The 72,089-nt window shown below is 39.7% G+C and overlaps 1 protein-coding gene across 1 annotated transcript in view; it reads right to left on the bottom strand.

The window, feature by feature from the left end:
• INTU (inturned planar cell polarity protein) overlaps positions 1–1,967 on the bottom strand; it is a 26,283-nt gene extending 24,316 nt beyond the window's left edge. Inside the window, 1 exon segment of the mRNA XM_032224177.1 lies at positions 1,741–1,967. Within this exon segment, the coding sequence (XP_032080068.1) occupies positions 1,741–1,877 (137 nt within the window). The 5' untranslated portion in view covers positions 1,878–1,967.
• Positions 1,968–72,089: the final 70,122 nt, after the last annotated feature.

Consider the following 72,089-nt stretch of genomic DNA (forward strand, 5'->3'; position numbering starts at 1 on the left):
ACTTCAGTTCAGTTAAACAACACTTAAAAGGATGCCTTCTCCATTAGATATTATTGTATGGGTGAAGATGATCCCATTTATATTCAGTCCCAAACCATCAGGCTTTTAAGGTAATTACCAGCACTTTTAATTGTATTGAAATCTGTCATCCACCAACAGAAGGGATTCCAAATTTTGGACTAAATGCAGCTTCCAAATAGATTTCAAGGGCAGCATCATTACAGTAAATTTTATGGAATGTGTCACAGTGCCAGGGTTTCCCTCTCCAGGAAATGATGGAACTGACATGCCAGCCAAATCTGGACAAATACCACTGCAGGAACCACTGTCTGTTGTTTAAGTACTAGCCAAAAGTTTAGGACCGCGATGGCGAACCTATGGCACATGTGCCACAGGTGGCACGTAGAGCTATTTCTGAGGGCCCGTGAGGCGTTCCTGTGACAGCTGCTTTTCGGCCTTGATTTTTGGCCATTTTTCACCCTCTGGAGATGTGTGACACACACACCCTCCCGCTTACCCTGTGCATGTGTAGGGGCCCAGGGCGGGGGGAGGGGGGATATTATGGAGGTGGGCATGCGAGCGTGCATGATGGCGCACGCACATGCTTTTGGCACCTGAGGCAAAAAGGTTCACCATCACTGGTCTAGGACGAAGCTAAGTATACACCTGCTTTTTCAGAGAAAGAGCTACCTCTTCCAAAGTTACTATTAGGTTATTAACAGACTGAAGACAGCATTCCCTATAATCCAATAGTGAATTCAATCTTATATATTTCATATAATATATGGGAAACATTGTTAAATCTTTGCAGATTGCTAAACAATGAAAGAAATGTAGCACTCTTTTACCACATCAGATCAAATTGTGCGATGTGTGAGCTTGTGTTTGCTTAGAAACTGGACTAGACTAATATCTGAAGATATAGGGGTTATCGCTACATACTTCTCTTTGGATGAAATGTTTCCACTTTTGCTGCCATGCTTGACAGTGAGACGGGCAGCATATAAATTTAATAACTAAATATGTATTCCTTGCCCTCTATCAGCAAAGTTTCAAGATGGACAATTGAAAAAAGGAGAGCAAAATAGGTGATCTGAGAAGGAAGGAGAAAGCATTTAGAATTTTTATTTAGTATTTAATTATTGGTTTGGGATTAAAAGTGAATATTTCCCAGCTAACAAGCCAGGATACTTCCCCATTCATTCAGAACAAATATAGATGGGGCAAATTCCACTCACTCTTTCAGATTCAGTAGGCTAGAGAGAATGAAGGCTTTCCAAACAGATACAGAAAAGAACTGCATTATCCTATTTCCAATATTTCCATTCCCCACCATCCAGTCAGAGCTGGAGAAGCTTCTTGAATTAGAAGCCAAACGTCTTCTAAGAAAAATGAGAAAGTCCAGCTGCTTCTTGAAAAAGCACCTTTCGAACAACCATGACCTGGATGACTGAGAATTTCCCTAGATATTATCTCCCATGCTGACATGCCACGCTATTCGTCGGGAAGAAAAGGGCCTAAGGGATAAATCAGTAAAGTTCCTAGATGGAGGCAAATGAAAAGCATTCCGTTGGGGAAATTGCAATTCCACACTTTCTGCGTTTCTAAAAGCAACAAAGAAGGTGGTCATTTCAAATAATTAATTCCTAAACCAACCCCCTGCCCTTCGGGATTCAGCACATGCGCAGACTTCAGGCCTTAATCGGTCGTAAAAGCGGGGAAGAAGCTCTTTCTCCTTACTCGGAACTGCTGGACAAAGACGGAACGCAGGAATCGCCACTCTGAGTCGACTCACCGCCCTTAGACTCGTCATAATCCTCAGCCGACGGCTCTCGGGGAATCTCAAAAGGCCGGCGAGGCAGCGTCGTTTTCTCCATAACAAGGGGGGGGGGGGAGGAGTTTCCTCCGAGATCCCTACAAACTCTCTGCCGCCATGTAGCTGGAATCCGAAAAAAGGAGGACGTCACCCTCTGCCCTGTCTTGATTGGCAAAGGCTGGGGAAACCATGGCGACCAGAGAAGCGCTAAGAGACCTGACAAGGATACGCTCCGCCCGTTTCCAAAAAAACCCTGAAACTCCTAAAATAGGGCTTAAACACGTAACAGCCTTTTTCCTCCCTAATTCGCTTTGCATTTTGCCCAGATTTTTAATCACCTGGCCTGAGTTATATTGCATTCTTGGAATCTCAAAAATTTGCACATTGGTTTGTAACTATTTAGCCTGATACTCTCCCTGCCCCCATGCTAAGAATTGCTGTGCAATAATATGCATATTAACTCAGAAGTAGTCCAAGGAATCAATTTCTTGGATAAGGGATTTCCACTGGATCAAGTGAGATGGAAGATTACATTTTACTGGTTTAAATCAGTGTTTCAATTAATTAACTTCTCTGCTTTTGGGATATGGTCGTGGTGGTTTATCTTTGGATCAGTCTTGAACTTTAAATGCCTTTCTGACCTCCATTCTATGTTCATTGCACACGTCCCTTTGGATTAAAAAAAAAGATTCCATACATTAAATCATATTTAATCTTCGATTATTCTTTATTATCTATCCCCAGAAACATTGAAAGTAACCATCCCCTCACACAAAAAGAGCTTGGACTTGCCTTCTGCAATTTGAAAATTGATGAATGGGGTGTTTTTCTACCTTTGGTACTGAATTTTGTTTTGCATTATTTATTATACTAAAACCATACTTTTTATCTTAATTTATGTAACTAGCAGCTCAAACATGGTCTTGATTAGAGCAGCATATTAGCCTTGTAAATCAATTGATCAATCAATCTCTAATTAATATTAACAGTGTAAATTAGAAACGTTTCCAAAGTGTTCACAGGTATAAATAGTGTTACATGCACGAAGGAATATGTACAAGTCTATCTTACTATGTGCTGTATCAGGATAAAAATTAAAATCCCAAAACCTGTCCACTAAACAATATTATGTGATACTTAGATAATAAAGCACTACTTTTTTCACCATCAGAAAGATAAACACTTTTATGGAAGAAACCTTTTATGTGGGAAGGTTAGTTGACAGTTTAAGATTTGTTACATCAATTTTGTGTGGAATTTTTAAAAAATTCCTGGAATTAGTGAAATATAATCTGTAATATAAACCAACTCAATTGCAAACTGGAAAGACAAAATCTGCATATACATCAACTTTCTCCAGTGTGGTATTGAAAATTCCCATCGTTTACTTAGGGTGTGTTATCCCATACATCTGAGACTAAATGATGCAGATTAGCAGAGAAGAAATCTGGAGCACATCTGTTTTCATTCAGAATCTCCTCCTTTCATAAACTTTCATCTTTACCTGTGCAGCAGGATGCTCTGCACCGAGTCCAGGTCTTCTAAATTTCGAGTTACCGGCCTGGGGATTCTCTGCTTCGTAGCGCGGAACATGGCGCTGAAGAAGTTACCTGTCTCCAAAACGGTGTCCGCAGTATTCATCAAGTTTCACGTAGGATCTTGCAGATCATTCCCCTAGGCAAAAATAACAGTTAAGGGAAGGAGGAGTGTGGAAATCGAAAGCTATAACGCTTAACAGCTCCTGCCGGCTGCCGGGAGAGTTAGAGAAAAACTATGCTTCGGTGTACGGAGCCTCTGGTGAGCTCCGCCTCCTTTAAAAAGGCTCGATTTAACTCTTTTTCTTGAGGATGTCAGACTGTCTGTAAGCACGAAAAAAGCTTAAGCTTCGGCGCTCACACAGAAACTCTTCTGCGGATAAAAGAATGTCCGTTGCTCTAGCTCAGTTTTTCTGAACCTTGGCAACTTTAAGACGCGTGGACTTCAACTCCCAGAATACCCCAGCTAGCGAGGCTGGCTGGGGAATTTTGGAATTGAAGTCGACCCGTTTTAAAATTGCCAATATTCAGAAATACTGCCTCTAAAAAACAGCCCTGTCCTTCTTGTATTATTCTCCTGGGTCTTAAAGACTTCCCAAACCTTGTTAACTTAGTACCTAGGTCCTTAGGGATTAAGGGGAAATCATCCTGGTGATCCCCCAAAAAGAGGCAATGTAGTGTAACTAAGTATCCGGACCATCCTCGGGATACTCCATAAATGAATCCGAACCTACAGAAATCACCTCTGTCATTTCTTTCACATGGCATTATTTAATGCTATATACAAATACTGAAACAACTGATTTTAGCATGATACATCAGTATGTTTTATAAAGTTTCATATATTATTGTATACACAGTAGTAGATATAAACTTGATAGGAATCTTCGCTAATCTCATTTTATATGTGTATGATCTCTATTGATTAAGTAGACAAATTCCTTGTGTGTCCAATCACACTTAGCGAATAAAGGATTTATTCTATTCTATTCATTTTCACTTACACAATTTATTAGATTAATATTTCATCTTACATTGAAGAACTATAGGTGGTACTCACATCTCTCTTCCATTTTGTTCCTTGGCAATAATCTTGTGAAGTAGGTTAGATTGAAAGACACCCAGCAAGTTTCCATAGCTAGACTGGGACCTGGAACTCCCTGTTAAACTTAGAATTTGTGATAGTGTCAAATATCTGTAGCTTGGGTGTAGGATGAGGGTAGAGGTTCATTCTCCGAGTTTGTGAGTTGGTTTCCAAATGTTTCATTACCAGGCTAAGTAACATTTTAGGCAGAATTTAGGGAATGTCAGTATTGGTGTTCTTCTGCTTCTAAGGGCTTTGTGTGGTCAATAGGTCTGGTTATGGCGAGGCCACATCAGGTGAGGGTCATTGGGAAGTAGAGGGTGGTTGGGGTTGTGTGGGTTGGTTGAGGGTGAGTTGGTTGTGTGGTTGATTTGAATTCTTCAGGGTTGATAAATTGGTTATAGGTCGATGTGCCTCGCACTTCACAAGCAATTCCATTAACAAACACTTTGAAACATGAGAGAGACGGGGGGGGGGGGGGGAGAGATTTATTTGACAATAGAATTTTTTTTTAAAAATTCAAATATATATTGATTTGGTTCTGTATTCTATAATATATATATCTATGCCCTATTTAATGCACTTAGCATAAAGCAGTAGATAAAGTAAAATAACAAGAACAAAGAACAAAGCATGACCCTAGTTATCAATGCTATACATATATGACTATCTGGCAATTGCCTTATGTTCAAATTAGGAAATTAAAAGTATTAGTACAAATGAAGCAGAATATCTGTTAATGCTAATTGCAGTTGAAAATATTGTCATTATGTCTAAAGTCCTATAACTTCCAATTTGAAAAAAGTTTTGAATTAGTGTCTGTAGATAGTAAGAAATCATATCATTTTATTGCTTATTGCTGATACTTCCTGTAACATATAAATGTCTTTATTTAATCTAATGGACTTTCTCTTACCTTCTAAGAAAAAAAGATACCTAGGAGTCAATAAATCAAAATATTTGAATGAACTTTCTTTTTTTAAAACACACACACACAAACACACACACTGTTCTAATGTGGGATGAAAAAAAAATCATTGAGTAAATAGTGAATTTATATTGGCTACTTTGTGCTTCCATATCCAGGCTACAATTTTTTTAAACAAAATTATATTTTCTATATCATTGTGCTATCATGTAGTAATCATCAGGATGGTGTAGCCCAGATATGATAGCTATATTGCTTAGAAACAGTGTAGAAAAAAGATCTAGTTTTCACAGTGTGGAATAACATTTCATATTTAAAGGTAAAGGTAAAGGTTCCCTTCACACATATGTGCTAGTTGTTCCGGCTCTAGGGGTGTGTGTTCATCTCTGTTTCAAAGCTTGAGAGCCAGTGCTCGCCGAAGATGTCTCTCTGGTCATGTGGCCGGCATGACTGAACACCAAAAGTGCACAAAACGCTGTTACCTTCCCACCAAAGGTGGTCTTTATTTTTCTACTTGCATTTTTTACATGCTTTCGAACTGCTAGGTTGGCAGAAGCTGGGACAAGTAGCAGGAGCTCTCTCCGTTACGCGGTGTTAGGGATTTGAACCGCCGAACTGCCAACCTTTCTGATCGACAAGCTCAGCAGTCTGAGCCACTGAGCCACCGAGCCCCTTCATTTCATATTTAATGATAAGCAAAAGTACAAGAAATGCATAAAATACGTCATGTTACTTATTTAATTTTGTTCTGGAGAAGATATAAAGTAAAACAACAGGTTTTTTTTTTCATTTAAGGTGATCTCATATACTTCATAAAGGTTAATAGTAAACAACATATTAAAAATTAAAATATATTTAAAAATTCCACCAGCAGCATTTACTTAATATATTGCTTTGGTATTTCCACCCACAATTCCATGGCAAAACTGCAAGTAACTATTATTACTTAAACGAACATTGCAAGAATGTTGCATAAAACATAAACTAGCATGAACTAAAAAAAGCTAAAATTAAAATTAATCTTTACAATTATGTAATTCCCTTTCAACATTTGTGTTACACTTTTCTACACTGTTCATGGTTGTGCTATGAGAGCAGTGTACACAAGAATGAAGGCAGTATGAAGTTCACTTGGTATAAATATATTTGAGCTCAAGTACCATTTAGGCCTCTTGGATGTGGCCATATCTCTTTGCAGGAACCACAAGTGGTTTTAGGTGATGACTTCTGCACAGATGTTTGATTCCAGACCTATAAAGTAAGAATCATAAAATTCAAGAAAACAACACAAAAAATAACACTAGAATGTGACTGTTGTTAATAAAGATCTAACACCCAGAATATATTCGCACACAAATCAAGGAAAAGAAAAGTTTCTTTTAACAAGAGGAGAACATAAAAGAACATGTCAGAAAAAGAGGTCAACGGGATGTTAAAGTATCTATGTTTTTGAAAAACCTTGAATTCACACATTTTGGCTCAACAATAAAGAACTGTTTGCTTTCTATAGTACACATTCTACTGGCTACCAATAAATTGCCTCCTGGCTTTAATAGGCTTCCTCCCTTTTCCCCAATTTCTGCTTTTTCTTGCTTTCTTGCATCTGCTCTCATTGTAATACTCCATACTGTACTATATAACCTGTTTTTATTTATGATGGATTTTATGATATAAGTACAACTGTATATAAATTAGTTGTTGGCCTGCATATGCAATGGAACAACCTGGTAGTGCAATAAGACTATATATCAGTATATATCGCTATACCATGCAGCTATGAATCTTTTCATTTGATTAAAACCCGTTGTCTTGTATACCACACCATCATTCTCTTAAGTTGATGATGGTTGTAAATTATACCTAGCAATATAGTGATGTTGAATCATGTTTGACAGTATTATTTCTACATTGTCTTATATTTCCTAATAACACATACGGTACAATGCAGATAAACAGCTGGGTATAGATTTCATTATCTGAACAGTCCCTTCCTTCCTTCCTTCCTTCCTTCCTTCCTTCCTTCCTTCCTTCCTTCCTTCCTTCCTTCCTCCCTCCCTCCCTCCCTCCCTCCCTCCCTCCCTCCCTCCCTCCCTCCCTAACATACATTAAAGAAGGCTTATGGCCTATACCTGTGATGGCGACCCTATGGCATGTGCGTGCTGGCCAGATGATTTTCAGCCTTGATTTTTGCCCATTTTTCGTCCTCCGGAGACTTCCCTAGAGCCTCTGGAGGGCGAAAAACTGCCAATGTGCATACCGGTAGTTCAGAAACGGACTTCCAGTTTGCACATTAGGCATTTTTTTGGCCTCCGGAGGCTTTAGGGAAGCCTCCTGAACCCCTAGAGGCCAAAAAACCACCCAATGTGCAAACTGGAAGTTTGGGAATTGATTTCCGGTTTGGGCATTGGGCTGGTTTTTGCCATCCGGAGGCTACAGGGAAGCCTGCTGAAATCTCTAGAGGGAGAAAAACAGCCCAACGGGCAACCCAGAGGGCCGTTTGTTTGCCCTCTTCAGGCTCCTAGAAACCTCTGGAACCTGGGGAGGGTGAAAAATGGACCTACTGGGCCCACTGGAAGTCGGAAAATGCGCCGTTTCCAGCCTCCAGAGGGCCTCCGTTTTTTGCCCTCCTCAGGTTCCAAGAAAGCAATATGTGCATGTGTGGGGCAGCGGGGTGGGGGTGGGTCACTCATGCATGTGCAGGGGTCATGGTGTGGGGGGGCATTAAATTATGGGGGTGGGCATGTGAGTGCATGTGATAGTGTGTGTGCGTGCTTTTGGCACCCGAGGCAAAAAAAGTTTGCCATCACTGGCCTATACCATCTTCTTGTGCAGGTCTGCTGAAAAGCCATTGCATCTGACAAAAATATCCACAGGGTACTTGGTATTTCAGAAATGGAAAGGCTTCCAATATAGACTATATCAAATTCTCCTTGTTGTAACTATTTCACAGTATTCTTGTGCGTGTAGGAGAAGGAATGTCCAGCTTAAGTGACTTTAATGTCCTTAGTAATAAAACTTTTAACTTTATAGAAAAATCCAGGAAAAACAGATTGAGAACTCAATATGAGATAAACACTGATCTCACTGCAACACTATAGGAATTGTATTTATTCTGGAATGTCACATGAAGAATATTCACTACTTTCCCAAGGAGGTTTAGTTATTTTTGTTATGAAGATATATTTTCATTGCTGGTGATCAAGCTGTTCTGCACTCAGGGATTATTGTATGCAGATGCTAAGCATATTACACTTCTATGTAATTGCAGTCAGGAAGAAATGCCCAGAAACACTACTCATGTTTAGATCATATCTATTGGATTTTGTCCTACAGTAAATATGGAAAAAGAAAGCTAAAATAAAGGAAAGATTTTACATGCTATGCACAATTAAATTAATAAATATGCAAGACATTACTTGAGATATACTTTTAAGACAATGTGCATAGAATTAGGTTGTGCATGTAATTTTTCCTGTTCTGCATATTACGCTTAACAAATAATTTGAAAAAGAAATTCATACTAGGGCCGAAGATTGTTTCATAGTTTATTGACATTTAGTTTCATAGTTTATTGACATTTATAGGCCGCCCTTTTCCCTGAGGGGACTCAGGGCGGCTTACAATTAATAGGGAGGGAGTGCAAGACAGAACACAAGAAAAAAAGAAAAATGTGAATAAAAAAATAAACCAGTAAAACACAACATTCATTCAGCATTCGGGTGGGGCGAGGTTAGGGTCTTATCCCCAGGCCTGACGGGATAGCCAGATCTTGAGGGCTGTGCGGAAGGTCTGGACGGTGGTGAGGGTGCGAATCTCCACGGGGAGATCGTTCCAAAGCGTCGGAGCTGCAACTGAGAAGGCTCTCCTCCGCGTAGTCGCCAGTCGGCACTGACTGGCGGATGGAATTCGGAGGAGGCCTACTCTATGCGATCTGATGGGACGCAGGGAGGTAATTTGCAGAAGGCGGTCTCTCAAATAGTCAGATCCACTACCATGGAGGGCTTTATGAATGGTAAGTAGCACCTTGAAGCGCACCCGAAGATCAACAGGTAGCCAGCGCAGCTCACGGAGGATCGGTGTTATGTGGGCGAACCGTGGTGCGCCCACGATCACTCGCGCGGCCGCATTCTGGACTAGCTGAAGTCGCCGGATGCTCTTCAAGGGCAGCCCCATGTAGAGCACATTGCAGTATTCCAGCCTAGAGATCACAAGGGCTCGAGTGACTGTTGTGAGGGCCTCCCGATTCAGGTAGGGCCGCAATTGGCGTACCAGGCGAACCTGGGCAAATGCCCCCCTGGTCACAGCTGACAAATGATGGTCAAAAGTCAGCTGTGGGTCCAGGAGGACTCCCAAGTTGCGGACCCTGTCTGAGGGGTATAAATTTTGACCCCCCAGCCTGAGTGATGGAACGTTGGCCAAATTGTTGGGAGGAAACACAACAGCCACTCGGTCTTGTCTGGTTGAGTACCAGTTTGTTAGCTCTCATCCAGTCCCTAACGGCCTCAAGACCCCGGTTCATCACATCCACCGCTTCATTGAGTTGGCACGGGGCGGACAGATACAACTGTGTATCGTCCGCGTATTGATGGTATTTTATTCCGTGCCTCCGAATGATCTCACCCAGCGGTTTCATGTATATGTTGAATAGTAGGGGGGATAAGACCGAGCCCTGCGGCACCCCATAAGTTAGGGGCCTCGGGGACGATCTCCGCCCCCCCACCAACACCGACTGCGACCTGTCCGAGAGGTAGGAGGAGAACCACTGTAAAACAGTGCCTCCCACCCCCACCTCCCGCAGTCGTCGCAGAAGGATACCATGGTTGATGGTATCGAAAGCCGCCGAGAGGTCGAGGAGAACCAGGATAGAGGGATGGCCTCGGTCTCTGGCTCTCCAGAGATCATCGGTCAATGCGACCAAAGCGGTTTGAATTAATTAGCTTGGATCATTTTCTTTAACAAATAAATGAGAAAGTATAATATTTTTACTCATTTTTCATTGTGTTCCCTTTTTCAGATTAGGTCTTGCATGGAGAATAGATCATGTTTTAAGTTATGTTTGTGTAAAAAAAATTGAAAATTCAAATGATTCACAAACTTTTAAGCACCATCATACCTTCATCTATTCTTCTGGTAATTCTTCTATTTCTAATAATTATTCTTATAAGCGAAATAAAAATAGCATAACATATCGGTACTTGATTTTAGAAGTTTCCAGTGAATTTTATGAAGGGACTACAATTCTGATGTACAAGCCAATCTATCATAATGTAATTAATTTATATAATTTATTCCAGACGTAAAACTTCATATTTTTAGAAAACAATGAAAACAGTAGTTTGTTGATTACAAATATAATTATTCTGAAAAACAAAATTATCATTGTTGTTGATGATGTATTTAAATACCTGCCTGTGTTGTATAGTTCTCCTGATCTGCTGTGGAAATTTAATGCAATGACATGCCACAAAGCAGCCTCCAAATATTTTTTTAATATTTGGAAACAATGAGAAAAAAAGGATAGAATTCTGCATGTGAGCTATAAGGTAGTCTTTAGATGCTGTGTTTTAACTTATAATAATTTTAAACTGAATATTCTGCCCTCCATTTTAACATGTGATCGCTGTCTGTACTATGGAATCTGGTAAGTACACTATGCTGATGGCATTTTGTCCATTTTGGTGGTGAATGCTTATATAATGTTCAGGCTTCACACATACCTACCAGAATTATCTAATTACCTAATTCTGGCAGGTTGACCAAAAGATCTTATCTATAATCAGTAGATTAGAATTAATGATAATAATTACAACAAGGATATAGTAAGCATCAGAAAAAATGCTTTGGATCATGTGAAATGATAAATATAGCACCATTTGCAACTTTTTAAAGCAGATGCTTTCTAATTTTAGGGAAAAACATTTTTGGGGCAACAAAGACGTTATACAGTAGAACCTCTGGTCACGAACGCTTTTGACCAAAATATTCACATCCCCCCCTGCTGCTGATTTCCCCTTCTGCACCATTTTTTTGTAAGCGCCAAATTTCCAAAATTAGGTTTGATTAATGACCAAATCAGTTTGCGACCAGTTATGGAACAAATTATGGTTGTGACCAGAGGTTCTACTGTATTCATGCCTTTAATACTGATAAAATTAAATACAACATCAAAACCATAAAAAAGTAAAATTAACCTGTCTGGAAAATCTTATGCCTGTCTTGCTATTATTACTGACACACTTGTTGCAGTATTTGATGGCTAAAAGAAAAAAATATATTGTTAAAGTGTGTATTATGTTCACTCCCATGTCTTGTCTGCTGCATTGATTTTGAATTCATTAAAAGAGCTTATTTTATATCAAATCCCTCTCATATTATTCTCCTATGTTCAATAAACCCTAAGAGACAGCATACTATACATGAAATTCCTGTAACTGTATATTTAGTAAATTGTGGAGCTGAGTTTATCCAATTAACTCAGTTTTTGGACTTGAGTAATCACATACAATAAAGGAAATAAAACTATTTAGAATGAAGTGTAGTTGGCTATTTGTGATTAAGGGTGTCATACAGAAACAATTATAGTTTTGATCAGGAAAATACCCTAAAAAAACCCTTTTGTTCTTTCTGGTTTTTTTTTACCTTGCTTTGGGAACAAAAACCATTCTTGCTACTACAGATATTTGCCTCAAAGCAACTAGTCCTGCATTCTGTCTCCAACAGCTGCTACGCAAATAGCCCAGGATATTTCATCATGTTGGCAAAATTAGGTAATAGTCATCTCTTTGTTATTTGTTGCTAACATCTGGTAACCAGAAGTATACAATTGCTCCATAGGAAGGCTTCATATTTGCTTTCCTGGTAAATATCAATTCAATGATTTTCCATGGCACATCATAGTGTTACACATATTGTTTTGAATAAAAAACAGCAGCTGCACATTTTTAAAAAACCTACATTTTGTTTCTTTCATTCTTTGTTAATGAATTTATGGTGTTTTGTAACAATTTCATGCATTTATTAATATACTGACTGAACTTGCATAAAAGCTTATATTAATAAGCCAAATTGATTATATTTCTATATTTAGTCCACTGGGAAGAAACAGAGAAAATGGCTATACAGTACACCTATATTGTAATTCTTTCCTAACATATGCTCTTTCTAGCGCCTATTCCAATTTTTGCTTGCAGTGAAACAGGGTTTTTGTTCTACGTTCAGTTAATTACATTGCACAGCCTTTGTGCAAATAAGATGGGGATGAATGTCTCTGAAAAAAAGTTATTCAGGTTAGCCATTTTGACAAAATGGACTGTACGATGTTAAAATAGATTGAAAGGAAACATTGATGGAATTACCACAAAATTGGATCAAGAATCAGTTAATACCTCAAATGACATGTGCCATATATTTTTGCAACATCATGTTTAAATGCAACATATTTAAAACATATGTTTTAATTGATACATTAAAAAGTAAAAAAGAACATAAATATGTTGTTAGCCACCCAGAGTCACCGCATAGCGAGACGGTGGCTAAACAAACAAACAAACAAACAAACAAATATTTACCAGAACAAAACATTTCTTTATCAATTTCAATTCACTTAAATAGGCTCACCATTTTTATTTCTTATTTATTTTTTAACGTTTCTGTGTATTGTTTGCTATTTTAAAAAAGTTGAAAGCACTTAGAGTATTATCTGATTTGCAGTCTACATGTAGAAAATATTCTTATTTTAATATGATAATTTTAACTTAAAATAATGTGAGTTAGCCAGTTAACCTTTCACCTTCCTATAATAACTATGATTTAATTGCTAATTAGAATTTCTCTCTCTCTCTCATTTATATTCAAGATGATAAAGGAGTATTGCAAACTTAATTATTAATATGAAATGTGAAATCCCTTGGGACATTGGTTACTTTTTCTCTTGCTCATAAAATGTGCTAAGGAAAACTATGTATGCAATTATGTTTCCTTGTTTTTATGTTTCCTGATTTTGCTTGCTTCAATAAACTGATACACATCAGGAATCACATTTATTGGCTTAGCATTTTATAGCAGTATAAATGTTATTACTGAGAACATTGTCACTTTTCAACTTGCTCTTTTAGAATTTTACAATTATATCATTTTACTTTGAAGAACATATTATCTTTATTGTGTTCTGTTTTTGAATATAGCATTGTAAATAAAACTCCCTTCCTCTCTTCTCATCTAATCCTGCAGGCCAGTTCCTGAATCTTCTCACTGCTTAGAACTGGGGAATGTGAAGAATAGCATAATATTTCTTTCTGTTAGTTATGCTCCATACTGCAAAAGCCACAATATTCTCTTTGTGTCCAATTCTTTTTAGTAAAGCTGGAAGATAATAAATCTGGCACCTGTCATGTATTGAGAAGAAACATCACCACAAGGGCCACTGAACAACTTAAATAATGGAGAGTTGTTTGGCACATGAAATATGGAAGTGGAGATATTTGTTTCTTCTTTTTACATAAGTACTTCATGATTTGTGACTTGTCTCCATTTAAAACAAAGGAAAAGAAAGACTCTTACCAGAAAATCTGCACATGAGTGAAAGTTCATTAAAATATATTTTCATTTAAAAGTCTTAAATATATGAAAATATGAATGACAAAGAAATGTTTTAGAACGGGGCTTGGTTAGATCTCTTCCTACACATTCAGATTCCTGTTTGTGTTTTATCTTAATGTTCCAATTATATTCTACTCTGAAGTTTCTACTAATTTTATACTTCCTTTCCCTTCAATTAAACAATACTATCTAGTGGGCCCACAGAAACGTGACTTCTGTGTCATGGTTTCTACCTTGTGAAATTGCATCCATCTGTATGCTCCCACATTTGTAACATTCCCCAAAACACTGAAAAATTGATTATTTTCCCAGTCCTTGGGGTAGGCTGGTTGGTGAAACCCTATAGTACGTTGTGCTATTTGTATGTTTTTTCTTTTTCTGGGCAGATATTTTCTTTTATTATTATGGCTTTTTATAATGAAAAGTGCCCAAAACTGTTGTGAACTGGAGATTCTTTCAATTTACATAAATAAATAAGGACTTTGATTAAATCATAGGTATCTATAATTGATTTTGTGATAAGGAAATAGAATCAAGTTATGGTGGAAGAGTATGTTTGAAAATAATTACTGTAGTTTGCTTCTGCTCAATATTGATTTTGATTTAAGTCGATGTCAGTTCCTACCCATTGCCAACTGTTTGATATAGAATGATAATGTAGGTAGAGAACAGATCCTACCAGTGGTATAATTCTTTTATTTAAAAAATAGCTGATTACAGGCTTTATTCTCAGAATTCCTGTGCCCTACTACAATGTTTAACATACAAAACAAGAACAGTTATATAGGATGACATACTGTAACTTAGATGCAATGCTGGGTGTCAAAGGACTGTGAGAGAATTTATCAAATATTTTGATACTCTTCATCAATGGATTAATTATACATTAACTGCTACTAGCTTTCAATTATGAAATTTACTTTTCAAATTCAAGTTCAGTGTGGGTTGTATAAATTATAATGTAAAAATGTGGATGCCTACATTTAGTCTATGTTTGATTTAGAGCTTTTGAAATGACAGAAATGTTTTTCTGTACAAGGAGCCATACAATCATTCTTTATTTAAAAAAAATCAGCACTAAATTCAAACTTTATGGCTATATACATTCAATTTCATGGCAACAGTATAAAATCAATTGCTGTTGCCTTTTCTCAGGATTTATTTTTCTTCCTAGTCTAATCTAATCCCAGGAAATCTCTTGTGGTTTACCATTCAACAATTAGCCAAGTTTGGCTTGTGAGCTAGGCAAGATTGGCCAGGTCCTGCTCTGACTGTAACAACATTTTATATTCCCTGTACTATTAATAAGCAAGATCAACTGGGCTTTAAGGAGTGGTGTGCTAATAAATTTATAACAACTGGCTCTGCCAGTTCTATTAAAGCTGCTGCCCTGCTGTTCACTGTCAAACAAATGATCAGCTCCACTAGGTGTCACGGATCAGCTCTGCTATCAGTTGGCTCACAACATTCCTGTAAATTTAATAAAATTTAACAATTGGCTCTTTGTATGAGCCTGTTGTATACTATTGGCTTTAAGCATATCTGTATTTGAATAGAGAGAGTCCTGAAAAATGATGATCTTGAAATGGGTAAGGTCTACTACAAACTTTCTCATACTGTGGCCTCCAGATATGTCTACAATTCCTTCCATCCGCAACCCCACAGTGGTTATGCCATGCGATTGAAGATGGTGAGAGTTTAGTCCAACACATCTGGAAGACATCGTTGAGGAATTCACCTACAGAAGGCAGTAGTAACATTCAGCTTAATACTGAATAGGAGATTATTTTTCTGCCTTATAGCCTAGCCAATATAACTAATTTCATTTTTCAACATATATCCCAATCACCAGGTTTTTTTAATCTATTTATTCTTTCTCTCTGATCCAGAAACATTTCTAAGACGATGCTTTCATCTACTATATTCATGGAATTTTATTGGCAGTCCAGATGTCATCAGCTTTTATTTTAACTTTCCTGTATTTTCCCATTAGATCTTCTTTAGATCCTCACTACGTTTTCTTGGAAAATATTTCACCCTCACTACATTATGAGGAAAGCATTTACTTGGTTTTAAACATCAATTGAATTGTCTGTAATACCTGGCCTAACATAAAGAAAGTCCTTGTCAAACGGTACTTAATCATGCAACCTATGAGTGATTGTGGAACAGTGTAACACTTAAACAAAACCAGTGATTCTCACAGTGTGGTCTGCAGACTATTTTGGTCCACAGAGGTTTTCCAGTTGGTCTGCCATACTTATATTCACCAACCAGGGTCTATTTGCTGTCTTAGCTCTGTCTCAACTCTTAAACCACACAAGCCTCATTGCTGACTAAAATAAATAAATGGTTAATTTTGGAGTTTACCGACACACACGGGGGGGGGGGGAGGACAGAGAGGGAGGGGGCAGGGAAGGAAGGAAGGGGGAGGCAGGAGAGATACCAAAAGAGAGGCAGAGGCAGAGATTTACATTAGCACTGTGCCACCTTCATAGAATCAAGAGTCTTTTTAAAATGGAAGAGATAGAAAACATACATAAAGGCAACTATAATATTTATTTACTCCAAAATGGTAACTTCCATGCTCCTAAAAACAGATACATAGGGAAGGGGTATACTGTATATTTAACTGGGTGGTCTTTACATTTTCTGAGCATTTATTTAGTATCAGTGAATACAAAAACCTGAGAAAACTCTGCTATAATCTCATAGGTTTTTGTAAAGATAAGATGGAAGAGAATAGTACTAAGTAACTCTAAGGTGCCAAGCATTGTGCTGAGAGTTCTGTTGTACTCAGTAGCTTTGTGGTGATATATTTCTGGGTAGCAGGGGCATCTGTAAGGGAATAGAGTTAAAAATTCAAAATAGTGATGCCCTAGTGGACATTTTCACCCATTTTATGTATGGGAGTGCAGGATAGCATATAAACAGGGGTTAGGGTTTCAATGAACCCACCCAATTACAGCTTGACTTTTTTAAAGATACCTTTGCTAGGTAAATATTCCTTAAAAGTATTTTTGTTTTAAAAGTAAGCATCCTGTGTTTCTAACTGTATATAATATCTGCGTCTGTTTGATTGTTTTTAAAGGATTTTTAGGTGTTTGTACGCCCCTCGTCACATGACATTTATAGCGCCCTGCACAAAGCTCTTTTGCTCTTTTTAGATTATTGTGCTCATTCATTTAGCCATGTGCTTTGCTTTCATCCTATCTTCAAAATGGGAAGAATGTATGTCATCTTAAGAACTCTCCAAGAGCATTTTGTTTACCTGTGCTGCAGGTGGGAGACGGTAGAGTCACTTCCTCTTAAAGCAGAGAAGCAGTCAGCTGCAGATGCTTCCTTTCATTTGTCTTTGCAGATTCTCATTACTTTGTTAAGTTTCTTGAGAATGAAAGAAAGAGATGGATATTGCTCAAGTATGGCGGTGAGGAAAGGGATAGGCAGAAAGGGATAGTTCCTTTTTTCAGCCGCCAAAGTAAAATCACCACAGAGAATCTTGGGACTGGAGGCTTTGTTGTGTGATCCCTCAATGGTAAGGAGGGCCATCTGAGAACTGGGCAACGAGTTCTATCGATCTAGCCATGTTTGTTTTTCAATTATACTTTGAGAAAATCACACAATAAATGTTGTGTTGTAATATTTTTTTTTTCTTTTGTGGCCAAGACACTTGAACTGCTCACTTGAGATTAAAGTAGTAAAGTTTTGTTTTCCTAAAGTCTGATGGTTTTGCCCTGGGTCATTTGCAGCTTCTGACAATTTTTACAGAAGCATTATTTTTTCATATTTTATCGCAATTTGAACTTACATTCTTATGCAGAACATGTTGCAAGCTGCAGGCAATATCTTTATGCACTTTAGATATGAACAACAGGATTAGAGGCAGAATAAATTGAATGTATTTATCAATTAAATAAATCATTCAAATTCCCTATACAGATACAGAAAGTTTCTGAGCAATTAGAATGTATTATACATTATAAAGAACAAAAAACCTATCAGTGTTATTGTCTCCTTTTCCTTTTCTAAAAACTACAAGCTCCAAGGCCCAGAGCAAGTGTCAGGGGCAGAGCTCCCAAGATGTGGCTAGTTTTGAAGAAAGGAAACACTGAGTTAATTGATGTTTTTGGAAACATTTTATTTCTTTACAAATATACAAGTAGAATGTCAATGGGCCATATGGCAATCATATTAATGTCACACCAGCGCTCCAGAGAGACAGGCACATGATTACCAAGATGTTTTCATTCAGAGCTGACCTAATGCATTGTGTTGTTTGTGGCAAAGCACCAAATACAGTGCTAACCACACAAATCATGGTGAAGAATTCTCAATGCCAGGCTCATTATTTTGACATGTAAGCTAAAAGTTTCTATAAGCATCACCCCCCCATCCCCAGCAATAAATTACAGTAGTGAAATAAATACTTTTATCTGTATCCTCGTCATGAGTTCCGCGAATCTGCTCTCTGAGGAAGCTGTCTGCTATTTTTCACTGGTATGGGCTCCTATTAGCTTTGTCCCTAAAGCTCTTTTGTCTACTGCTTGTGTTTAGGCTAGGATTCAGGAAGAGTGGCTTTTCTTCTAGTTAGAATAGGTAGATGTTTTAAAGAGAATACGCACTAGCTTAGTTATTATTATATTCATCTAGTAGTTAAATTTTTTATTATGTTAAGTTTTAATTATGTTGGGTTAATGAAAGTAGTAGAAATATTTTTAAAAATATATCGGTATTTCAAAAATGTATTCTGTCTATACCATGGTATTTTTCTTCCATCCTTTCTAGAAAAATAAAATCAATTTTTAGAATGCTAAATTAGTTGATTCTATTGTTATCTGGGACAGAAATGACTAGACAGAGAAATATAGAGATACACCTATATATGCATTGTGGTGTATGGTATATGTGTAGGCACATACCTAGAGACTGGTGAGTAAAAATATGTGTCACTGATTAGTTTGTGGGCACTGTATGTAGTCTCAGTCTTGTTCTAAAGTTTTTGATATTGACTGTGATTCTAGAAGATTTGTAGTCCATTACCTGCGAGAAACACTTGGACCTGCAATTTTCTTCACAAAATCAATAAAAGGGTGAAGAAATCACCACTGGAGAATGAAGCCCAATATTTTAATTTACTTAACATAAAAGGGTAATAAAAGAGGATATTTGTCGGTACAGTGATACCTAGGTACGATTGTAATTGAGGTACAATGAAGTACCAAACAATTTTTCCATAAGGATAATATAGCGAGTCACAAGGCAGCTGAAACCGACAAGTTCTAGCTTGTGCTTTGAGTACCAAACAAATGATGAGTACTCGGGACAAAATGTTCGTGTCAAATCTGTTGAGTATCAAATACGATGGATTTCAAAGTAGTTGAGTACCAAGGGTACCATTGTATGTAACATCTTCAGTATAGTTAAATCATTTTGTTTGCTTCAGTAAGTTTAAATCAGTACTAGAATTTTAAAAAGTTGTATAAATTTGAGTCAATCTCTCATAGATTAACCTTCTCACAGAATTTCTACTCTAGAGATAAAATGAAAATATAAATCTATAAATGAAACTACATTTACAGATTACAATTACATGAAATGTATACTACTTTAATTGGATCTACCCAGCTTGTTGAAAATAATACGGGCTTCCACCACTTGAGGGCACTCTGGTAATTTAAATTTTTCAAAGGAGAATTCATTTAATAAGAATGAAAGTCTTTTATCTCATATATTTTAATTACGAACAAATAGGAGTAAAAAGGTAATCAAAACTTTAAAAGAATAAAGCTAATCAATTATCTCTGTTTATCAAAGATGTAAGATAAACATCTTAACTACAAGAGGAGAATACTGAATTCTGAAAAGCTCAGTAAATTATTTAAATAAAACTCTGCATTAAATATTTTGCCTGATCCTTTAGGATATTTATTTCTTAAGACAGTGCACTGCTCTGATTCCTTATAAGAAGATTAATAACTAGTCATATCTATATAATGATGGTCATAAGAATTAAATCAGAAAGTAGTATCTATCTATCTATCTATCTATCTATCTATCTATCTATCTATCTATCTATCTATCTATCTATCTATCTATCTATCTACCTACCTACCTACCTACCTACCTACCTACCTACCTACCTACCTACCTACCTACCTACCTACCTAATCTATCTATCTTGTCTACTCTACCAGGCTACAAAGCAAATGAAGATGAGTGCAAATCCTGTCTTGACCATGAAAGCCAGGTGGGTGATCTCATGTTCACTCAGTCTTCATAACTGGCTTATTTAGCTGTATTACTCAATTTGTAATTTTTTAAACTCACAGAACTAAGAACATAACTGTGATTCAGATGCACTGAGTTCTATGTAATTTCAGAATGCAATTAAGTACTTCAATTTCCTTGAATTCAGATGCATCATCTTTTGAACAGCATTAATGAATGGTACTTGAATTAACACATGCTGTGCTTAACTGTATTTAACTCTGTAGGACTGTGGCCAATGATTTTTAAAGAAATAGAGCTATTAATGTTGGTGGAATCCTACCGAGATCAGAATTCTACCCTTAGTAGGTCAGGCTCCTCAAGTACTGATTCTATTTGTCCTACTGATTAAGGGAGGCATATCATTTGACATACAATAATGTCACAATATTCTACATGGGATCCATTCCAGACTCTAGTGATCAATACGCATAGAAACCAGCAGAGTTCTTTCTTCTTGCCTATTCTCCTGTATGTGTTGATATTTTTGGAGATTGAAATTCTCCTTGTTTCTTCATATTAGTTTTAGTTTATAATGATTATCAAATAAACATAGTAATGTAGAAATCAATGATACACATTAGTACATATAAAACAGTTTCTGCCACAGTTGTGTCAATATGCACAGCAAGATAGTGATCTATATCCTAATCTATGATCACACATATTTGGCTATTAATGTATGCCTTTATATTCTGGCATTGCCATCATGTTAGAATAATAGTCCATACTATCCCTATGAGATACATAAATTGGCATGAACAAAGTCTTCTCATTAAGTTGGTATCATTGAACAGAGCTTTTGAAATCTCATGGGATAAATATATAACTCTAAAATGTTTACCTGTGGAAAATATACTATATCTTCCAATGTGAGGTGCAAGTCATGATTGATGCTTTAATAGGAAGGTTTCTTAGGACATTTAGCAGAGAGAATTTAGAAAAAAAACTTTTTGTCAGAATGTACAAAGACTGCTGGGATACTTACTGTACACAGCTATTTAGTTTTCTGTTTGAGATTAATTCCAGAATATTGTTTCTATGACTTTTCTGCCTTCGGAAGACACCGTACACAAACTAGGTTTGCATTTATATGCCTTCAATGGTGGATATGAAGAATTTTAAAAATGACAATGTGATAGCTAAGAATATAAGAAAAAGTCTGATGGCCAAGCCACAGACCTTTCTGTCCCACTATGGTCAGCCAAATGCATTTTGTAAACTAACAAGCAGGGCACAAAAAAGATTTGATTCTAGAGACCTGACAAATCAAGAAGACTTAGTAGCTACTGGTAGCCTTATTCTTCATGAATTTGTGTAATTCTCTTCATATTTTGGGCCTTATAGTAGTATGACTGAGCATTAGGATAGCAAGATAAGATCTCAAATTTCCTTGTCCCATAATCTCTTTAGTGCTGGTCTTACACAAACACACATTCTGTAGATTTATGTTTTGATTGATATTAATGATTACAAAAATAATTACAGTAATAAATATTATAAAGTAAAAGATATTCTTTGGAACCAAGCTTGATTTAAGTAAATTAAGATTGCAAATGAATGCCCAATTTTCATAAGTGTTACAAAGCAATAAACTCAAAAAATAATAAAATTTACACAATTGGCACACAGAACACAAGATTAAACTTACACAGTTCTTATCCAGCCATTTATTCCAATTTTTCTTGAGAATCAGATTCTATTTTGATCCTGTTGTATAACAACATTCCATTTTCTTATAAATTCTACTTTAAGCAGATTTTGGAGATTGTGGCAATTCCTTCTCACTGCTATCTAGTATGTCTTCTTCATCCTTCCCAAAGTTTTTCCTGTAGGATCCCGAAAGAACAAAGCCTCTTCTTCCTCCTTGGAGTGAGCTGCGTCTTGTTACTTGCAGAAGGCCATGTCTGAGGAAAATATGTGCATTTGGAATGTCGGCAGTCTGCCTGGCACTATACCAGCAGGCTAAACATGAATTCAAGTTGGCTTACCATAAGGTGGTGAGTGCTATCTTCCCATGGCATTTGATTCCCCCCACTTAATAATATACCAATATTAACTCCCATTGCATTAAATAGTGTATTGTCTAATAAAACAAAGTTGGTCTAAAGATTACACAATCATTAATACCTTCAGCAAAATAGAATATTAAATATAATATTATTTGTATTTATTGGCTTTTGGATTTTCCCTGTACATTTCTTTATATATTTGTTTCTTAAACACTTGGCTTTTTTTTTAGTATAGTATAGTAATAAATGAAAAACAATGGAAAGTTTTGTACTAAATCTGATTGAACAAATACAATAGCACAAAAGTAAACTATTTTCACAAAATGGTTATAAAATAGATATTCTGATGGACAAGATTAATGCAGGGAGCAAGATAGCAATTTAATCTGAGCTTGAAAGGTTAATTTTATTTTGCATTTGCATTTTATTTATGAATATTTCTAAAATATTTATTTTCATTAGATTATTGCCACTAATAATTGATAATTTCATCTGGTATTTACTGGTCTTGAGTGTATGTGGTTGTATATACTAGCTACATCATCACATACAGTAGCTGCACAGTGATACATAATAAAGATCGTAATCACTAATAAATGAATAGTTTCCATAATTTTTTTAAAAACTATGGCTAGAGCCTAAAAAAAAATGACCTGAATTGCTCTGGATCTTTGAAGGCTTGTTAACAGCTTGTATTCACTGCATATTTAATAAAGGATTGCTGGATTTTCAGACAATGTATTAAATATCAGGGAATCTTATAATTATAATCTGCAGGGCTTTTATATTTTAGAATTGTTCTATTCAAACATGGGGTTGAGCACAGACTTTTTCTAGAGTGCAAAGCCTTACCTTTCACTCTAGATACTAATTGTTTAGTAAACTGGATAATTAAACTTTGGATTATTCTGTCCAAAAAGCTAGGACCAAGGGATGACTGAACTCAACTTTTCCATGTTATTTCTAAATTGTTATACATTACACGATTATACCTAAAATAGTGTTACTTTTTATATAAAATTACGCCTTTCTCTATTTTTTTAAACTTCTCGATAAGCTGTCCAGATGGAGACAGGAATCTGGACTAGTCAGTCTTTATTTGATGAAGCAAAGCAATTTTTATATATTTACCATTGAATTTGCTCTATTCTTAGCATTATCAGAGAATTCGCCTTTGGAGAATTGCCATAAAGTGTAGTATAGGCTCCACTCATAACAGCAATTTTATTTTAAGTATCAGCTTTTTGTTTTTTTTAAAGGAAGTACCGTATTTTTGATGAATAGCACGTGTGGTATAATTATCTGGATACCATCTGGGGTTTTGGATTAATTTTTGGATATTACATGAAATTCCTTGGATTTATGTCAATCGACAAGACAGCAATTGGTAAGTAGAGAAGAAAGTCGATTTTCTTTATTATTATTATTTGCTTAATTTGGTAAAAAATATAGAATAAAATTGTTGCTGAAAATTAATCTTGTGGCCAGCAACATCATTCCAGAAAAGGAATACTACCTTGAGAAATCTATAGTGGTGTTTTGGTTTTGATTTACATACAGAAAATAGAATAACAGAGTTGGAAGGGACCTTGGAGTTCTTCTAGTACAACTCCCTGAATTGGCAGGAAACCCTTCACCATTCAGACAAATGGTTATCAAATATCTTCTTTAAAACTTCCAGTGTGATGCATTCACAACTTCTGGAGGCAAGCTGTTCCACTGATTAATTGTTCTAACTGTTAGGAAATTTCTCCTTAGTTCTAGGTTGCTTCCCTCCTTGATTAGTTTCCACTGCTTCTTATCCTGCCCTCAAGTGCTTTGGAGAATAGCTTGACTCCCTCTTCTTTGTGGCAGCCTCTGAAATATTGGAACACTGCTATCATGTGACCCCATGTCCTTCTTTTCATTAAACTAGACATACCCAGTTCTTGCAGCCTTCCAGTCCCCTAATCATCTTTGTTGCTCTTCTATGCACTTTTTCTAGAGTCTCCACATCTTTTTACATCATGGCGACCAAAACTGAATGCAGTATTCCAAGTGTGGCCTTACCAAGGCATTATAAAGTGGTATTAACACTTCACGTGATTCTATCTCTCTGTTTATGCAGCCTAGAATTTGGCTTTTTTTGGCAGCTGCTGCACACTGCTGGGTCATATTTAACTGGTTGTCCACTAAGACTCCAAGATCTCTGTCACCATTACTACTATTCAGTGAGATACCACATATACTGTACCTGTGCATTTTGTTTTTTCTTGCCTAAGTGTAGAACCTTACTTTTTTCATCATTGGATTTCATTTTCTTAGATAGCGTCCAGTGTTCAAGTCTGTCAAGATCCTTTGGTATCTTAAGCCTATCTTTTGGAGTGTTAACTATTTCTGCTAGCTTGGTGTCATCTGAAAATTGATGTTCCCCATCTATCCCCTTGTCCAAATCATTAATGAAGATATTGAAAAGTATTGGGCCTAAAAGAAAGCCTTGGGGTACTCAACTGCATACTTCCCTCCATGTAGATGCAGTTCCATTTAAAACTACATGTTGAATGTGGTTGGTCCGCCAGTTATGAATCCATCTGGTGGTGATGCTGTCTAATCCACATTCTTCTACTTTATCTAGTAGTAGGTTATGATCTTCTTATCAAATGCCTTACTGAAGTCCAAGTAAATTATATCGACAGCATTCCTGTGGTCTACTAATTTTGTTACTTTGTCAAAGAATGCAATAAGATTAGTCTGGCATGATCTGTTTTGACAAACCCATGTTGCTTTTGGTTATTACTTTGTTTGCTTCTAGGTTGTTTGCTGATTTGTTGCTTGATTATCTTTTCCAGACTCTTCCCTGGTATTGAGGTCAGGCTGATAGGTCTGTAGTTTCCTGGATCTATATTTTCCCCTTTTTTGAAGGTGGGAACTACATAGGCTCTTTTTCCAGTCCTCTGACAGTTCCCTGCTGCTCCAGGATCTTTGAAAGATATAGTTCAGTGGTTCTGAGATCTCATCTGGCAGTTCCTTCAGAACCTTGAGGTGTAATCCATCTGGTCCTGGTGATTTGAACTCGTCTAGGGTAGACTGGTGCTCACTTACCATTTTCATCCCTATTTTAACTTGTGTTCCTAATCTGTTTTTTGTGGTACTGTTTTTGATAGGTTGGACTGTTTTTTCCCTTTGTGTAAACAAAAGGAAAAAAAAATGAGTTAAGTAGTTCTGCTTTCTCCCTGTGCCTATCACCTTCTTACCACTTTCTCCCATCAATGGACCAATTGTTTCCTTGACTTTTTTCTTGTTTGTAACATGTTGGAAAAGCTTTTTTTAGTTATTTTATACTTTTGTCACAAGCTTTTGTTCATTGTGAGCCTTAGCTTTCCTCACTTCATCTTTGCAGGCTTGGGCTAGTTGCTGATATTCTGCCTTTTGATATATTTTTAAGAAAGACTAATTTTGGCAGCATTTTGGGACCACCATTGAAATTCCATGTTTGTAAATTTAATATAAATAAGTTATTCCAAGTTATGTATTCTTGATTAATTATGCAAACTAGTTGCCAAGGAAAGCAAAACCAAGTCATTAGCCAATTTTAGTTGTTAGACCTCTTCTCCATGTGAATTTTAATATACAGCTGAAGCTGGCAAAATTCAATCATATATAAAAGCATATAATTTCCATATAGTCAAGGATTTATGAAAAATATTCTTCACTCTGTGAAACCCTGACACAATATGTATACTTGTCTTCATGAATGAATGGGGCAAACATGACAACATATGCTTTGTATTTATGAGGAGAAGGCTATAATGTTTGGAACATGTTATATGATAATGATCTCCTAAGGGTATAAATATTATGTTTGTTTCAAATTCTGATAAATCGTCTGATTTGATGTTTAGTTGAATGAAAAAATGATGTCATCAGTGTTATATACTACCAATAGATAGATGGCAGTACTGACATGTTAGAAGCTCTGATGTGTTCTTTAGCCTCTTTATTTTTTATTGTAGCTGGTGGGAAGTTGTAAGAAAAAATTATGTTGCTGTGTTTGTGAAATGGGAGGCTGCTCTGAGTACTTGAGAGTGCTTTATTTAATATGCCATGATTTAATGCTGAAGGAGTCTTTCCAACTGAAATTCACTTCTGAATGTAGATTGTTTAAGCTGACAATTGTGTTGATGTGAATACTATATGTTGCTGGACCAAAAATATAAAGTGGTGACTGGGAAGTCCTAATTTGTATGATGAAGAAGGAATCTGATATCTTTGATAGCAACTGATGACTTTCATATGAGAAAAATTGAGGAAGTGATTAAGGAGAATTGTCAGAACACTCAAATGGAACTTATATCAGGCTTGGCATTTCACAAGACCATTTGCACCACATTATTGATGTTCTTCAATATTGGAAGTTCATACAAGGTAAGTTCCTAATGGCAAAGATGAAAGCTTCAAGGACTGAAATTTGCTAGCTACTGTCATACTATAAGAATGAAGAAGAGACCAAAAGCTAAAAAATACTGGACGAACATACATACTGGGGTTGGGAAAAAAATGATAAAGCACCACATAGACTTGAAACCAGAGATATTTTTGTCGGGCGTTGTACCAGAAAAGTATGATAAAAAGACTATATATCTGGCTTTACATGTACTAACTGCAATTGTACTTGCACAGCAATGGAAAAACTATGAGATTCCGTCTGATGAGAATATAATTAAGAAAATATTAGAATGCACAGAAATGGATAGATTAACACTTACTATTAAGGGTAAGACACTGAATATTTTTTGATATGGGATGTATTTTATCAATGGCTAGACAACAGAAACCGAAGTCAGAAAGGAGGAGATATAAAAGATGAATATTAACGTGGAGAGTTGTTAAAGAAGATATTAAGTATTATTTTATTATATTATATTATCAATATTATTGTGATGAATATTACAACAAATATGTGGATTATGACTGTTTAAAATAATGGTACCCAGATCACACACTGTTAGATGAAAATTAAATGTTATATAAATAAAATAAATAAAACATGAAAAAAAGAATGAAGGTGAGACATTTTTTTTTCATAGCATTGTAATAACCAGTGACACATAGGTTCATCATTATAACCCAGAAATAAATGTCAGGCTATGGAAAGCTACCCCAGCAGGGAGGAAAAATCAAAGACATTCTTTGGCAGGAGAACTCATGGTTACAATGTTTTGGTGTACAGATGATTTTACTTGCATGGGTTTCTTTGACCCTGGTATCAACATAAACTAAGACATTGTAACCCTCAAAATATTTAAACAACAATTAAGCATAGTTCAGAAGCACAAGGAGGAAATTTGTTGTAACATGACAGGCTTCACACTTCATAAATCACCTAAGACATTGGTGAAATTCAATTTTTTTTTACTATCAGTTCTGTGGGCATGGCTTGGTGGGCATGGCAGGAGAAGGACACTGCAACATCTCCATTCCCACTCCACTCTGGGGCCAGCCAGAGATAGCATTTGCCAGTTCTCTGAACTATTCAAATTTCTGCTACCCGTTCTCTGAACAATCAAAATTTCTGGTACTAGTTCTCCAGAACCTGTCAGAACCTGCTGGATTTCAACCCGACCTAAGAGGAAATTGTGAAGTTGGATCACACCATCTTACCATACTCTAAAAAGTGTAGATTGATGTCGAACAACTTCATCTTTCCCCAAAATGGAAAAAATACTTTCCTGGACACTTGTTTGAGTCAAATACAGAGACAGAAAGGACTGTCAAGAACTGATTGAATAAACAAAGTGTGAAGTAGACTTTGCAGCAGCTTTAAGAAACTTGTACACCATTGGCAGAATGCATAACAGATGGTAGTGATTATATGGAAAGAACTATTTCAGGGATGTTTCCTGTTTCATTTATAAAATATACCTATTTAAATTAAATTTGTAGAGGAGGTGGCAGCATTAGTTTTCATTTAACTCCTACAGAACAGGAGACTTAGGTGTAAGAGAACAAACAGAAAATTGTGTGATGCTAGAAGCAAAATTTCAATAATTAAGCAACTTTGAAGCCAAAACTTTTAGAGGTTCCTTTTCTAGTGTCATATGCAACATTTCTTTTCCAATGTTTGTTACAGTTTAATATTAATATTTTAAATATAATTGTGATTCTCTTACAGATAGATAGAGGGATCACTAATGGCTAGTCCGTAAGATAGTAATTTGGATCATTCTTCTCTCCCTAAGCATTCTTGGGGTTAAATTAGGTAGATGATAAGTTAATAGCTATTTTTCATGATGGTCACACACACACACACACACACACACACATGGACGCATGCACACGCATACGCATGCACACACACTTTACAAAAGATTAAAAACTACAGAAATTTAAACAGAAAAAAAGATTTAAAGGACTAAAGAAAAAGTGAGGGACAGCAAAAGACAAAAAGAAAAAACATCTAAAGAAGGGACATTTAATATTTTAAGTAGTATATGATGTATATGTATACATATATATATGTTACCACCCTCCCAAATTTCATACTTTGATTCCTTTCTTCTCATAAACAACCCTTTTAAAAATAAATCCAGAAAGCAAAAAGTCCATAAAGGATTTCCAGTCCTTTATAAAAGCAATTATTGTTCCCTCCCAATCAAACAAACCAACATAGTCATTTCTGCAAGCTCCACCATCTTCATAATCTATTCTTCCATTATGAATATTTCTGTATTCTTCCATCTTCATGTATAAATTAGCCTTGGTACAGGATACAAAATCATAGTGTAGAAAAATAATTGATTAAGCACATTTTGAATTGATGAAATAGAAGGGAAAAAAAGCTGGTTTTCAAAATATTGAGATGTGAGCAGCTTTGGTATTATTTACTTATATAATTGAACAGCAATAGGAAAAATTGAAAAAGACAGTAGCTGCTGCAAATCAGTACTTGGAGCACTGAAATCAGCAAATTCCTGCTGCTAAGCAACCTTGGGAAAACAGTATTTCTTTTCCTATGCTTCCCTCCACTCTTTCTTGGCAGCGAAACTCATGTAGCAGAGAGATTTCTACTCAGACAAGAATTAAAATTTCACAAGTATAAAAAGAAGTACAAAGATTTAATTGCCAAGGCGGCGCAGTGGTTAAATGCAGCACTGCAGGCTACTGCTAGATCAGCAGGTCAGCGGTTCAAATCTCACCGGCTCAGGGTTGACTCAGCCTTCCATCCTTCCGAGGTGGGTAAAATGAGGACCCAGATTGTTGGGGGCAATATGCTGACTCTCTGTAAACCGCTTAGAGAGGCCTGAAGGCCTATGAAGCGGTATATAAGTCTACTGCTATTGCTATTGCAATCCTATGGGAATATGCTTTAGGTAGAAGGTGCTGTCTAACATGTTTCTATTTTTTGTTTTTACATTGAAGAGAACTGGCCATACTGCTTTTATCTCCCAGCTCATATTTCACCATCAACCAGCGGGCAGGGGTGAACTCCTGAAACACCTATGATTTAAAATTCATAGGACAAAATAAAGGAAAAGCAGGTTAGATTTACAGTGTACTGGAGAGAATTTGCAAATCAAATAGGTAATGATATCGCAGAGCTTAATATTTTTGATTGACAGCATTAGGGATTATTTTTTGGTGTTGCCACATCCTGACTGCATTAACTTACACTTCATCTGAATTGTATTTTGTTTTTAATCAGAATTCCAAAAATTGTCATAAAGAATTAGATGAGAAATAGTACTTGGGAATGCTTGATTCCTGATATTTGGGGATTATCATTTTCATAATATACTTATATACATTATTTTGTTGCCACATTCTGAAAGATGCTTTTTTTTCATCTTTATGATTCCAGATCCCCCCAATCACTTTGCAGCTATATACAGTTGCAAGAAAAAGTATGTGAACTCCTTGTGATTACGTGGAGTTGTGCATGAATTGGGCATAAACGTGCTTTGAACTTCATCTAAGTCACAACAATAGAAAAACATTAGATGTCTGCTGAACATAATACTACACAAACATTAGATGTTGCCATGGTTTAATTGAACATAACATGTAAACATTCACATTGCAGGGAGGAAAAAGTATGTGAACCGTTGGACTTAATAGTTTATAGTTTATAGTTTATTTATTTGTATGCCGCCCTTTTCCCTGGGGGGACTCAGGGCGGCTCACAATCAAAAGGAAGGGGGGGGGGACAGACTTTTACATATAAGACAGTACATGATTAAACGCAACATTCATACCATTCGAGCGGGTTACAATCTTTAGCCCCAGGCCTGACGGGATAGCCAGGTTCTAAGGGCTGTGCGGAAGGTCTGGAGGGTGGTGAGGGTACGAAGCTCCACGGGGGAGATCGTTCCATTGGGTCGGGGCTACCACCGAGAAGGCTCTCCTCCGCGTGGTGGCCAGTCAGCATTGGCCAGCAGATGGAACTCGGAGGAGGCCTAAACGATGAGATCTAATGGGTCGTGTGGAGGTGATCGGCAGTAGGCGGTCTCTCAAGTACCCAGATCCACTACCATGAAGGGCTTTATAGGTGGCAAGTAGCACCTTGAAGCGTATCCGGAGATCGACAGGTAGCCAGCACAGCTCGCGGAGGATAGGTGTTACGTGGGTGAAGCGAGGTGCACCCACAATCGCTCGCGCGGCTGCATTCTGGACTAGCTGAAGTCGCCGAATACTCCTCAAGGGCAGCCCCATGTAGAGCACATTGCAGTACTCCAGCCTAGAGGTCACAAGGGCCCGAGTGACTGTTGTGAGAGCCTCCCGGTTCAGGTAGGGGCGCAACTGGCGCACCAGGCGAACCTGGGCAAATGCCCCCCTGGTCACAGCTGACAAATGGTGTTCGAAGGTCAGCTGTGGGTCCAGGAGGACTCCCAAGTTGTGGACCCTGTCTGAGGGGTATAATGTTTGACCCCCCCAGCCTGAGAGATGGAATATTTGCCAAATTGGCGGGAGGGAAACACAACAGCCACTCGGTCTTATCCGGGTTGAGCACAAGTTTGTTAGCCCTCATCCAGTCCCTAACAGCTTCAAGTCCCTGGTTCATCACGTCCACCGCTTCATTGAGTTGGCACGGGGCGGACAGATACAGCTGGGTATCGTCCGCATACTGGTGGTATTTTATCCCGTGCCGCCGAATGATCTTGCCCAGAGGTTTCATGTAGATGTTGAAAAGTAGGGGAGACAGGACCGAACCCTGCGGCACCCCATATGTTAGGGGCCTAGGGTTCGATCTCTGCCCCCCAACTAACACCGACTGCGACCTGTCCAAGAGGTAAGAGGAGAACCACTGCAAAACAGTGCCTCCCACCCCCACCTCTCGCAGTCGTCGCAGAAGGATACCATGGTCGATGGTATCGAAAGCCGCTGAGAGGTCAAGGAGAACCAGGATGGAGGCGTGGCCTCGATCCCTGGCTCTCCAGAGATCATCGGTTAATGTGACCAAAGCGGTTTCTGTGCTGTAGCCAGGCCTGAAGCCGGACTGGAATGGGTCAAGATAGCTGGCTTCCTCCAAGGCCCGCTGGAGCTGAAAGGCCACCACCTTCTCAACAACCTTCCCCACAAAGGGGAGGTTGGAGACTGGATGGTAATTGTTAATAACTGGATGACCCTCCTTTGGCAGCAATAACCTCAACCAAACGTTTCTTGTAGTTGCAGATCAGACCTGCACAACGATCTGGGGTAATTTTGGACCACTCCTCTTCACAAAACTGTTTCAGTGTAGCAATATTCTTGGGATGTCTGGTGTGAATCGCTCTCTTAAGGTCACGCCACAGCATTTCAATCGGTTGAGGTCAGGACTCTAATGGGGCCACTCCAGAAGGTGTATTCTGTGTTGTTGAAGCCATTGTTTTGTTGAATTACTTGTATGCTTTGGGTCATTGTCCTGTTGCATCACCCATCCTCTGCGGAGCTTCAGTTGGTGGATATATAGTCGTACGTTTTCCTGTAAAATGTCTTGATAAACCCTGGAATTCATTGTCCTATCAATGACAACAATCCGTCCAGGTCCTGAGGCAGCAAAGCAGTCCCCAAACCATGATGGTTCCTCCGCCATGTTTTACAATGGGGATGACGTTTTGATGTTGGTGTGTGCTGTGCCTTTTTGTCTCCACACATAGTGTGTGTTTTCCCCAAACAACTCAATTTTGGTTTCATCTGTCCACAGTATATTTTGCCAGTAGTGCTGTGGAACATCCAGGTGCTCTTTTGCAAACTTCAAACGTGCTACAATATTTTTTGGGACAGCAATGGCTTCCTCCGTGGTGTCCTCCCATGTACTCCATTCTTGTTTAATGTTTTCCTTATTGTAGATGTGTCAACAAAAATGTTAGCATGTGCCAGAGATTTCTGTAGGTCTTTAGCTGAAATTCTAGGATTCTTCTTATCTCATGAAGCTTTCTGCGCTGTGCTCTTGCAGTCATTTTTTACAGGACGACCATGCCTAGGGAGAGTAGCAACAGTGCTAAACTTTCTCCATTTGTAGACAGACTGTCTTACGTGGACACATGAACATCAAGGCTTTTGGAGATACTTTTGTAACCTTTCCAGTTTCATGCAAGTCAATAATTCTTGATCGTAGGTCTTCTGAGAGCTCTTTTCTGCGAGGCATGGTTCACAGACAGTGCTTCTTGAAACCAGTAAACCCAAAACAGGTGTGTGTTTTTAAACAGCAGGACAGCTGTCAGCAACACATCCAATATCATCACACTGATTGGAGTCAAGGTTGGCCCACTCCTGGCTCCAATTAGCTCTTGGAGAAGTCATTAGGCTAGGGGGCTCACATACTTTTTCCTCCCTGCACTGTGAATGTTTACATGTTATGTTCAATTAAACCATGGCAACATCTAATGTTTGTGTAGTATTATTTTCAGCAGACTGTGTTTTTCTATTGTTGTGACTTAGATGAAGTTCAGAGCACATTTTATGCCCAATTCATGCAAAACTCCACGTAATCCCAAGGGGTTCACATACTTTTTCTAGCAACTGTAATTGGCAATGTTTTCTAATCTGGAAAAATCTAATGGAAGAAAATTATTTCTTAATGTCTTCTCCTTGAAATTTAAATAGAGGTTTCAGATTACGAATACACTAATTGCACCCTGAAGCCGTCTCATGAGTATTTCACATTTTTTTTCTTTTGTTTATTAAGCATATGATGAGAACATGACAAACAGAAATAAGTATACACACAATTCACATAATTATATACAAACTTCTATGGGGTATGGCAGCAGCCTCATAACTGGATATCCAATTCAGCTATCCAGACAATTGCCTTGACATTGTTTCGTGCAGATCTTCTAGGGAACTAGAGAACACACTTTGTGTCTTACACAATATATTTAATAGTTTGCATGTTAGCACCATAGTCACAACAAGGGTAATCTTTCCAGCCCCATTGATTTAGAGCAGAGTCTTTCTTCCAGTGTCACATCTAATTCTGTTCAGTTTCATCCAAACAGAGTGAGGCAGATTAAAACCAGATGACTCGGTAGAGGGATCACTAATGGCTAGTCTGCAAGATGGTAATTTGGATCTGTCAGCCTCTGTTTTGCTGCTTGCTTTCTGCTGCCATTGAAACGGGGAGGGAGGGCATGGTATTTGGGTGAGGGAAATAATCTGTGCAGGAGGACTGTTAATTGGGAGTTATTCTCACCATTCGTTTGCGCATGTGAGAGAAGGGAGTTTCCCGCCGAGGCCAACTGTCCAGCATTCCATCCTGATGATGATTTTTGAAGATGTCTCCCACCTGACAGTTGGGTGATATATGATTGGACTATGGACTGGGGTACCAAGGGGAGGGGAATGAATGATGTAATGATATCTATTGCTTTTGCACTTTTTTACTCAGTTCCAGCTTTGCTTCGCTTCTCATCATTTATAATCAGTAAAAGTACACTTAATTCTGAAACATGGAGTTGAGTGGTTTCTTTCTTGGTTATTAAATGAAGGAGCCGTGACAGGATCATTCTTCTCTTCCCCAAGCATTATTGGGGTTAAATTAGGTAGATGATAAGTGAATAGCTATTTTCCATGATGGCAAATGGGATTTCACCCTTGTGATGGACTGTGCAGCATCCTGGTGAATAGGGAGGGTCTTGTTGTTCAGCATCCTTGACCATAGCTGAATGAGAGCTTGTTATCATCTAATATGTATCAACATGAAGCAGCTGAGTGTTGATAACTAATGGACAGGAATGATAACCATGTGCCAGAGATGAACTGCATTGTCTGATAGAGTCGGACATTGGCCATTTGGGTGTGGACACTGTTAGGCCACACATTGGCACGAATAAACCAGAGCCAAGGTTATTTTTCGTAGGGTGTAAGCATCAGCATCCAAAAATGTTCCAGCCAGTCTGTTCAGTAAATTTTCAATTTTGGCTTTTCAATTTTGCAATTGTTTTTTCCAGGTGTGTTAGAAGGTTAATGATATATCCAATATTACCTCCAGGTACTTTGGAGAGTTATTACACTGTAAAATATTGTTCTTGAACTTTACTGTGGACTGGTAATTTTCACACCAATTGCTGAAGTGGAATGTGGCTATTTCTTTCTCTAAAGAAAAAAAATCCTGTTTTCAGCAATGTCTGTTTTAAAAAATGGGAAAAAATAAACACACAATTAATTTTAATCATGAGACATAGTATCAACTTGTGATAACTTAACACTTTAAATATAAATCTGTAGACATTAAACATCTACAGATTAATTACTACAAAGACTGGATTCTGTCTAATTTTGTGGGAGAGGATAATCTTATTGCTATTTTGAAATAAATGAAAAACAGGAAATCTTATAGATCTACTGAAAATCACCCAATGATCAATTAATAGTATAGATTCTGGTCTATCTTTTGGCCATTCTACTTGTAGTCTTTTCTTTGCCATGTATTTACAATTTGCATGCAAGAAACATTTTTCCCCTTGATCACAATTTACAGATAATACAACCAATACCTGAAAAGTGCTTTGCAGGTTTTCTAAAATTGATATGAAGCTATAGGGTATTTTCTTCCCGGGCAACATAAAAACTTATGGGCAATTTACAGCATTTACATACTGTACATTACATCATCATTCTCAGTCTAGCTTAGTTGTAACAAAAATATTTGATTTGGGAAATTACCTTGATTGTACTTATTAGGAATCTCTCGTTTTTACTCTGATAGGAAATTGAACAAAGAGTTTGTTTCTAACTGTTCTCAAAACTATTGTATATTCATTATCACATATTTTCTTACTGCCAGCATTTTGTTTTGTGCATCCTGTGTACTAGCTTTTGTGATGGTTTTTAACTTATTCTGTTATATATTGTAATTATGGCTTTGGTTCAGAGGTGGTATGCTGCCAGTTCGCACTGGTTTGGGCGAACTGGTAGTGGTGGCAGTACAAGGCTCCATCCACCCACACAGATGTCATCACTGGCCTTTTGCGTATGCCCAGACATGCATGCTCCCACTATCAAATCAGTAGTGAATATAATAGGATACTATTTCTGCTTTGGTTATGCTTGCTTATGTTTACTGATTGTGGGGTCTAGCATAGAAATAATACTGTTGATCACTACTATAAATATGTGCTTCACATCCTAACTAGACTATGCATGTTAAAATTGTGTTAGAAGAATAGTACTATATGTACTTTTCCCAAGTCCAAATATTCTTTAGTTACCGGCAACGGCTCTGTCCTGAAGTGGCCATATATATGTATTTAACTTTAAATCTAGCCACACTTCTAGTCAGGATGCACTCCAAATGGCTGCCCAGCATAAATGCTCCTTGTAGCATCAGGCCTGTGAAATTCAGTGGGTCAGAGTGAATTTCCATAAACATCAAGGAATATAGGAGTCATGCTTGTCTAGTTACTTGATTCAAAAGAGGAATTTGAACAGCTCTCTGAATTGTTAAAAAGTACCATAATGAAATCTTAGTGCCTGAATAAAGATAGCTTCCCAACAGAAACTGTAATCACGATGAAGCCTTAACCAGCAGTTAAACAGAGACAGCTGCATAGATTAGGTGACCTCAATAGCTGATATATTTACCATTCCAAAGGGTTCTTGTGAAGACCAGAAATGATCCATTTTCATGGAGGCAGTTGCTGCGCATCATTAAAAATTACCCACAAGACACTTTGGAAAAATATTGCTTTCTTACAGTGTTTAAGAGGTGTGATCCCGGCGAGAGTTGGCTCACATTTATGTCTGAGCACCATATACATTTTCTCTCTCTTTGACAGTAAGGTATAAATTATCCCACCTGTACAGCAGCTAATGGAAAGCTGCCTCAACAGCTCACATGATATACTTGTTCATAGTGCTGCACAGTGGGACAGCATTCACAGGACATCAGACAATGTACAGCAGTATTGAAGCATGAAATAATTTAATGCAACTTAATCTGAATACACTGAGAATTCTGGGCTTCTTTCCATCTCAAATCTGACTCAGAACATTGAATGGAGAGCTAAAACAAATACATCCTTTCATGGTTGAGGTTGAACACTGTAGTTGCCTCCATTAATTTTGAATTTCTCTCCTCCACCCCAAGGAAGTTAAAGATAAAACTGAATAGAAGGTGCAACTATTTGACCTGGGAACCAATGATTTTTGCCAAACAGCTGCAAAACGAAATGGAATGAGTGACTGAGGAAGAGAAGGAAAATAACATAAAATAATATTAACATGAAAATAATCCATCTGATTTTATTTCTTAATATGGGGGAGGGGGACTTCAGTCAATAGAATCCTGCAAGTCGTGTATGAAACACCTAATTTTTAATTCTTAATACATTTGGAGGCAGCAAGAAGTAGTTTCCAAAACAATTGTAGAAACCTGGAAAAACACATTGCTGTTTTAATAATTTGAAGAGATGTTTCTATAGGAGCCAAGAAAAAAAATAACCATTTAAAAAGAGTTTCTGTTTCAAAAAATTACATAGGAAAGGAATTGGAACAGAACACACACACACACACACACACGCACGCACACACACACACAAACATTGGCATAAGAGGTCAACAATTACTTATTCTGAAGTTTCTTGCTGTAGCTATTTGATGCTGTCAATCACTGTAATAAATAAAGGGTCTTTTATTTAAAAAAGTGAAAAATATTAACATGATACAATTTATGAATTAAGCTATGAAAAACCATTAGGAAAAATAATGGAAACCTACTACCCACGGGAGAAAGCAGATTATCTGGACTACTTCCAGTTGGTTTCTCAGCTGGGACCAAAATAACATTTGTGGACAATATCCCGCAGTGGTGGATGGGCTGATTGTGGTAACCTTCTGGGACCAAATCAAAAGGTTTCTTTGTTTATTAAATTTATTTGCTGCCCATCTTGCCACAGGTGGAGAAGTGCTGAGCTATTTCTCCTAATTTGGGGGCAATCTAATCAGTGTTGATAGGAAGGGAGAGGTCTTATGCAAGAAGCTTTTTCTTTGGGATCTATTCTTTTCCCATCTCCATTTAACATCTACCAATAGATGAAGCTTCTGTAATTTTCCTGGATTGGGAGACTTATTATTTGCTGTCACTCATGACTTAGTTATCTTCAATTTGGATTACTGTAATATAATCTTCATGGAACTGTCCTTGAAGATCATTCATAAGTTGCAATAGTTCCTGAATGCTATGGCAACTTTTGAGCGGTGTTGAGCTGCACTGGCTAGTTGCAACCTATGAGACTTCCATGGCATAGAGTCAGGTTGTTTGAAGAGCAACCTTATTTCTGTTGGGCACACTAGATCTGGCAAAGGGCATATCAGGGGTGGGTTGCTGCCAGCGTTACTGCTGGTTCACAATGTGTATCCAACGTACGTGCAATGTGCACGCTGTCCGCACTTGCGCAGTCCAATGTAAATTGTTCCACATGCATGTGCAGAACAATTTACAGTGAACTGCAAAACATGCAGTCACTAAAATCCAAAATGGTGGCACCCGAGCAATAGCAAGGGAACCGGTTTGGAGGTGTGGCAGGCCTGGGTCACTGCTGGTTCTGTGATCCAGGCCTGAATTCCACTACTGGTTTGGCTGAATCAGGCCAAACTGGCAGCAATGTACCATTGGTGTATATGCTTTGGATCCTGTTGATTAAATAGTGCAATCTTGCATGACTTAGGAGGTAGGTCTTCTCTGTTATAGGCCCTCCTCTGTGGAACACCATGCTCTCTGAGATTCAGTATTGCACTGTTTCTTCTTTGTCAGGTGCTGACTAATTTGTTGCTGTATCTTCATTGATGAATTGGTAGAAATATTTGAACTGAAATGAAAGATTCTGCCTATTGTGTGCAAATGGGCTTTGTATCTATTGATAGGCTTGGCTACACCTGTTTTATTTTTCTACAGCTTTTTAAATCTGCCTTGCTTTTGCTATTTCTTGATCGCTTGTTCTTCCATTATTTTCGGATATTCTCACTGGATTTTATTTGTATTAAATATCATTGTTTCTTTGTTTTCAGTCTTCATATATTTGCAATGAGTAAGCAACTTTTCTTCCAGTATTCCTGGCCCTGGTTGCTCAGCCAACAATCAACAGTCCTGAGTCCTGTAGCCCATTTGTAAATAGATGTCCAAGAATTTCTAGAATAGTCCTTGCTGACCTGGGCAATGGCTAATCTGGTATAGGTTTCTATAAACTACATCTTACCATATTGTTAATGGGAGGGGCTCTATTTGTCTGGTTACTCTGATGAGATCTCTTCAGTATTATTGCTATTATTGTTGATTGCACAGTCAGCCAGATGTTTAGACTAGATTTGGCATTTTATCTACTGGTATGTATCAAATCCTTTAATAGGATTTGGTATCCTTCCATAGGAGCTGGTATCATCACGGGACTGATTTTGGAAAAATGCAAGACAAGAATAGAAAAACTTGAAAGATTAGATTTATCAGTAGAAATTCTTACTCTCTGCCATGTGATTGATAGTCAAGGAAATTATTATTATATGTGAGCAATCGTAGATTCACCATCCGACTGATGGGGGCTTAATACTTCAAGTTCTTCCGGTGGGTGGGGCCTGACAGGGAGTTGTTATTTCTAACAGCTCTCGAATCTGGCGTCATTAAACTGTCTAAACAGCAATCCATCAAACTGTTTAGCAGTTTGTTTACCTCCCCTTCGGGCTTAGAAGGGGGAGGTGAGAAGCTGTGCTTGGGAATCCCTCTAACTAATCCTCTCAGCCTAAAAATCTGGGAGGAAGGGGGGGGCACCGGCAGCATAGCAGCTCCGCACCAGGATTTATTCTGCCTTTTGCTGCAGAACGAAGGTCTTCACTCATCCTCAGCACAATGAAGGATTTACTGCGGATTTCAAGTCGAGCTGAACCAATACCTGTGAACTTCTTATTGTATGTATAAATCCTTAGCTCCATTTGTAAAGAATTCCTTCTGATAATTACTTGCTGAAAGATCTACAAAATGGCGCTGAGCTGTGTAGGAGCTGTGTAGGAGGGGCGAGACTCTGATAGCATTCTTGCGAAGCATCTTCCCTAGTAGGAGTTACATTAAAACTACTAGTACAAGAAAGGAAGCAAATAGAGATGCTTCATTTCTCTTATTGTCAGGATGTGCACAAACTACCGCCCGTTTCCCCATGCTCAGAAAAGCAACTCTGGGAAGGTGCTTGGTGGTGGCAGGCATCCTAGAACCTGTCTGCTAGCAAAGGACTTAGCCAGGCTTCCTTTTCTGAGCACATGGAGATGGATGGTATTTTGCACCGTCTGTCTCCCCGTGCTCAGAAAAGCAACTCCGGGAAGGTGCTTTGGTGGTGGCAGGCATCCTAGAACCTGCCTGCTAACAAAGGACTTAGCCGGGCTTCCTTTTCTGAGCATGGGGAGACGGACGGTATTTTGCGCCGTCTGTCTCCCCGTGCTCAGAAAAGCAACTCTGGGAAGGTGCTTTGGTGATGGCAGGCATCCTAGAACCTGCCTGCTAGCAAAGGACTTAGCCGGGCTTCCTTTTCTGAGCACCAGTAGTACGGTAGTTTGTAATGAGGTTGTAATGAGGGGTCCTGGCTGCTCTCTGAGCTTTGTGGTTTTCTTACAGATGTTTCATTACCAAACTAGGTAACATCATCAGTGCTATTAGGGAGTGGGGTTGGGGAGGAAGGAGGAGAAAAAATAGGACAAAAAGGATAAAGAGAGGGAGAAAAAGGAGGTGGAGGATAGTGGGATCCTTGCTGCTTTCTGAGCTTGGTGGTTTTCTTATAGACATTTCATTACCAAACTAGGTAACATCATCAGTGCTAGAAGAGTGGAATATATTGAGAGGAAGAAGAGGAGTGGGGGGGGGGAGGAGGGAGACAACAGCAGGTCCTTGGTGTTCCCTAAGCTTGGTGGTTTTCTTGCAGACATTTCATTACCCAGCTAGGTATCTCACACTAATGACAATAACACATCTGCAAGCAAACCATCGAGACCACAGGACATTTATTTCTTCATTTATTAAATTTATATGCCTCCTGCCTCGTGGTCATCATGAACTCCTCATCAGGACCTTCCACAATGACCGGCCTCAGAATTACATCTCCACAATCTCAAATTTTATTTATTGTGTATAGAATATTTTTAATGGTTTTATTTTAATTATTGTGTATAGAATATTTTAATGGTTTTATTTTAATTTTTTATGTATATAATATTGTAATGGGTTTTTAAAATTTATTGTGTGTAGAATATCTTTTTTAAAAATTATTTTAGGGAATTTTTATTATTTATTGTTTATATAATGTTTATTACAAGAAATGTTATTCCTTTTTACAAATGATTTCTTTGTGATGCAATATGTTGCTTTTAAGTGTACAGGTTGGTGCATGGTTTATGTGGCTGCTTTTCTATGGGCAGGCCAGGTTGGTGCAAAGCAGCTTTGCCAGATTTGTGTGTTTCTATGTGATACCTGGTTTTTTTGGTAATTGTGAGGTTGTTGCTGTTTCTGGAGCTTCCTGGCACTTTCCATTATAATTTCCCAAAATGCCTTTGTGGTTTTTATTCCAGTGGCTTTGTCTTTCCTGACCTTAGGGTTAGAGAAAAAACTGGTTTCATCTGCAGTCTTTTTGGGAGGAAATTGTTATTTTTTGGTGTTTTTGGTCACATGGCCGGCAAGCTACACCCACAAAGCAGGCCACACCTACAGAAGAGGTTCCAAAACTTTTTGAAACCCACCACTGGTCTCAACATAGTACTTAAGTGCCCTGCCACTCATTTTTTAGATTTCTTTTAAAAAAAAGACACCAATTGATATCAGACTGCAGAGAGGAGCTGCTCAGAAGCAATCTTGTTGACAGGCTTGGGTTGTTGCCTGTTGCAATCAAAAGAACTGCTTACCAAATTGTTGGGTAAAATCCACAAGAACTTACCAAAATCCATCTAGATCTGAAAGTGGACCATTTAGATGTTTAGATTTGGCTTTACAACTAAATGAATCGTAAGTGAGTAATTTAAATCAGTCCCTTCTCTCTTTTCCTCTCTTCCCAATATTCCAGCACAATATATTTCAGTTTCTTGTTATTCTTTAATTTTTGGTTTTTCTGTTACAAAATTATATGAGTTTTAATAGCAAAATAAGACAATTTTTGAATAGGAACTTAGAGCAATGTCAGCACCAGATGTTCTGTCAGCTAATTTTATTTTTTATTCACTGGTTTAGAGGGTACCATTAGGATTTCTTGCAAAACCCATTTAATAAGACACTTATGCATGAATATTGAAATATTATTACTGGATTCTCAAATATTGCTGGATTACCACAGCTAGCATGAAGACAAAAATGGTATGAACTGACAGGGCATTAGATTGTGGATTAGATTAGATTAGAAATTGTTTTTACTTTCATTTTGGACTTTGGCTTTTGGATAATTTGGCTATATATAAGGTGACCAGACATCCTGATTTTGGCGAGACAGTCACGATTTCACACAATTTGTACCACGTCCCGCAGTGTTCTTAAAAGTCCCGATTTTTGTGACCGGACCCGGAAGTAAGCCTGCCCCGCACCCAGCCCTGTATACCCATCCTGGCCGGCCGGTATTTTGTCCCTTCTGTCTCCCCGTTGCTCAGAAAAGCAACTTCGGAAGGTCCTTTGCTAGCAGGCAGGTTCTAGGATGCCTGCCGCCACTAAAGGATCTTCCGGAGTTGCTTTTCTGAGCAACGGGAGACAGAAGGGACAAAGTACCGTCCGTTTTCCCCATGCCACGAGGGCAGCAGGAAGACTAGGACAGGGATCTCCTCTCAGCTCCAGTCTGGGAGAGAAGCAGCAGAGAAGGTAAACCAGCATTTTATATTTTATTTGCTTTATTTGCTTTCGGCCCGAGCGGGGCGGGGAAAACACCTTGCCAGAGGCTGATGGAGAACTCTTTCCGAAGAGAGGGTTTGGGAACTGGGCGGGCAGGATTGGAGTGGGCAGGCGGGGAGTGCACTTGCTCCCCTTTCCCACGGCCGCCTTTCCCCCCGGAGCCTGTGGACGTGGCTGCTGGCTGTGCAGGTGGCCTGGAGGGAAGCCCCAAACCTCCTGGCGTGGACCTGGTGTTGGAGATCCACATTTCCAAAGCATAGCATTATTTCACTCCTCTCCCGTTTTCGGGGTGGGGGAGCTACAAGAAGCTGGTGGTGGCCACTTGGGGATTATTGTGTCCCTGGGAGATCTGCTTTTCCCCGCCCCTTACCTCCGAAGGGGAGGCCAGGCATGGGAGAGAGTGCTAATGATAATGACCGATTCCCTCCTGTTTCTGTGGGTTTGGGGGGGGGGAGAAAAGGTAATGCAGAACCTGGACTGAAGTTAGGAGGCTGACTTGCTACAATAAGCAGTGACCATTATTTGGAGGGAGAAAAAGCATAGCCGTGCCACGGAGATTCACTCTTTCAGAACCTACATCATCTTTTTTTCAAATTAAAAAAAAGCCTTTTAAACATTCTTATTCTTAAAGGCAAAAAACCCCATGAGGCTTGCTGGAGAACGGAGCGGAGGTGATGTGCGAGGGGGAGGCGGGGTGCTGTGGTGGGGGGAGATGTTGCTGAATAATTCGATCTGTCAGGAAGTCGGAGGTGTGGGGGGTGGAGGTCGGTGGGAAGCCTTTGCTGGCCTGATGCCAGCCGTAGCTCTGAAGTTGCTTTCCTTTATAACTGAAGCACATCTCAACGTTTTTTGCATCGGGGCGGGCTGCAAGAGGGAGTGAGTGAAGACCTTTTCCGGATTGCTGGTGGTGGAGGTGCCCCCGCTCAGCAAAGCAAGTTCGGGGAAGTCCTTTGCGCTGGGTAGAAAAGGTCTTCAGTCACTCCCTCTTGCAGCACACCCCTATGAGAAAAAACACTGAGATTGGCGCACTGGGGCTGCTGCTGCTGTGACGTCCAGGGAGGCTCTGCTGGTCTGAAACCCATCCGCGGAGGGAGGGATCCCCCTCATGTTACTCGTCTTCCCGGATGGGCTGGTAAGGGGATAGAAAAGGTTTTTCTCCAGTCCCAGGTTTCAGCTTCTTGGCTTCATTATCTCTTTCCAGCTTCTTTTGTTGAGCCTGTAATTAAGGTTCTTTTTTATGTCTTAGGAAAGATCACCTGGTTAAAAAGAAGGAAGAGGCTCCGCTAGTCCGGAGCCCATCTGCAGGTTGGGAGGGAGGGAGAGACAGACAGAAAGACAGACAGACAGAGACACAGAGAGACACATACAGAGTGAGTGATTAAGTGAGTGAGAGACAGACAGACAGATAGACACACATATACACACAGAGTGACAGAGAGAGAGGAAGGGAGGGGAGAGAGATAGAGAGATAGAGAGAGAGGGAGGGAGAGAGACAGAGAGACACACACACAGAGTGAGTGATTAAGTGAGTGAGTGAGTGAGAGACAGACAGACAGACACACACACATACACACACATATACACAGAGTGACAGAGAGAGAGGAAGGGAGGGGAGAGAGATAGAGAGAGAGGGATGGAGAGAGCTTTCAATTTGTAGGGATGTAACCTGGCTGTTTTTGCCTGCTCTCAAAAAGATGAGCAGGGTGAACCTGGCTAATAATTGGAGGGGAACCCACCTGGGAATCTCAGTACTGTATATTTAATAGGAAAATATTAAAAATTGTCCAAAAGCAACAATGACAATTTCCATACTACTGCTAAGAAAATTACGACACATCAATAAAATTATAGGAGCTGAGTTTAACTCAAGAGAAACTTTTCTAAAGGTAGACAGTTATATAACAATTCCACAATTCTGAAAGAACAAGCTTGTTCTATATGAAATTTAATGCTATAGCAGAATGAAGTAACACTGAAGATAAGTGCAGGTAGTTCTCAATGCACGACCACAATTGAGCCCAAAATTTATGTTGTTAAGTGAGAAATTTATTGAGTTTTGCCCCATTTTACAATTTTTCTTGCCAAATTTGTTAAGTGAAAATTTTTTTTTTAATCAACCCCCTCCCCCATCAATGGTGTCCCTCTTTACCAATGTTAAAATCTGGTCACCTTAGCTATATACAATTTGCTAGTAGAAGAATACATTGAAACAGAGAGTGAATTTCAGATGCACAAGGGACTATATATTGCTATCTCTTGCTTTGAAAGGTAATGAAAGCTATTGTTAATGTGAAATAATATATTGCTGCAGAAATACAAATGAAAACTGTAAAAAAATACACCAGACATCAGGAAGTTCTGTTTACATAATTGGATTCTATATTCAATCATTTTCAGATTTCTGAATAATATTATAGTAGGATTATGATAGAATTTGGGCAATAGTTTCAGCTGTATAACTCTTTCTTCCATTTGCAAATAGCTAAACTCTGATTGTGGAAGTAGCTGCTATTTTATGATTGCATGCTTTTTTGGATTCATGCTGGATTTTTTTAATGAGAAACATTAATGGAAGCTCTGCAGCTGTCTCTTGTAGCTCCTCTAACCACATCTTTGTTTATATATATATTTTAAAAGATACATTCCCTTAGTTAAATGATACATATAAATCATATTTATAAAAGGAAGTTATTACAATTAGGTGAGATCCATATGGAAGCTTAATGGAAAGAACCTTCATTTTTAGGGACTAATAATCACAACAATTTGACATCTCATCCAGAAGTTGCCAAAAACATGGAAACAATTATTTAGATTTAAAAGAAAAGGGAAACATTTTGGATTTCAAAACAAATTCAGATTTGCAAAGTTTCTAACATTAGTTTCTGTTGGTAGAAACACACACACACACACACACACACACACACACACACACGTTATATATATTAAAACAAAAAATAACTCAGAAGTGGTCTGGAAAAGCAAATTAATGTGTTGTAAAGAAATGGAAAATTATTGGAGCCCTTTAAATTTCAGCTTTAATGCTGACATTTAAAGCATGCCATTGAGGTGATGAAAAATATAGTTATTTGTACACGCACAAAACAATATGCTTATATGAAGAAATATATGGAACTGATAACTACATTTTTTTCCTTTTGTCGTAACAAAATAATTGGTATTGTCTCCAGGAATAATTGGTATTGTTTCCAGTATTTAGAATTAGAGTAACCTTTAGAACTTGGAAAGCAGCAGAGTACATCCCAGTAGAGCTAAGAAAAATGTGGTACACAATGTATGTGTTTTATGGGAGGAAGCTACAGAAGAAGTGACTTTGAGGACAAAATCTTGGATGCCAAAGATCTGCTACTTTCAGAATCATACATGCTGCTTTGGCTGTCACTGCCGCACTTGTATGACTAAAACACAGAAATTATAATGGTCCTTTATGGTTTCTACTGGCAAAACAAATTATAATGTAGCTACAGGTTTTCCTTGTTTAGTGACTGTTCATCAGTTACAACAATTGAGAAAAAAGCAACTGTTTCAACCAGTTTTTCCTTTACAATCTCTGCAGGTCTGTAAAGCAAAGAAAAGCTGAAACAAGATCATAAGCACAGTTGTGATTTCACCTAGCTTTGCTTAAACAATTGAGCTGCTGGTCCTAGTTGTGATCTCTAAATGTGTACTATATACATTTGATCCTGTGGTTGATCCTTGGGAATACACAAAACTACTAAAATACATAAGAGCAGCTGAGAGATCAAGGTCTTGCACCATTCTAAGCAATATTAAATGTAAGACTTAATGAAATGAAATAGATTTTAGAACTACAGAGTCACAATTCTTCTTTCAATACTTAGAAAAAACCTTCCTAGGACTTAGTGGTAGAACCTTTCTTCCACTAAAGCATCTTTATGAAGAAAATACAGTGTGAGTCCACATTTATCCTTGAATTTTTAGAAATTGAACTGGTTGAAAATTTGTCTCTTGTAATAGTGCATAACCCTGTCAAAAGTGCTTATTTTGGAAGACAGTGACTATTTACACAAAGGAAATGCAACATCAAAATAAATACAAAAGAGGACATGGCTTAGCATAACAATTTGCTAGGCTACTCTGTTAGTGTTTCTCAAACTTGGCAATTTTAAGATGTGCAGACTTCATCTTAAGTAACTAGAAGATCATGACTGATATTCAAAGTTAAGTAGCTTCGAACTCACACAGCTAAGCAGTGTCGAACTTGACAATAATTCTACAGTAGGAAAAGAAATCAGAAAAACATCACAGAAAAGAAAGGCAAACAACTTCTATATTGTTGCAAAGTAAATTTACGTGCATGTACACATATTAGAAGTTATTAGAATGTACTCATTATTAGAAGTTGAGCTTGTCCAGAGGGAAAGTTTGCTTTTACCAGCTTTTACATTTGATAGCTTTTTACAACTTGGTAATAGTATAAAGAATAGTGTTTTTTCTTCAGACTATATGGGTAACTCAGACTTATTCATGCCCACCGATATGGAATAATTAATTAACTATAGACAGAAAAGATTTGCATATCAGATGCTGATCATGGTAGCTTTCTGCAGCAGTAACCTAATTCTCAGGTACACCCAGTGAGCTCTAATCTGTTCAGAAGTTGATCCAAGCTTTTAGCATATTATTACATTACTAAACTCCATGGAACATAAGGCAATATACCGTGTTTCCCCGAAAATACAACAGGGTCTTATTTCTTTTTACTTACAAAATATGGCCTTGGGCTTATTATAGGGGAGGGCTTATTGTTTTGGGGTTGCCGGGGGGCTGCCCCCTTACGAACTGGCTCCCGAAGAGTCGGGCTCACCTCAGGGGCAAAGCAGCCATTAGGTGACCAAGCTCACGAGCAACTGCCCGGCAAACCCCCTCTCCAGCTGGGCAGAGCGCCATTCACTGATCTAGGGGGTATTCCTAAGGCACCAAGCCACATGGTACTCTGCCCACTCCCAGCTTCCATGGCTTGGCACATTAGGGATACCTCCTAGGTCAGTGCATGGAGCTCTGCCAGACTGGAGAAGGGGGTTGCGCGAGTGCCTGTTCTGCCCTCAGCAGGCATGCCTCCTAGCCTCAACATGTCTGGGCCCAGCTCTCCCTGCAGCAGCCACCGTCGTGCTCCGAGCATAATGTCTTCTCCAGTTCCAAACTCCCAAACTCGGCTGCCGAGTCTTCCAGCAACAGCCGCTGTAGGAGTACACTCTATTGTTGTGGGCTGGCTGCTGGAAGACTCTCTGTCCAGAAGACTCTTTTACAGAGTCTTCCACCAGCCAGCCCACAACCATAGAGCGCACTCCTAGAGTGGCTGCTGCTGGAAGACTCGGCAGCCGACTTTGGGAGTTTGCAACTGGAGAAGACATTATGCTCGGAGTGCGGGCAGTGGCAGCAGCTGCTGCAGGAGAGCTGGGCAACTCCCCACTCCGGCCAGGTAGAATGCCACTCCCCAACTTAGCGATATCCCGAAGGTGGCAAGCAATGTGAGCGCCTTTCTCCCCCGGCTCCTGTGGCTTGGTGCCGCTATGTCGGTGAGCGGTGTTTCTGCCTGGCCAGAGGTGGGGGGGTTGTCCGGGAGTTTATTTTCGGGGGTGGGCTTATATTTTTGCCCATGCGAAAATGTGGCAAGGCTTTAGTTTCAGGACAGGTTGTATTTTCGGGGGACACATGGTATCATTAGGAAGGGAAGATATTTGGAAACTTCTAATTCATCGTTGACAAAAAGTGAAGTTACCTATTTGGTCCTTCACATCTAGAAAACCAAAAGTTTCTGAGTTTAGCAAGTAGGATAAAAGCACCCATGAAGTTTTTAAATCTTTTTTAAAAAACTGTAAATACAACTCTTTATTCCCTTTGGCTTGCTATGTGAATAAATAAGAAAACTATAGCAAAGCTGGATGAAGAACATCTTGCATTTATGACAAACTTAATGGCACATGATCTACGTGAAAGAACAGGTGCCCTTCAATCTGTAAGCCAGTGTGGAGGAAGTGAAGAATCTCCTATGTCTACATGCTGATTCAAGGAGTTGCTAAATCGGTTTGTTTCATTTTTAAATTCTTTTATTTTGTGAATGCCATGTAGTGGTTAGCTTATCCTTTACTGGTCTCAGTTACAGCTAATTAGCTTTCAGCTGGCAATATCACTCTTAACTCTTGTTTGGGTTCAAAAAATTATGGGTTGCATAGTCTACATGAACCTCAAAGAGAGAGATCATGGATAGAAACTATCAGGAAGAACCCCAAAGAGCTGCAGAGGAACTTATGTTTCAGAAATAGTCAAAGGAAATAAGTGTCTTTCCAGCTGAGCTGAAATGATTACAAGGTAGCCTGTGGATGGCTTTCAAACTAACACTGCCAACTGGCTGTTCCTCCATAATGGGCAGTGTATTTATTTGTAAGCTGTAAAGTAGTATGAAAGGACAGAAAAGAAATAAGAGCCCCAGGCAGTTCATGTTCCCCTTATTGTTTATACAAAACACAGACTGCGAACCTTCCCACTGGCTCAATTCTGTATTTTTCTTGAGACTAAAAATGCCTCTGCCATCCCAAAGATAGAATAAAACTGAAAATCTTTAAGAAAACAGATGCTTCATGTTAATTCGGATTTTAGTCATGCACAGAAGCCGATGTAACTCTTTCTGTGCTAATTTGATTCCTTGACTCTTCCTTACCATTGTAATCTGGCAGCTCATACAAAGGCTTTAGCTTACATAAGAGTACTTGTGCTCTTTAGGACCTCGAGTAGAAATTAATTATGGATGTCACACTTATAGCTTGCTATTGAGTCACAAGTCCCCCTTCATTCCAAAAGATTTCCTCCTAGAGGAACAAGTGTATCAGAAAGAAATGCTTAGCTAGTTTTAAAATCTGTTTGTAGATAATGACACTTGTCTGTATTAGAACCAGCCTGGTGACAGGTTATGTACAGGGCACAACATTTGGTTCACACTGAAAACAATCATATGATTGTTTCTACCCCTTTCTGAATTTCCCCCCCTGTAACTATCTGCATATGGATTCCATCAGCCCTTGCAAGCTAGTGCCTTCCAGATTGTTTGGAATTACAACCTCTCGGTGCATCCAGAGAATGCAAGGTCTGGGAAACTGGGAAATATATAGGACAGCATTTCCCAACTGGGCATCCTCCATTGTATGGATATTGGTTTCCAAAATTCCCAAGCCAGTTCAGACATTGCTGACAATATTGAAAACTGAAGCTTGCATATTTGGAAAATGTGAAAGTTGGGCAAAACTAATATAATGCAAACGATGTTGTCCTCATGCTTGGTCAGATGATCTACACAGCACAGATTTTTTTATTTCAATCATGCCTCAGCAACTATCTTCTACATCTCTCAAATTACTTCCCTATACCTCTAGGCCTGGGCCAAAGGAAATGGCAAGACAGCATTTTGTTGGAAGACTAATTTGTTATGACTGGCACTTGTTTTTCAAGATTTCAGATTGTCTTCCTTGTCATCTATCAGTACTGTGACTATTTTAGCTGGACCAGGAAATTGAATAGGACTTTTTGAAACTGAGCTATGCCCTTTCCTCAGCTTTGAATCACCTTAATATATAGATTTGCTTGTTTTACGTTCTTATTGTAACAATATTTTTAGTAAATGTGTGCTACCACATATAATTTGGTTTTGACATTTGTTGAAAGCCTACTCCTTCTGCTAACTATGCTGGGCTAGCCTCTTTCCAACTTCTGACTTGCGGTCAAAGTCTGTATTGCTTAGCTATCCTTGAAGAATCTGATCTGTGTGAAATCTTATATGAAGAGATATGCTGTGCATTTCCTGATAACCTTTAATATTAAAACATTGCTGTTTGCATTTTTCACATCCATATTTTTCAATGAGTTCAAAATATTTTTTCTTGCTTGGAAATATATGTTTTTTAGGATAAGATGTGATTAGAAAAGCATATTTTAAAGAATATTTACATAATGTTCAGTCATTTCTAAGTCTTCCTAACCTTCCTAACCTGAAGGATTTTGCTTCCTATAAGAATAGGATCATTAATATAGTTTAAATTTATGCAGCTTTAGTTCTGTTACATGCATTTACTTTATTATTAATTTTTAAAAATATTTTCTACTTGGGTTCTTCTTTTGGTTTGGATTTATCTTTACTTCCCTCAATTAAAGAATTATTCACATTGACTATAGTATTTCAAGATTTCCTGTGATCAAAGGGTGGATTCATTGTAGATTTTCTGGCGTTTATGGCTAACAATTACAGAGTGAATGTTGAGTTTTACTGATTTAATTTACTTTTGTGCACATTTCTTTTTGTATTGTCCTACACTCCCTTTCCTTTTTGACTGTAAGCCGCCCTGAGTCCCCTCAGGGAAAAGGGCGGCCTATAAATGTCTAATAAATTCAAATACAAATACAAATACAGTATTTTTCAGAGTATACGATGCACTGGAGTATAAGACGCACCAAGATTTCTGCTTTGCTGTTGCTTCAGCTGCATTGAAACGGGGGGGGGGGGGGAGGGAGGGCATATTATTTGGGTGGGGTTACTTATTGTGCTGGAGGAAGATTCTGGAGATCTTTGGATGGACGTACTACGCATGTGTGGATGTTTCCCGCCTGGATTACCGGCACCGACATTCCATCTTCGTGATGTCTTTTGAAGTTATCTCACACCTGACACTTGAAGGACTTATGATTGGACTAGGCCTATGATGCCAGGGGGGAGTGGAATGGGCTATTCTATATATCAACTGCTTTCGCGCCTAATTAACCAGACTTTGCTACGCAACCGCTCTTTAGCCATTTTTAATTAGTAAAAGTACATTTGATTTTCTACAATGAAATCTCGTGGTCTTTCTTTCCTAATTATTAAATGGAGAGGTGCTGACAAGTAGCAAAGTCTCAAACCCACCTTTCAGGAGATCAACATCTACCGTGGAGGGTGCAAATGTCTTCTTCGCCAGCCAGAGAAGAAAAGGAGGCAGAAGAAATCCCCACTGAGGAAGAACGTCCTCCCCCTGAACTCTCGCTTCATGAAGATTTGTGTCAACTGCTGATATCAAGCCGGCGGATCCACCTCCCCCACAGATGGTCTACCTCGGTAGGACAAAGAGAGGAGGGGGCCAGCTGGGATGCGGGGGTTACCAGAAGAAGACCCCAACAAAGCCGCTGGAGGCAGGAGCCGAAAGGAGACCCCAGGAGAGAGATCTACCTGATTACTGGGGACAAAGGTACTTTGGGCAAATAAGTGGGGAAGATGGAGAGGTCAGGAGGGGCTGGGCCGAGAAAACCACGCGCTGATTCACCCCCCCTCGCACTGACTCACCCCCTGCAGCTGGGCTTTTGCCGGAGTAGGGGGCCCACCTCCAGGAGACGCAGGATGGCTAAGATTCCACCCTTGCCTGTGAGATATGATGGAAGTCCTGCAAAGCTGGGGTTCTTTTATCATGCAGATCTTTAATTACATGGAAATCTACGGCCCAGATTTTGAATCAGACACTATGAGGATAAGAATGATTTTATTATCTTTGGATGGCGCAGTGTCTGACTGGAGTGCTGGTTTACATCAGACAGCCTCCCCCCATCCTGAGGAATTTTAACAGGTTATGGAGGCCTTCAAAAGGCGCTTTGATGACCCCCTTACTGAAAAAAAAGCAAGTTGAAATTTATTACCCTCGAACAAGACGACAGACCGGTGGCCCAGTATATTCAAGAGTTCCAGCGCCTGTCTCAGTACATGAGAAGGTGGAGTGAGGAGGCCCTTTTGGACAAATTTGCTTTGGGCCTAGATGAAGATATCTATCAGCAATGTGGCAATCGGAATCTCCCAGACGCTTAACTATTTGGTTGAGCACGCTGCTGACATTGAGCTGGATTTGGCCAGGCTCCGTTGCGCTAAAGAGGAGGAGACGCAAAAGAAAGCAGCAGGCTGCGAAAACAACACCCCCCCCTAGCAGGAAAGCCACTTTCGGAGGGAAGGGTGAGGGGAGATCCCGACCAATATTTGAGTATTTGAGTATTTCTTAATACTTATAGGCCGCCCTTTTCCCTGAGGGGACTCAGGGCGGCTTACATAAAATGAGGGGAGGGGGTATACAAACAATAGACACACACAATACATAGAGTAAAATAATAAGCAACATTCATTCATCATTCGGGAGGGGGGCAATTATCTTGTCCCCAGGCCTGATGGGCTAGCCAGGTCTTGAGGGCTGTGCGGAAGGCCTGGACGGTGGTGAGGGTACGAATCTCCACGGGGAGATCGTTCCAAAGGGTCGGAGCTACTACTGAAAAGGCTCTCCTCCGTGTAGTTGCCAGTCGGCACTGACTGGCAGATGGAACTCGGAGGAGGCCTAATCTATGTGATCTAATTGGTCGCAGGGAGGTAATTGGCAGGAGGCGGTCTCTCAGTACGCAGACCCACTACCATGAAGGGCTTTATGAGTGACAAGTAGCACCTTGAAGCGCACCCGGAGATCAACAGGTAGCCAGCGCAGCTCGTGGAGGATAGGTGTTATGTGGGTGAACCGAGGTTGCACCCACAATCACTCGCGCGGCTGCGTTCTGGACTAGCTGAAGTCGCCGGATGCTCTTCAAGGGCAGCCCCATGTAGAGCACATTGCAGTATTCCAGCCTAGAGGTCACAAGGGCCCGAGTGACTGTTGTGAGAGCCTCCCGGTTCAGGTAGGGTCGCAACTGGCGCACCAGGCGAACCTGGGCAAATGCCCCCTGGTCACAGTCATCAGATGATGGTCAAAAGTCAGCTGTGGGTCCAGGAGGACTCCCAAGTTGCGAACCCTCTTTGAGAGGTATAGGGTTTGACCCCCCAGCCTGAGCGATGGAACACTGATCGAATTATTGGGAGGAAAACACAACAGCCACTCGGTCTTCTCCGGGTTGAGTACAAGCTTGTTAGCCCTCATCCAGTCCCATAACGGCCTCAAGACCCGGTTCATCACGTCCACCGCTTCATTGAGTTGGCACGGGGCGGACAGATACAACTGAGTATCATCCGCATATTGATGGTATCTTATCCCGTGCCTCCGAATGATCTCACCCAGCGGTTTCATGTAGATGTTAAATAGTAGGGGGGATAAGACCGAACCCTGCGGCACCCCATATGTTAGGGGCCTAGGGGTCGATCTCTGCCCCCCCCACTAACACCGACTGTGACCTGTCCGAGAGGTAGGAGGAGAACCACCGTAACACAGTGCCTCCCACTCCCACCTCCCGCAGTCGTCGCAGAAGGATACCATGGTCGATGGTATCGAAAGCCGCCGAGAGGCGAGGAGAACCAGGATGGAGGGATGGCCTCCATCTCTGGCTCTCCAAAGATCATCGGTCAATGCGACCAAAGTGGTTTCTGTGCTGTAACCGGGTCTGAAGCCTGACTGGAAGGGGTCGAGATAGCTTGCTTCCTCCAAGGACCGCTGAAGCTGGAAGGCCACCACCTTCTCAACAACCTTCCCAACAAAAGGGAGGTTGGAGACTGGACGGTAGTTGTTAAGGACAGCTGGATCCAGAGATGGCTTCTTCAGGAGGGGTCTCACCACCGCCACTTTAAGTGCGGCGGGGAAGTGCCCCTCCCGAAGAGAGGCGGTAACAACCGCCTGGATCCAGCCTCGTGTCACCTCACTGCTGTTGACAACCAGCCATGAGGGACACGGGTCCAGTACACAGGTGGAGGCACTCACAGCTCTCATGGCCTTGTCCACATCCCCAGGGGCAACATCCTGAAACTCAACCCAGAGGTGGTCTACCTCATCCTCTTGTGCCTCGGCTGGAACTGCAGGGATGGAGTCCAAATCTGACCGAAACCGAGCAATTTTGTCCGCTAAGAATTGGGCATAATCCTCAGCTCTACCCTGCAAGGGTTCCCCCGTATCCCTCCTATTTAGGAGGGAACGGGTTATCCTAAACAGGGCGGCTGGGCGGGACTCAGCGGATGCAACCAAGGTGGCAATGTGGGATCTTTTCGCTGCCCTAAGTGCCCTGATGTATTCCTTGGTGCTGGTTGTTAGAATTGCTTGGTTCGATTCGGATTTGTCGGACCTCCATAGGTGCTCTAGGCGTCTCCTCCGGCGCTTCATCTCCCGGAGCTCCTCGGTGAACCAAGGGGGTCTCCGGGATCCGCCGCCTCGGAGGGGCCGTAGTGGCGCAATCCGGTCAAGGGTCTCCGATGCTGCCGAGTGCCAGGCAGCAACCAGAGTCTCCACTGGACTGTGGGCGAGAGTATCAGGAATAACCCCAAGCTCCGTCTGGAACCTTAACGGCTCCATAAGTTGCCTGGGGCGGAACCACCTGGTTGGTTCCTCCTCCCTACAGTGGGGGTTTGGTCTCCGGAAGTCGAGCCTCAGTAGGCAGTGGTCTGACCACAACAGGGGTATGATCTCATTACCCCTCAGACCAAGATCACAAGTCCACTGCTCCGAGAGAAATACGAGGTCGAGCATGTGACCCGCTGAGTGGGTTGGGCCCCGGATTACTTGGGTCAAGCCCATGGCCGTCATGGAAGCCATGAACTCCTGCGCCCAATCAGAGTGTTCACCGAGCGACGGCAAATTGAAGTCCCCCAAGACCATAAGTCTAGGGAACTCAATTGCTAGCTCGGCTACCGACTCGAGGAGCGAGGGGAGGGCTGCTGCAACGCTGTTGGGAGGCAGGTACGTTAACAGCAGACCCACTTGACCCTTGAGGTCCAACTTTACCAGCAGAGACTCACACCCGACAAGCTCCGGAGCAGGGATCCTACGAGGTGCTAACGACTCCTGGATAACAATAGCCACACCCCCACCCCTTCTCTGGGCTCTCGGCTGGTGCAGCACCTGAAATCCTTCTGGGCACATCTCTACGAGGGGGACTCCTCCCTCCGGGCCCAGCCAGGTTTCAGTAATACATGCCAGGTCTGCCCTCTCGTCTAAAATTAAGTCCCGGACGAGAGGAGCCTTGTGAACCACAGACCTGGCATTTAGCGACAGCAGCCTGAGACCAGGGTCCTGATTACTCACGCCATCTGGCCTCGGAGTGGGACTCATAGGGCCGGAAGGAGGGATCTCTGTAACGTAGCGAACCCTCCTTCCCCGGTAATGGCCAGCCCTAAAGTCCCCGCCATATCTGCCCCTCCCTGTTACGACCGTAATGCTCCGGCCCTCTCCCCGTGTCTCTGGTCCCCTCAACCACCCCCGTGCCCCCCGCATTCCCCGGCAGGTCCTCCGAATCATACATACTCATGCACTCACCCAGGCAATCCCCACGTAGCAGTTAAAAACACAAAAAATACAACAATAATAATTAGTAAAAAGTGGGAACATTCATTCAATCACATACATATCCCATGCATATCCCATACAAAAGAAAGAAGAAAAGATGAAAGAAAAGAAAAGAAAAGATAAATTTGCGCAGTTGTTAAAGTGCAAGTTCAGGTAACGTAACTGGCTCTCAGCGCTCAGGATGGTTAGAATAACTGGAGTCCAGCTGCAGTTCAAATAGGATATATGTGGGGAGTGTCTTATATCCCCCTCTTCTTCTGTGAGTCTGAAAAGGTCCAGCAAGTCCGGAACAGTCAAAGATGGCAGAGGGTTTTCTTGCACAGGCACTGTCAAGGGCAATAACGTGTTTCCATTGCGGAAAATTAGGCCATCGCGCCCCAGACTGCCGTGCTAAATTACCATCAACCTCCCACCCCCACCCAAGCGGGAGGAGAAATCTGGCAAGTCCTCGGACAAGAGGAAGAAGGAAGCTGCTTTCGTTGTGGATTCCACACCCCCACGCTTCAGCCAAGCCTTGGAAGGGGAAGCAGACACCTCCCCCACCTCTTTCTGACGATTCAGATGATGACACATCGCCTCGCTGGGTGAGTTCAACCAAGGGCCCCATGCTAATCCCTATAGAGTTAAAAGTGCTGCCCGATGGGAACCCTGAGTCCCTACACGCCTTGCTTGACTCAGGGTGCTCCCGGTCAATGATCAACCCTGCTATGGTGGAGAAATTGGGCCTCAGATTACGTACTTTAAAAACCCCCATTAAAATACAACAATAATGAAGTTAAAAAGTGGGTACAGTCATCAACCAGGCATACCATTCGGCTTCCTGGGAGGAGCTTGCTGGTGGTGGCAGCAAAAAATCAGCTGCCCTCCGAATTCCTGGCTACGTACCTGTTTAGAGGATCTTCCATCTGACGTCTATCAGGTTTCTTATCCTTCAGGCAAGAAGGAAAGAAGAAACTGTTTGCTGGCAAATGCTCTTCGATTTTTGCAGCTTTTGTGCTTGCAAGGAAGGGGGGCTAGCCCAAGGCAGAACGGCTTGTCCGTGCTGGGAACTTCAAACTGCCTTGTGCAGGGACAAAGTAAGTCTCCCCCACTCTGCTCAAAGTTTTGTTTGATTTAATCTTATCACGAGCTGAATCCGTTTACTGCGTGGACAATAATTGTTTATCAACATTTTAGCTTCTTTTCTTTTTCTCTCCGAAAAATTATTTACTTAGAGGCTTTTTAAAATGGCGCCGAGCAGGCTGGTTTCCTCCGGTAATAACGAACACTTTTTGCTAATCCTCACAAGAATTCAAAACAAAAGAGATTGCTTATCATTTGTTTTGGTTTCACAATAGAAGAATTTTACTCCTTCATTAACTTTGCTTATTTGGAAGTTAAATGGTGATGAATCCGCTGAACGGTCTTGTTACAATTTTACTCACTGAAGTTTTGCCAAGCCTTAAACTTCAAAATAAAAGCCTCTTTACTTAAAGCTGCATATTCAGGCAATAGAGTTCTACTAACTGCAGGCAGATAATTTTGAAATGGCCTCAAAACCAAATATTAACTTGAAGTCGTCACCCTCTACTTCCAGGGGCACATCTTCAGTGCCTGGCACAAAGCTGCAGCCTCCGCTTCCTACGCCCCCTGCTGGGGATGTGTTAACGAAAGAATTTTTCCTGAGTAATCTAAGCGAGGCTCTTAATGCACAGACAATTAAAATGGAAGATAGTTAGAGATAATAGAGAGGAGAGAAAGAGGAAATAAAAGAAATGAAAGAAGAATTAACAGTGAAATAAAAGGACTTAAACAGGAGCTGTATGAGAAATTTGACGCTAAGGTTGATAAAATTAGAGACGACATGCTGAGTCTTGTAACTGTATTAACAGAACATATTTCTGGAATGGAAGATACTCTAGAGGTTCTTAATGATGCCAATGCTAACTTGACATTGAAAAACAGAGGTGGTGGAACAAAAAGTGGAAAATGCTGAAAAAGAAATTATTATGATACAGTACCGACAAATGGAGTTCGCATTAAGAGTAAGGGGGCTGCGTGAGGAGAAACAGGAGAACCTGAAACAGATCCTATCGGAAGCTTTGATCGCCTGATGGGAAGACCAGGGGACCAACCAAGACTGGCAAATTGACAAAGCTTACCGTGTTAACTCCTGGCTGGCAAAGCAGAAGCAGCTTCCTCGAGACATCGTTATATATTTTACTACAAGAGAGCTTAGAAATATGGTACTGCAAGCGTCTTATAACACTAAGCTTCAAATTGGCGGTCAAGACCTGGCTGTTTTGAAAGAGATACCACCTCAAATGTTAAGAGCCAGGAGAGACTACGCTTTTTTGGTCGAAGAACTCAGAAATCGTCAGATACAGTATAGATGGGATGCGCCATTTGGCATCATATTTACATTTGATAAGCAAAGGTACCCGCCTCAACTCTGTATGGAAAGCCCGAGATTTTTATTATAATATATTGAAGGCCGGACACCCTGCACCATCTGGACCCAGAGGAAAGACCACAAGAAGGACAGGATAGACAGCAAACTACACAACCACCAGACAAGATGGAGCATCTCTCTTCTCTAGAAGTGCAAGGTGCTATGGAACTAAGACCTAGCCGCATGACTACTAGACGTATGAGAGAAACAAGCTAAAAAGCAACAGCATCAACAATCATCGGCCATCGATCAAGGAACTACAATAACAAATCTGGAAGCAGTGGGAGGAGCTAGACCTAAGGTTAACCGGCCGTGCAGGAAGCTCTAAAAATGCTTCAACCAACCAAAGATGACAACTAGATTTTAACATGGAATGTCAACGGACTGAATTCTCCACAGAAGAGGAAGAAAATATTTCATTATCTCAAACAGTTTAAGAACGATGTAATTTGTTTGCAAGAAACTCATATCAAGTCAACTGATCAAAAATATTTGATCAACTCAAAACTTGGTCAACATTTTGCAGCTTCTGCTATGGAAAAGAAGAATGGTATAGTTGTATACTTAAGAAAAGATATGAAAGCTGAATTAATAGAAGCATATCCCTTCGGAAGATATATTGCTTAGACTTAATCTTAGAAGGGAAAAAGACATTACTTTTGGGAATTTATGCTCCCAATCAACAGCAAGATAGATTCTATAGAATCTTCATGCTAAATTAGTACATGTGGGACTATAGTTCCTGTATACTATTGGGTGACTGGAATGGAGTGATAGATACTAAGAGAGATAAGAAGATTTCCCGCCTAAATACCAAGATGCGAGCAAAGTTACCCAAATCTTTCTTTGACATTATGGATGATTTTGAATTGAGAGATATTTGGCGAGAAAGAAATGCAGAGGAATATGACTTCACTTTCTTCTCGGACAGGCATCAATCCCTTTCAAGGATTGATTTTATCCTAACCACTAATGATTTGCTTTCTAGGGTCAAGAAAACAAAGATTGCAGCTAGGGTCCTTTCGGACCACAACCCAGTTTGGATGGAGTTGGGAAGGGTAGTGCAGGCAAGAAGGTCTTGGAGATTGAACTGAAAACTTATTTAGATATGAAAGTATATTAATGATTGTAAAAAATTACTATCTGAATATTTTGTTTTGAATATGAATAAGGGTACATCTATGGAATTTGTATGGGACGCAAGCAAAGCGTATAGAGAGGAGTTTTGATGAATTAAATAAACACATAGAAATAAGCAAGGGTTAAAACGAACAGAACTGGAGAGGAAATTAAGAGAAAGAGCTGGAGTTAACAATGAACCCAGACGATACAAAGGTTAAGGAAGCTATTAACATATTAAAATCTCAATTTTGAACATGTTGATCTCTGACCAGGTAGCTACTAATTAGTTATATGCAAAACACAATACTTTTTGTAATGCAAACAAACCTGGCAGATGGTTAGCTTATCAGATTAGGAAAAAAAGGAAAACTCGAAATATATCTAAACTGATTTACAGAGGGAAGGAGGTGTTTCAACAGGAAGAGATTCAAAAGGCTTTCTGGGAATTTTTTACAGAACTGTATAAAGGGGATAAAATTAATGGTTTAGACATAGACAAATATTTAGACAAAGAGAAAATACCTTCAGTTAGAGAAGAACCACAGGCAAAAATTGAATCAACCAATAACCTTGGGGGAAATCCTGCAGGTAATTAAGCAATTAAAGTCAGGGAAAGCACCAGGTACAGATGGCTTGACAGCGGTTTACTATAAAAACTTACAGTTAGAAATGGTAGAACCTCTTAGAGAATTATTTAATATGATTCAAACGGAAGGTAAGTCCCCTCCATCTTGGAAGACAGCGTTTATATCTTTGATACCCAAAGAAGATCAAGATACTACTCAACCCAAAAATTATAGACCTATTTCATTACTGAATGTAGATTATAAAATTTTTACTAAAATATTAGCAAATAGGTTAATGTTGGTCATTCAACAATTGATACATATGGACCAAACAGGTTTTATACAAGGGAGACAGATGAACAGTAATGTTAGATAATTATTAATGCATTAGATATTTGGGAAAGAACAACAAGATCCCTGCTGCGTTTATATTTTTGGATGCTGAGAAGGCCTTTGATCGAGTTAACTGGCAATTTCTGCTGAAGATACTGCAAAAAATGCAGATAGGAGATAATTTTTTACAGTCAATTAAAGCAATATCCCAACAGCAAACAGCACAAATTATAGTCAATGGAAATTTAACAGACTCTTTTCAAATTGGAAAAGGTACAAGACAGGGCTGTCCTTTGTCCCCATATTGTTTATTATAACTTTGGAAGTATTGTTGAATAAAATACGGGGCTTGGATGGTTTAAAGGGATCAGATTAGGCAGCAGAATATAGAGTCCGCGCTTTTGTGGATGATTTGGTCCTAATATTGAACAACCGCAGGAATCCAGTATGGTTTAATGAATACGATTAATCAATATGGTCAAGTGTCGGGTTTAAAATAAACTTAGGAAAAACCAAATATTAGCTATAAATATGAATATTAAACAAAAGGAAGAATTAGGAGTGATGCTAGGATGTGAGGTAGTTAAAAAGTCAAACATTTGAAGTTAAAATGTTAACTTCAAATGGGAAATTATATAAGCATAATTATGAACCACTTTGGCATAGCATACAGACAGAGATGAAAAAATGGGAGAAATTGCACTTATCTTTGCTGGGTAGGATAGCGGCAGTGAAAATGAACATTTTACCAAAATTTTATTTCTTTTCCAAATGTTACCTATACTTAAAAAAGATGCGACCTTTTAGAATGGCAGAGGGGTATCAACAAATTTGTGTGGGCAGGAAAGAAGCCGAGGGTAAAGATGAAATAATGCAAGATGTACGTGAGAGAGGAGGATTGAAACTACCTAATTTAAAACTATATTATGATGCAGTGGCATTATCTGTAATTAGTGATTGACTCATTTAACCAATGATAGACTATTGACTATGAGGGACACGATCTGGTATTTGGTTGGCCATGCTTACTGTTATTCAACAAAAATTGGATAAGAATTTTAAAAGTCATATTTTAAGAAATGCTTTATTGCGGGGTTTGAAGAAATACCAATATAAATTAAATGACAAGATACCATGTGGGCAATTCCTAGACACGCAATTGAAAATATGAATACAGCACCAAAAACAGGACAGAACTTACTTACAGACAGCTTCTTACCTCGGAAAGGGGGGTATTACAATTAAAATCTTTAGAGGTATTAAAAGAGGAGAAGGTAGTTCAAACATGGTTTCAGTTATGGGCAATTACAGGCTAGGTGGAAAATAGATCAAAAATTGGTTTTATCCAAGTTGAGGATAATCTGTTTAAACAAATAAGAGATCAAAGCTTAATGCATATAAGAGGATATATAATGTATTAATACAGATGGATCGGAAACAGAATTAGTTAAAGATTGTATGATAAAATGGGCTCAAAATATTGAGGAACCAATAATGTTGGTACCATGGGAAAGAATCTGGGTAAGAAATGTGAAATTTACACAAGCTCATATCTGAGAGAAAATTTTTACAGATGTTCTATAGATGGCATTTAGATCTAAAAGTTGGCTTCTATGTATCCGAATGTACAGCCTAAATGTTGGAGGTGTGGTTCTCTCGATGCTACATATTATCATATATGGTGGACTGCCAAAAGGTTAAGGCATTTTGGATAAAAATATGGTGGGTCATGCAAAATGTTTTAAAAGAAGGATAAAGTTTATTCCTCAGTTATTTTTACTAGGTATATGTACTGACTTTACAGTGGTAGAGACAATTTGATTCTGCACCTGATAACTGCAGCAAGACTGTTGGTGGCGCAATATTGGAACGAAGGAAGACTTGCCTACAATCCAAGAATGGACATTGAAAGTAACAACTTAGCCGAGATGGCTAAAATATCGGCATATCTCAAGATCATTCAAATGAGATATATAAACGAGACTGGAAAAAATGGATTGACTATATACAAAATAAATACGGGACTAAGAAATTCCAGTTAGCCTATGCTTAAGATCAGAAATGATTTAAACTGTTAAAGTCAGTTCGTAAGAAGAAGCTAAGGTCAATCTAGAATTCATTAATTTCTTTATTTCTTTTTCTCAATAGATTTAGACTGTGTTAGTTAAAATCCATACCGTGTACGGGTTCTGGGAAGTCGGGGGGGGGGAAGGAGGAGGGAGGGTGGGGGGGGTGGAGGGAGGGAGGGGCACACACAACAAAAAACAAATTGTACTTCAATGTCTTAATGATTGACAAATGATGACATATTTGTGTTTTTTTAAAGAAAATAAAAAGTTCTGTTTAAAAAAAAAACAACCCATTAACTTTTGCCAAATAGATGGGTCCATTGCGGGGGGGGGACCCGCTCATTTCTTTACTGAAGCCCTTAGAAATGAAAATGGGCTTCCACATTGAACTCATCTCCTTCATTGTAGCCCCAGGGATGGACAGGCCTCTCATTTTGGGCCTACCCTGGCTTCAGAAATGGAACCCTCGCATAAATTGGAGGGAAGGCTGGTTACGCATCGTACAGCTCAGCCCACGGAAGGGGTGGGCGTTCCCGATAAACCTGTTAATTATAATCCGAGGTGGCCGCTAGAGGCAGGAGAGGATTGAGGGAGAGGAAAAAATTCCTAAAGTGTATTGGGGACTTGAAGGATGTTTCAGTGAGAAGTCTTCCGACAAGCTTCCGCCCCACAGGCCTACTGATTGCTCCATTGACATTCTACCCGGGGTTAAGTTACCGAAACCCCAAATATATCCATGTCACCCAGGGAGATGGAGGAAATGCATAATTTCATAGATAAAAACTTGAGCCGTGGCTTCATTGAACCTGCTCGCCCCAAGGTTGCTGCCCTGTGCTTTCCGTGAGAAGCAGGATGGTTCTCTCAGATTATGTGTTAATTTTAAAAACTTCAACGGAATATCTGCTCAGAATGTATACCCGCTTCCATTCATGAAGGACATGTTGGCCAATTGGGGAAGGGCCGCATTTTACTAAATTGGACCTCAGAGAGGCATACTATAGGGTACGCATCAAGGAGGGAGATGAGTGGAAGACTGCTTTCAACTGCCCTCTTGGATGCTTCCAGTTCCGAGTCATGCCTTTTGGCCTGCAGGGGGCCCCTGCAGTCTTCATGCAATTAATCAATGAGATCTTGCATGACCACCTCTACAAAGGAGTTATCGTATATTTGGACGATATCCTTATCTATACTCGCTCCTATGAAGAACACGTCGCTCTTGTGCGCACTGTTTTGAAAAAAACTCAGAGCTGCTGATCTTTATGCCAAATTATCCAAATGTGAGTTTCACCAAACCAAGATTGACTACCTTGGGTATCGCATCTCTCCAGCCGGCATTGAGATGGACCCTGAAAAGGTGAGGGCGGGTCACTGAGTGGGACGCGCCTAGAACGCGTCGACAATTGCAAAAATTCTTGGGATTTGCTAATTTCTACCGTCAGTTCATTCCTTCCTTTGCGAAAATTGCGCTCCATATAACTAACTTGCTGAAATCCAAAGGCGGTCCTAAACCTAAGCCAAGCAAACCTCTTGACTGGACCATGGACTGTCAGGCGGCTTTCGAAAAGCTGAAAACGCCTTTTTGCTGCGGAACCAGTGTTGAAGCATCCCGACATGGACAAGCTTTTCGTCGTCCAAGCTGATGCCAGCGACGTCGCTGTTGGGGCCGTTTTGTTGCAATCCAATGACCAAGGTAACTTGCAACCTTGCGCCTACACCTCCCACAAACACCGAAAGAGTTGGGCGGTTTGGGGAGAAAGAGGCTTTCGCTGTACGTTGGGCCCTGACCACTTGGCGACATTTTCGGAAGGCACTAGGCACCCTTTCGAGGTGTGGACTGACCATAAGAATCTGGAAGCTTTGAGAACACCGCGCTGACTCTCCCCAAGCAAATGCGGTGGGCCCAACATTTCAACCGTTTCAATTTCACACTCAAGTACATCCCGGTGGGAGAACTTCATGGCAGACGCTTTGTCCCGCCTCCCACAATACAACTGCTCTAAACTGAGCGTCGTGCAACCTGTGGTTCCTACTTCCAGCCTGGCGGCTCCTGTGGTTACTCGCAAGCAGGCACGTGCGAAACTCGACGTGCCTCAAGATTTTCTTTCTGCCCTCAAACTCGCCCTCCCCCAGGATGACTGGTTCCGGGAACATCAGGATGAGTGCACTATAGGGACGACTTGCCATGGATCGGCGCCAAATTGTATGTCCCCACATCTCTTTTCCCCCGTTGTCCTCCAACGGGCTCACGACTCCAAGTTGGCGGGTCACTTCGGTTTTGTAAAGACTTTGCATTTAGTGAAAAGACAATTTTGGTGGCCATCGTTGAAAAAGGACATTGAACTTTATGTTGCAAGTTGACCCGTTTGTGCGACCGCGAAACGCCCCCCTGGAAAACCACAGGGATGCTCCAGTCCGTTGCCCGACCGGTTTGCCCCTTGGAAGGAGATCGCTATGGACTTTATTGTTGAACTCCCCGAGAGCCAGGGGCACATCGTCATTTGGGTCGTTACTGATTTGTTTTCAAAGCAAGTTCATTTGTGCCCTGCCACAAGATTCCTTCTGCTAAAGCCCTTGCTAAGCTCTTCATTTCCCACATTTACCAATTACATGGGTCCCTGATCGCATCATCTCTGATAGGGGTGTCCAGTTCACCTCAATGTTTGGAAGGAGTTTCTCAACCGTATTGGCTCCGCCCAGGGCCTTAGCTCCGCCTACCATCCTCAGACTAATGGCGCTTGCGAGAGGACTAATTCTGTCCTTGAACAGTATTTACGTTGTTTCATCAATTATCAGCAAGATGACTGGGTGGACTTATTGCCGCATGCTGAAGTGGCCTACAACAATTCTGTCCATTCCAGCACTGGGTTCACGCCTTTCCGGGTGGTGTATGGTCAAGATTTTGTTCCTATTCCTGAACTGCCTCGTGAACCAGCCGCAGGTTCCATCTGTCACTGACTGGAGCAAACGTCTCAGCCGCATTTGGCCTCTGACCCTAGCAACTCTGGATGCGGCACATCGTGCCCATAAGAAATAGGCAGACAAGAAGCGGACACAGCCTTATGAATATCGGGAGGGTGACATGGTTTATTTATCCACTAAGTTCCTTCACACCTCGCAAAAGTCCAAAAAGTTGGGGCCGAAATACGTGGGTCCGTTCCCCATCGTGAAGGTCATCAACCCTGTCTCTGTCCGTTTACAACTGCCTAAGCACCTAAATCGCATTCATCCGGTTTTCCACATTAACCTGATTAAGACCTGTTCGTGTTTCCCATTTACGTCCGCCTGATCTCCCTCCACCTGCCCCTTTGCTCATTGATGGTGAACGGCATTTTGAGGGTTCGTCAAATTCTTGATTCCCGCAAGAGGCATAATCGCATCCAATACTTGGTCGCTTGGAAGCATTTCCCTCCCTCTCATACCGAGTGGGTTGACAAGTCCCATGTTCGTGCCCCCCGACTACTTCGGAGGTTTTTATGAGGCGTATCCTGATAAACCTTAATTTCTCTCTTACCCCTCCCTGTTTCTCTTTGTGTTTTGTTGTTCGTCTGTTGTTTCTGTTTTTCCTAGGCCTGACAGCCTTTTTCCGGGGACGGCCGGATGTCAGCTTCTGCTTTGCTGTTGCTTCAGCTGCCATTGAAACGGGGAGGGAGGGCATATTATTTGGGTGGGGTTACTTATTGTGCTGGAGGAAGATTCTGGAGATCTTTGGATGGACGTACTACGCATGTGTGGATGTTTCCCGCCTGGATTAACGGCACCGACATTCCATCTTCGTGATGTCTTTTGAAGTTATCTCACACCTGACACTTGAAGGACTTATGATTGGACTAGGCCTATGATGCCAGGGGGGAGTGGAATGGGCTATTCTATATATCAACTGCTTTCGCGCCTAATTAACCAGACTTTGCTACGCAACTGCTCTTTAGCCATTTTTAATTAGTAAAAGTACATTTGATTTTCTACAAATGAAATCTTGTGGTCTTCTTTCCTAATTATTAAATGGAGAGGTGCTGACAGAAGAGGCAAATAAAAAAAGGTTTGCATTCTGCAGACCTCCCAAAAACAGCCCGCTTTTCATGAAAATGGAGGCTGATAAAGTGCTCCTGGGGGCTGCCCCCCCAAATGAGCAAAAAAGGCCATTTTTTCACGAAAATGGATCATTTTCATCAAAAAAGAGGCATGCATAGCCTTTAGGAGACTTATATAGTACTCCTGGGAGCGGGGGGGGGGGGGGCGGGGGGAACAAGCAAAAAACAATCTGTTTTTTGCTCATTTTTGTCCTCCCCAGTCCCCAGGAGCATTCTGGAAGTCTCCTAAACGCTGTGCATGGCTATTTTTGCAAAGGGATCAGGGTTTTGGGAGGCCAAAAATGCTATATTCTGTGTATAAGACGCACCCAGATTTTCACCCTCTTTTTTGAGGGTAAAAGGTGTGTCTTATACGCTGAAAAATATGGTATACCTTGCCAAAAATGTTTATTTCACATTTGCCCCCCAAAAGGGTGGCAATTATAACACAATGCTTGCAATACTCCTTTTTGACATTCCCCAAAAGCAGCAAGATCCTGCAGATGTCCCTACTTTGCCATTATTTTAATGGAGGACCATGGGGGACGGAAGAGAATCCTAGCGCTTTTAAGCTTACAAATGTAAAAAACAATTATCTTGAAAGCAGGTATTATACTTCTAATTTATTTTAGGGGCCTTTAGTGGGCAATACTATTGTGTCATAAGCAGGCTTTGTGGAAATATAATACAGAGGTTTTTATATAATCAACAATGAAAATAAAATAACTAGATAAATAAGTACAATAGCCAAATGTGAGAAATAAATATTCTTTCATCAAAACTTGTTTTGAATAATTAATACGTTAAATAGTAGATCTGATCATAGCTTGGTAAATCAAGGTTACTGAAATATTCAGCTTTTAAAAACTTTTAAAGATTGTTATTACACATGGCACAGAGCATTCTCCTCCTTTTAGTGGAGACAATGTTATAATTAAATTTGCAAAAGAACACTGGTTGCAAGGAATGAGTTCAAAAATGACCAATTATGGACAAATTACCACAAAAGAAAGCACAGTAGTTATTTAGGAGTTGTTATAAGCATGAAACTAAAAGAAACAAGACTTCACAATCATTTCAAGAGAAGACACCACTGACCATGGAGTTAAAAGTAAATATAGAGTAATACTGTAATTGCTAGTGTCCTTAGGGTGGAATTCTTCTTATTCCAGAGCTAAACACAGGAATTCAAAGATGATATAAGCCCACTTCTACACTAGGCCAGAATGAGTTACAAAATCTATTTCATAAAATGAAATGAATTGTGATAGTAAGCAGGAGAGAAGGACCCAACAGCCTCAAGGACTCTACTTGGAAAAATAAAGATTTTTTAAAATTCAAGATGAATATTAAATTACATAAAATTGAAGTAAATATGAATTATAGAAAATGGGGAATTATCTGTGATAATTTAGACAATTTGAATTATTTTCAGGTATTATAGGTTATTAATGTAATTCCTTTGGCAATCATGACTCTTCAAGAAAAACTTCCACGATTTTCAGGGAAAACTTCAAATATTATCTTGCATTGAAATGTGTTGATTTTTTTACTGTTTTAGCAAAACAGTACTCAAGATTAATCATAAGGGATTTTCAGCATTCCATGTATACCTAAAAGATATAACCCATGTATGCACAACAAAGCTACATCCTTGAGTAGTACAAAAATACACTAGTGAAGTAGTGTATGCTTATGTTCCTTTTTTCTGAAATACTGTTTCAAATATAATTATATTACACATAGTCTAGGTCACAACAATTTGGTTCCTGACTATGAACAACAAAACATGCTCCCTCAGATTGCAAAACACCCAAAACTGGTAGCAGCTCAGACAAAAATCTAAGAAATCCCAGCCTTTTTCCTCTTGCAGTTAAACTCAATAATAAATCAAATACCCATCAATAATTATTTCAGGACCCAGATCAGCTAGTAATATATTTTCCTACTCTGTCTAAGAATAGGAACTAGTGTAAAAAATATAAATTCCAGCATACATTAAAATTTATCCTACCAATATATGATCACTTCTGTAAGATGAAATATGTATTCACGCACTCTGTCATAGAGTTGACAAAACATGGAGTTTTGGTGGCAGGGGTGAACATATCCCGGCACTCAATTAGGATCTTGGACAATCAATTAATTTTGCCCTAAGACGGAAATGATCCCATTGAAAATCGGGGTGGGTGGGGAGAGTGTGGGAAAGGAAAATCTGATCAGCTTTAGTTAAATTGCTGAGCTGGTTTCAAATAGGTTAAAAAATAGTTTCTATCCTTGGGCTGTCAAGACTCTTAAGCACAACCACAATCACTCCATGCAACGCATGCAGTGATTAGTAGAAATGGATCAACCTATTTCTATGCATTGATCTAATTTTGACAGTCACATGAACAATGTTTACTTTCTCTCTTTTACTCTGCCTAACCAAATTAAGTAGCAGATACTTGTATTTTCCCAGACTGGTTGCCATCATATTCCCTTCCTCCTCCTTCTTCCCACAGATGTATTGATATTGAAACTGTTTAACAATAAGTAACAAGCCATTTAGTATTTTAGAAGGCTTGAGTTTCTGAAGGCAAGCAGTTACACTGATTAATTGTACTAACATATTCTCCTTTTTTAAGTCTGTTCTCTCCTTAATTAATTTCTATCTCATTGTTCTTGTTCAGTTGCTTTGGAGCAACTGTTCTTTGTGTCAGCCCCTTAGATATTGGAAAACTGATATCATGTCACTCAGACACACCACTCCTTCTTTCATTAAACTAGACATACACATTATCCATTCCTGCAACTATTCTTCATAAGTTTAGCCCCCAATCCCCTAATCATCTTTGTTGCTTTTCTCTGCACTTTTTCTAGAGTCTAAACATCTTTTTTATATTGTGATGACCAAAACTGAATGCATATTCCAAATGTGGTCTTATCAAAAGTGGTACTAACATTTCATGTGATGTTGATTCTATCACTCTATTCTAATGCACCCTAAGGACTGAATGCCAGTGTTTCTTTCCTGAAAAAGTTGTCCTCTGTAGACAATTGCTCTGTACCCCCAGCAACACCAGCTATTTGATGACATCACTACATGACATCATACCCTTTGCTATAGCAACTATTTTTTTTTACAAATATATTGGTGGCCTATCACTTGGGCACCTGGAAAGATGCCACCGAACAGTTTTTTTTTAAAAAAAGGTAGTCTTTTATTATTTTTAAAATAACCAAGGCAGAAAACATACCAAATACTCATTCTCTATTTTCTTCACAACAAACCTGTTATGCGAGATGGATTGAGAGATAATGAGTGGCCCAAACTCACTTAGCTGGCTTCATGCCTAAAGTGGGACTAGAACTCAAGAGTTTCCTGGTTCTAGTCTGATGCCTTAACCACTAGATTAAACTGGCTTTATTTATTATTTTTCACTATCACCACAATTACATTTGCTTCTGGTGGAAGGTCATTCTACCGGTCTTAAGGAGAGCAATTAGGTTTGTTTTTCCCATCAGGTGGGAATTGAAATATAGGGAAAATAAAGCCACCAATAGCTGCACCTTAATTTGCCACACATTGAATGGTTAGGAGAGCACTAGTCACCTGTCTTTTCAGTGAAGCAAAATAGAGATCAACTATGGGTAAAACCAAATTGCAGGCATATATCTGAGGGCCTCAGTGATTTGAGGAAATCCTATTAAACCAGGTGTTAGAATAACGTTTAGAAACAAGAGAAGTTGCTTATGGCTGCTTATGTGTAAGAGTATTATGGAACATATTTTCTGGTAGAAGGAAGATAGAACTTGGCAAATAAAGAATTAGAATTGCCGAGAAGATGAACAGGACAGACAATTATTTAGTGATTCCTAGTGTTAAAAAAATTGAGAAATGATATTAGTTTCTAATACTCTGTGATTTGAAATATTAGTCATTTATCAGAGTAGCAGCTTTATGAATCTCTGGGAGATGTTATACAGAGGGCAGATGTCATGAAGGTACACTTCCCATGTCCGTGATAGAGGACACTCTTTAAATAAAGAATCCGAACATACTTTTTTTGCTTGATTTTACTGAATGGGCAAAAATTATTAGAGTTAAATAAATATCTTACATCTCAAATAACCAGCCCTACTCCACAAGGGATTTATAGGATAACCAGCACTTTGAACTGCAACCAGGAGCCAAGTTCAACCAGGGAAGCATGAGACATGCGGGACATTCTAAGATGACTTATAGCTTCTAAAAATTCAGATTTGTTTGAGATTGATTAAAAAGAACTGATGTTGAAAAATTTTGCTTAAATTTACAAATTCTGGAAATGGAAAATCATAATACCAGTGTCTCACTGCCATTTTTCTTTTTTTATATATGTGTCACACCACTATACTGAGGCCAAACTTCTTTTAAAATAACATGACCACCCATTGCTCTTATAAAAAAGAAGAAAGCACTTACAATCCACATAGCTTTGCCAGCATTCTATTTCCCATACATTTTTATCTAACAGTCATTTTTTGGCATTATTTCAACCCTTCTGGGCTCTTAGAGAAATGCCAAGTATTATAAAGGGAAAAACAAATGGATATAATATGTGTTGTCCAAAGTAAATATGAAAATCAGGATGTATATAAACATATTATGGGAAATACATACATGTAATACTCATATTCATACAATTAGACTTTAAATTGATTATGTTTCTCTTGCTATGTGGCCATAGTAAGCTTTCTTTTTTCCCCATATATCTTGGACAACTTTTTTTTATATGAATAGCAGATACTATATGAAATATTCTCATCCCCATATCAAAATACTATGCCAAAATGTAGTTTCTTATGGCTTTGATCCAGATGCTGTCTGAATCCATTGTTCTTATTAACAATAGTTATGCCTTATTATGATTATAAACCATATCAGTTATGATGCATACGTAAGAAATGACAGCTTAGCATAAATTTTCTATAAGATAGGAATGATTCTCTGCATAATATTTGGTCTAACATTGAAATAAGTGCAAATTTCATCACTATCATCATCATTGTCATCATCATTGTCGTCGGCGTCCTCCTCCTCCTCCTTAATCAATCTACTGCATGATTGAAGATGCCTTGGTTGAAGGCATCTTCATTGAAAGTTATGGACCATAATCTTTCATGCTGGGTTTTGATTGGAAGTCAAAAACATCTATCTACTAATTTGCAAGTTCTATATGGATACTAATATACTTCAAAACAAAATTTGAAATTTGAGGAAAATTGTGTTATTTAAAATAACAATACTAACATATTGCTATCTTGATTGAATTGCTTTCTGTTGGAAATGTGACTTTAATGACACTACTGTCTAATACATCACAGCCTACTGGCTATAAGTGGCAGTAGGGGCATCAATAATTATGCATTTATTCTGTGTCCCTCTTTGTCTATTTTTCTATTGCTAATTTGGGGATCATTTCTGTCCATTATAACCAGTGGTGGGTTCCGGATCCCATTCCAACCATACACTTTTGGACAGTACGTGCATGCGGCGTACTCTCCAGTGATGCCTCCGCGAGCCTCTGCAAACCTCTGTGACACTCCAGCTGCTCAGCGGAGCGTCACGCAGGCGCTGTACATGCCATGCACAGAAGCAATAAAAGACTTTAAAGACAGGTAAGGAGCTAGGGCGGGCAGGTGGGCCCTCTG

The sequence above is a fragment of the Thamnophis elegans genome, chromosome 9 (assembly GCF_009769535.1).
Source record: "Thamnophis elegans isolate rThaEle1 chromosome 9, rThaEle1.pri, whole genome shotgun sequence".
Lineage (NCBI taxonomy): Eukaryota > Metazoa > Chordata > Lepidosauria > Squamata > Colubridae > Thamnophis > Thamnophis elegans.